Below are 66,112 nucleotides of genomic sequence, written 5' to 3'. Positions count from 1 at the left end.
AGTGCGATAGCTTTACATGAAATAAAAATGTTTAGCATTCAATTTTGATAGCATATGAGTTAGAATAAAAGACCAAATAGCTAAACAGAAAGACACAACAGTTAAATTAGACATACACATGACATTCCAAACATTTAATATCTTTGAAAAAACAGTCTGCCTAGAAAATTCAAAAATGTTTGACAAAATAAATAAAGTTATATTTAAAACAATTTCCCACCATCATTTAGTTTTATTAGTCAACTATTTAATGCCAAATTAAACATACTCTCAGGGGCAAATCAGTTGTTGCGTTTATATGCCATAGAATACCGACATGGGTAGTTTAACACCATCTATATACTTCGGGCAAACTTGTCCACAATAATAAATTTACCCCCTCGGGTATTTGTGATTATATGTATATTTTTGGCCCCGTGGGTGAATCTCGTCATACAAAGGCAAACTCATACTTATGTGAGACAATGTAATATCAAAACCTTTTAGAAACAGCACTTTTTGACCTTGATATTGTTAATGTTGTATGTAAATTTGAAGTACATAATGAAAGAAGTAATATCGACTTTGAGTATTTCATCTTTATCTAATGACAGAAAATTGCAGTATGAAACAGTTTTACTGAATTTACACTTTAAGGCGGCCATTCTGTTTTTTCGGTCCACACAACGCGTTGGAAATTAATGCCATTATCTGGCAGCTATATTTGTGCATAACATTGCTTGGCACCTACCCCTTATATAAGGCCTACAAAAAATTACATTTTGTTCGGGTAACCCGACCCTACCTACGGAATAGGCGCCGACCCTACCGTTTTAATAGTCAATTTGAAAAAAAGAAGAAAATATATGTATGTATGTATGTATCAATTTCACCAGTGATCATAAAAAAACTTTATTTTCACTCGTGGCTTTGCCACGAATGGAAATATGTTTTTCTATGACACTCGTGAAATAAAATACTATCTTACACTGAAATAAACAAATTTCCTCTCTATATATTTTTAACTGCTTTTAAATATGTTGTTTAAAACTTGAAATGCTTAAAATGTTTAAAACTTGAAATGCTTAAAATGCTTATACAGAAGATAACTTTAACACCATTCCCCAATGATGAAAATAACATTCTTATATAAACCCTTATAAAGGATAATAAAAAATAAAAATAAAAAAATAAAAATCCTACCTACCCTACCGATTTTTTAAAAGGATGTTACCCTAACCAAACAATTTATTTTTTAGGCCTAAGGAATCTCAATCTCAACCTCAAGACATTCTTCCACATTACAGCATGACATTATTCAAATTTTCTAATGCTTTACTGTTTGTAAAAGCGCTTTTTCTTGTGTATTATGTTCATAAATATCAATTTTCAATAAATTACTCAATAGTACTTTTCATTACAAATGAACTAACGTTCATTTTCGCGTGAATGCCCCCGAATAATCAAAGGCGTATTTATTTCGGCGGCCCACTTATTACCCAAATGTTAGGTACGCGTATTGGAAGAAGACGCTTCTTATCAAACAAACGCTACGACAAAATTAGTATTTTCAAGGACAAATAAAACATATGCTGCTATAAATAGAAACACATTTGTACAGGGTTTCCGCGATTATTTGCATGACTCAACGATTATTGGTTTTGCGGCCAAGGCCGAATATCGTTTTGCAGATTGTTGGGCAGTTTCCTTTTTAAACATTTTCAATAGATCAAATAAAGATAAACATACGAGACAATATAACATAACTATTTTATGCGTAACAATAAAATTGTATTGCAAGTGTGATGCGGCTCAGACGGAGCTGTCTTTTGTTGTTCCATTTATTGATATGGTGACAAGTAGCACCTATTTGTACGTAAAAAATAAGAGTTTTTAGTGATTTAGAAAAACGAAATGGATTACAATAAGTGTGCAGAAAACTTACGCGCTTTACTGGAATTGCCATTTTGTGCGGGGCATTCAAGGTCGCATTGAATGCTCCCAATCCTAAAATATTCTACACAGAGCATAACATGTACTTGAGTAATAACACAAAATCAAGAAATTTGGTTCAAGTTCAAGTTTGGCGCTGAATTCTTTTGCATTTAAAATATTGACCAAATATATGAATCATTATAATATATGAGGGAATATGCTTTAACGCATACAAATTTGGGTTATTTTATGCAGTGCTGTGGTAAAATGAGTTGATATTAATATTTTGAAACTGACAGTATATTTACGATATTGGAGCCTGGTCTCGTATTTCTGAATCTTATGTCACGACTACTAACGAGAGTATCATTAAAAGAAACACATTGGTTCATGGAATTAATGAACAAGTTATCTTAATAGTTATACAATGATTACGCATTGTTCCGTATTTGTGTGCTTTGAAACATAACAACTGGCATGCCAATACCGTGAGGAATCTAAATCCAAATACATTAAAATACAGTTTAAATTCAAATGCATTTCCGATGATATAAACTACCATTAGACTTTCAAAGGAAATCGAATGTCCACGACTGTTTCCTTTGATAATGATTATGAATTGGAAGACCAAGGAACGAGTTTCGAAACTTTCCAATCATGCAATGACATACAATTATCCACTTTAGGGCACTTTTTATATTTAATCTCAATCTCCATTTTAACTGGCAGATTTGGGTACGAGCAATCATCACTAAAATGTGACTAAGCAGACTGGTCATGTCGGATGTCACCTGGGATGTGTCGACACAAAATGTCTATATTTACCATGAAGCACCACTTTAAAGCTTATAGTTTTTACTAATATATATCAACATTTATTTCGAATAGTCTATAAGTTATAGTTTAGTTATAATATATTTATCTAGTATATCTTTGTATTCAAAAATAACGGCTGATATCTATTTATATATAAATCAGTGTTATCTTACCCAATGTCCTGACCTTACTCGCACAGCTGCTGTTTGTAAAGATAACAACGAATATGAAGTGCAATATGATCTAAGTCCATCTATTCTCTTTGTTGTCATAAACATACATGCCATGTGTGTTATGACGTTATGAATATGATATATGAATGATTACAATACAACCATTCATATTGATAACAACGGAATTTGGATAAAGATATAGAATATTTGTAATTAAATTTATTATGACTTAATATCAATTTAAACAGTACAAGTAGGATTTTAACAGCATACAACCACTAATTCAACCCTCAAAGTAATTGTTAAATACCTTTCATACAATTAGTTTCCTTACACTTGATTTTGCAAAACGCCATTGTAGTGTGTGGCCATGTGCTATCGTTTGCCGGTAATTTGATGGCTTGTCAAGCTGATGATTTCACTTTGTTAATGCCATAAATGCTGACTTGAAAGACTTAATACTAACATCAGGAGTGAATCTGAGAGTCCGTTATGTTGGCATGTGGACATGCACTCTAACGGTGGCTTTCGTAGGAAGTCGATCGAAGGCTTGCTGCGCACCATTGTCTAGTTTTCCGTGATCCTCTGGTGTTAAGTCGGATATCTGAATATTTGTTTGGACAGAGTCTTGGTAAAGACTCCATGCTACTTGAGGATAAATGTGTCCCTTGAAAACCTTTTACGTGGGAGATGCCTCTTGAAGAATTGCTTCGTGTGAAAATGCATACCTCTTGAAACCTGATGCGAGGTGATAACCGTTCCTTTTGAATACCTGCTGCGTTTGGGTAAGCGTGCCTCTTATAGATGTGCTAAGTGTGAGTGAGAGCTCTCCCTGGATATCTTGCTGCGTGAGGATAATCCTACCTCTTGAATACCTGCTGCGTGAGGACAATCCTACCTCTTGAATACCTGCTGCGTGAGGATAATCCTACCTCTTGAATACCTGCTGCGTGAGGATAATCCTACCTCTTGAATACCTGCTGCGTGAGGATAATCCTACCTCTTAAAAACCTGCTGCGTGAAATCAATCCTACCTCTTATATACCTGCTGCGTGTGGATAATCCTACCTCTTGAATACCTGCTGCGTGAGGATAATCCTACCTCTTGAATACCTGCTGCGTGAGGATAATCCTACCTCTTAAATACCTGCTGCGTGAGGATAATCCTACCTCTCGAATACCTGCTGCGAAAGGATAATCCTACCTCTTGAATACCTGCTGCGTAAGGATAATCCTACCTCTTAAAAACCTGCTGCGTGAAAGCAATCCTACCTCTTAAAAACCTGCTGCGTGAGGATAATCCTACCTCTTAAAAACCTGCTGCGTGAAATCAATCCTACCTCTTAAATACCTGCTGCGTAATGATAATCCTACCTCTTTAATACCCTGCTGCGTGAGGATAATCCTACCTCTTGAATACCTGCTGCGTGAGGATAATCCTACCTCTTGAATACCTGCTGCGTGAGGATAATCCTACCTCTCGAATACCTGCTGCATGAGGATAATCCTACCTCTTGAATACTTGCTGCGTGAGGATAATCCTACCTCTTGAATACCTGCTGCGTGAGGATAATCCTACCTCTCGAATCCCTGCTGCGTGAGGATAATCCTACCTCTTGAATACCTGCTGTGTGAGGATAATCCTGCCTCTTAAAAACCTGCTGCGTGAAATCAATCCTACCTCCAGAAAAAGATGCTGTGTGTGAATAATAGGGTTGAGCGGCCTCTTCGATAAGTGTGCCTTTTGAAAATATGTTAAGAGGGAGTGAGCGTGCCACATGAGTAACTGCAAATTGTGGATAAGCGTGCTTCATGAAAACCTGCTACGTGAGGAAAAGTAATCCTCTGGAAAACATGCAGCGTAAGAATTAATGTTCCTCATTAAGACCTGGCAAATATGAATTTACGTGCCACGTTTATAACGGGTAGTGTAAGTGAACGTGCCTCATTTAGACCTGGTAAATTACCACATTTTGCCTAAAATGTTATAATTGGCCATTGTTCAGTTTACTTTCGTCCCGTCCAGACGTCCAGTACTTGAATTAAAAAAATGGCGGCATCAGCAAATGGCGCTCGAAAAGTTCAAGAGGCCATTGATTCTCTAGTGGAGGAGACCAAGGAAATACAAGAGGAGCTTGTGAATTTAACTCCGAAGAAGGAGACCTCTTACGACTCACTGGATGCTTTACGTCGTGAACGCTCGGTCCTTCAAAAGCAGATAGAAGAGCGGCGTACCGAAGGGGAAAGGCGCCGGCTCCTCCGCGAAATTGACGAATTGAAAGGTCTGCTCAGCGCGCTAACGATCGCGGCCGACGACAGACCCGTTCAACAACAGACATCGCCAGTTGATTTGACCTCCCTCCGCGGAATGTCTGACGTCAATCTGAAAGTGGATCGGATGCTTCCTGCAGCCATCTTTGATAACAATCATGCAGAAGGTATCTTATCACACCCCTTGTCAACTAGTAAAATTATATCAGGAAAGGTTTCGAAGGCTACTGACTTGTTGATCAAATGTCCTCAATTGTGGCCACATTCATTTGTTCCCGGTCGATTATGCAACAATACAAACATTTAATACACTGACATGACAATGTCTCAGTTTGTAGCAGGTTACTGTGCGATTTTAATCCATCTTTTGTCTACCAGTTCGGTGGTCAGTGAAGTGAGATACAGACTTATTCACCTGAGATCCTTGATGTGTTTTGCAAGCATGTATAATTGGACAAGTATTTTAAACATACACGAAGAAGTTCTGTGTGAAATTGAACGTGGGAATAGGGAATGGAGCTCGAACTTTTCAGATATTGAGAGCTCCAACCTTTTGCTTGAGAAATCGGGGTCTCGACGACGCCCTGAAGAACAGAAGGTAGATAAGCGGCACTGGTTTTGGTCAAAATACCAAAAGGGTGAATGTTCAAAGAGCTCGCCCCATACAGCTAAAATCGGCAGTGAAAATAGACTTGTGGGGCATATTTGTGCCGTATGTTACATCAAAGACAAAGCTTGCATGGAGCATCCAGAAACGGACATATCGTGCCCTCACCATGAATGACTACAGTCGCCAAAGAGTTTCCATTTGACTGAATCTGCTAAAATAAAGAACTGTTTTCGGAATTTTATAGCAGATCATGACCGTATATTTCGTTCAGGGAAACCTAATTATAAACACTGTAAGAATCCTGTAACTTCCATGTGGACTATTGATTACTTACGTTCTGTTTTGACATATTATGACGACATTAACATTTGTGATTTCTTGGAATACGGTTTTTCTGTAGGTTATGATAAATCGGAGCTTTCGGTCTCTGACCTACGTAATCACAAAGGTGCTATTGACTATCCGTTTCATGTTGACGAATTTATAAGCACAGAGTTAGACTACGGTGCCTTACTTGGCCCATTCGACGACAATCCACTGTGTTGCAATATGATATAGTGTAAGTAAACGTGCTTCATTAAAACCTGGTAAGTTTGAGTTAACGTGCCACGTTAATACCGGGAAGTGTACGTGAACGTGCCTCGTTAAAACCTGGTAGTGTAATTGAGCGTGCCTCGTTAAGACCTAATAGTGTAATTGAGCGTGCCTCGTTAAGACCAGGTAGTGTACGTGAACGTGCCACGTTAAGACCTGGTAAATGTGAGTTAGTGTGCTTCGTTAAGACCTGGTGGTGGAAGTGAACGTGCCTCATTAATACCTTGTAAGTGTACGTGAACGTGCCACGTTAAGACCTGGTAAATGTGATTTAGCGGGCCTCGTTAAGACCTGGTGGTGGAAGTGAACGTGCCTCATTAATACCTTGTAAGTGTACGTGAACGTGCCTCGTTAAGACCTGGTAGTGTAATTGAACGTGCCTCATTAATATCTGGTTAGTAACATATATAGTTTATTGTAATCTAAGGCCTCCGGCCCATAATACAGTTATTCATACATATATTTTTAACAACATAGATATAATACAATAATGAACAAGACATATTTTAAAGCAATGATATATCAATAATATTCTTGAAAACTGTTTTTAAACAATGTTTCAAAATGCAAAGAATCAACATGCTTGCACATCAATATTGCATTCATAACTTTCCGGTATAAGAATAAGATGCATATTTATAATAAGGCACAGATGAATAACACTATAGCGAGTTATCATTACGTTTAAGAAATGTTTCTCTTGTTATAAAAGCGTTGTGAATATATTTTGAAATCAGTACAATACTATTTTTTGACACTTCTGACATAATGTTGTAGAAAACTGATTGTGTGGGAATAGACAAAATCCAGTTAGATTTGAAATATTCATTTCTCAAGTTTGCATACAACGGACAAATCATGAACATGTGGAATTCGTCTTCAATAACATATATATGTTCGGACAAACAATATGGGCAAAATCTAAATTTTCGCTCAATATTCAGGTGTCGACCCTTTTCAATCATCAGGGGGTGACTTGAGCACCTAAAGTTCGACATGTAAATAACCAAAATGTTTTTGATATCTTAATATGTTTGTTATGGCTTTTGTCGCCTGTTTCGCAAGTTTTGTCCTAGTCAGTGTCCAGGAGAGCTTTGGAGTGAAAAACGGTCCTAAGTATTTATACTGGGATACAACTTCCAATTGAGTACCACGATAGTACCATTTTTCATAGTGTCTTAGAATACCACCGTTTCGGAAAACCATTACTTTCGATTTCTCAGTATTAAGTTCCATACCAGTATCTGCACAGAATGATTCAATAAGGGTAATTTGTCTTTGTAAGTTTATAGCTGTGTTTGCGAAACTCGATACATCGTCGGCAAACATTAGAGCGTATAAATTACCTATTTTGTCGGTTACAAATATCCCATTCGTAGAATTAGCTGTAAGATAGTGAACTAAGTCATTCATAAACAATGAGAATATTACTGGCGATGACACACAGCCCTGCTTTGTCGCAATGGAGCACCCGAAGTAGTCCGTAAAACCGCCTGTTGCTGTGAATCGGATATCATCGGTAGGTATACGAACCTGGACGTTGGAACCTGGTATTTTCACGCATGATTTTAATTGTTCGTACATAGATTGTAATATCACTAGAAATTTACCACGGACTCCATTTCTGTACAGACATTGCCATAGTTTTTTATGTTGACAGCTATCAAACGCCTTTTTAAAGTTCACGTAACAGACGTAAAATCTCCCTCGTTGGCGTGAGATATGTTTTTGAATCAATGATTGTAACGTAAATATATTGTCTATTGTAGAGTATTTACTTCTAAACCCTGCCTGTGCCTCATCTATGATCCCATTTTCTTCCCACCATTTAGTAAGACGCTTTGTCATTATATTAACAAATATTTTGCTTATACTATTTGTAAGCGAAATTGCTCTATAATTATTGGTATCTTTTAATGGGCCCTTTAATGGTGTTTATTGTCTTTTATGCTTTTCAATGTACTCCAAAAGAGCTTTTGGTCATTTCTACAGCTAATGAGATCGTTTCGGCGCCTTTTTTGAAGTTCATATTGTTTTGATCTACATACAGCTTTAAAAGCACTTTTTGCTATTATAAATTGCTCAAAATCCGCTTGGTTATTTGTAATACGAAACTTTCGCAGCTTGCTATATTTATTTATTTCAACTGTGAACAATCAACGTCCCACCATTCAGGTTGTTCATTTACTTTTGTACGATAACTTTTGCATCGTTGCCTTTTCATAAGTGCCCCAGCTTCTTCATATACCTGTATAAAAGCAATTAGACTTTGATTTATTTTTAATAGTGGTGAAGTGCGTTCGAAAACACGAAATAAGTCACCGAAAGTATTCACAAAGTCACTTCTCATCGTCTCCTTCCATTTGTAATAGTACGCAGGATTTAATTTCTTGTCTCTATGTTTTACTTTTTGAGTGTCATTAAGGGGCCACTTTATGGTACACATTAATGGAAAATGGTCTGAGAACGATTCGCAGCCAACTGTAAAGTTAGAAACGTTAGCGAACAGTGAAGTCGATGCAAGTATATAGTCTACAACGCTTCGCCCATTGTTCGCGGTACATGTGAATTCTCCGTTATTATCTTGAAACAGACGTCCGTTCATTGCATGAATGTCATGTGTGCAGCACAAATCTATCAGCGATGTCCCAAATGTATTCACTATTGTGTCTTTATTACATTTAGGAACAGCAAAGTTATCAGACGGATACTCACTGTCTCCGAATACGAAGTCCAAGTCATCGTTTGGAATAAAATCTTGCAACAATCCGATACGCGCATTTAGATCTCCAGCGACTATAAGATCAGCCGACGGAAAGTCAGATACAATCGCAGTTATTTTTTGGTTAAGAATAGATATACCGTTCGTATTAGTTTCTTCATAAATTGTCGACCGCTCGGGTGACACATATGTGAATAACATAATAATGTAATTTTGCAGATAGTTCAGTTGTTTTGCCAATACCAAGACTATACAATCGTCTAAATCATCGTAAATTCGTTTAACATGGTCATTTAACCAACCTTTCATGAAAACAGCTACTCCACCAGAACCTCGTTTGTTTGAGCATATACGAGATTTGGAAAACAAAGTATAACCTGACAGATATAAACTAAAATCATCATTGTTAGTTTCCCATGTTTCATAGAGACTAATGATGTCATACTGAGCACAAAAGTCAGAAAATAAATAGTCACTTTCAAACTTTCTCAGTCCCTGAATATTAAGTGAACAGATTGTCAGTTCGGTAAAATTGTTATTTACAAAACTATATTCTGGACCTTGGCCGCAGCCCTATTTTTCAACTAGAACTGGCCTTTTTTCAACATCATCGTAACAGTAGGCACTTCCATTTACCATAAGTCTGTCATGTTTGAAATGAGCCCTTTTCCCCTCGTCGATACATTGTTTGAGAAATGGATATAGACCGGTGCGAGCTTTAACTACTGCTTCCGGCAAATCTTCTACAACCCTACCATCTACGTTACCGTTTTTTCGTTTCGTTCGAAATTCGCGCAGTACACGTTCCCGATCAAGATAATTAGCATCGAAAAGTAAGGAACAAGCCACTCGCTCACCGTTTGTTAAATACTAAGTCCTATATTTATCCAACAAACACTATATATCACAATTTTCAGTCCCACAAAAAATTCTAACTTTTCTTCATACCACATAGTGTGAGTAAGCGTGCCTCGTTAGGACCCGATAACTGTGAGTTAGCGTGCCTCGTTAAAACCTGGTAAGTGTGAGTTAGTGTGCCTCGTTAAGACCTGGAAAGTGTGAGTTAGCGAGCATGGTGAAGTTCTGGTAGTGTAAGTGAACGTGCTTCATTAAGACCTTATAAGTGTGAGTTATCACGCCTCGATAAGACCTGGAAAGTGTGAGTTTGCGTGCATGGTGAAGTGCTGGTAGTGTAAGTGAACATGCTTCATTAAGACCTGGTAAGTGTGAGTTAGCATGCCTCGCTAAGACCTGGTAAGTGATAGTTAGCGTGTCTGGTTAAGTTCAGGTAAGTGTGAGTGAGCGTGTGCCTTTTGAGGTCCTGCCACGTGCGGATTCGTTTTCCTGTTGAATTCCTTCTGCGTTAGGGTTAGCGTGCCTCTTGATGATCTGCTAGGTGTGAGTGAGAGAGCCCCTCTGTTAAACTTACTGCGAGAAGATAAGTGTTCCATATAAAGCCCTGCAGCGAGTGGAGAAGTGTTTCTCTCTAAGACCGAATGCAAACGGATAATTATTCCTCTTGATAACTTGCTGCATGGTTCGGGTATGAAGTAAGCCTCGTATAGGAGCTGTTACTTAACGCCCTTGAGGCCAACCTCATCAAGGAGATGCTGCGTATCGTGGCGGTTAAAGCCCGACATAGCTTTGGAAGATGTATTGTAGCGTTATGTTACATCCTATAGCGTATAGGAGTACTACGCGCAAAGTAATATGATATGCTTCGTACGGCGAGGGTTGTAGCCAACATTACTCATAAATATATTATTTTTTTATATTGGATTCAAATTAACCCAATTTTTGTGCACGGCAGATATACATAGGACAATAGTCGGCTATAATTTTTAACTAAAACTATGTATTATTGCGAAGAAATGTAAACACCATTTATATTATTACATATATGAACACACAAAATCGTCAATCTCCAAAACGCATTGATTAAAACTGTTGTACGCGTGAACTGAGCAGGTGTACGGTATGTTAAAAAAATAGGGAGAGGAAGTGAGAACACACGTGTTATTATGGTCATTAACGGCACCGTGCAAATCCGTATGTTACCGTCCAAAGTCCGTACATAATGAAAAAGTTAATATATGTTGGACGTATACGAGTTTCTGTTGATGGAATTTAAACTTAGAGGATCCGTTAGGTTTATTGACTAGTTTTTGAGTTATCAGGAGCATCGACATTTTCCCACACAACTAGACTTACACCTAATCTGCCTTGAATCAACACAGACTAGTAATATCATACTCAGTACAATCCATAACTGGTACCTTAATTAATAAACTATGCAACTACGCTGATCCAAGGTAAACCTTATGCAAATTAACAAATTTCACATGTCACAGTTTGAAATGGTGAATTGATATGCAATATCAATATATGCCCGCCATTAAGTTTGCAGGAGAGAATACTTAAAACGTTAGGCAAGGGCCTTTATTGGTTATATTAGGCAGCACTTAAACAATTGTTTACGATTGTTTCATATCATATTAAAATGTCAAAGACAGATATAAATAGCGTGTAACTGCAATAAAGTATATGCATTACCATTGTTCTATTGCAACCTGAATATAATACAATATTTTAACTAATAACTTTTACTAATAACTTCCCCGTACTAGTATTGTTTAATTTAAACAAGAAATTTGTATTTACAATATGATATTAGTGTTTGTAGTATATATCAAATGGTTTGCTTTATCTCATCGATACGAACTGCGCAATAACCAATATAATTGCTGTTGGAAGGTATATATATATAGGGCAGTAAATACAGATATAGGTCAGGTCACAATAGTTTGTTTTATTTGAGAACATTGGCTGGTAAGTTTTGCCAAATTCAATTTAGTGACAAATGAAAGATTTGTCCGAAAAAAGGCACAGTGAGTTAAATACGATTGCCTGATGTTGCGTGTGGAAGGGAGTAAAATAGCTGTGTTTAGTATAAACGTATACTTTTGCCGCAATTTTATAAAAATGGTTTAAAAATGGTGTAACAGATGTCTGTATACCATGTAATTACGAATATAATTTGAAAACATAAGTAGAGACTTCTAATTATATGTTATGTAGACACAACAGTTACTTACAATTGTGATTTATTCTATTAAATAGCATGATAAAACAATAAATAACGTAAGCACCTAAAAAAATATTGAAATTAATATAACCCATACCGATTTTTGCCTTTTCAAATGGTATTGATTTCACCGAACAGTACTTAAAGTAATCTCAGGGCTTAATTCAAATTTTGTTTAACAACTTGTTATTCCTATATCCCGCATTTTGTAAGGAAGTAAAGTGCATTTGTAACGATCGTTTAAACCATAACCTAGATTCATTCAACAGATAAAACAGCCGTTGAGAATAAGGCAGTTTAAATATAACTATTTTCAAAATTGCAGTGACCTGCTTGTTATGATCTAGGGCTGTTTTAAAACCATATTAGGTCTAAAATATCTAGTATCTAATATCTGTACGACGCAAATGAAGCCTACATAAGTGCGATGGATGTGTTAAGGCTACTAAGTGTTTTCGTTTTGATTGTAACTGTTTTACAGATTGGTAGTTTTTTATCTGTTGTAGTGGTATGGAAATATAAACGAGATGATATCTTGGTTGACTATTATTCTACAATTTGCGACCATGCAGTTGCAAATGGAGATGATGAACGGGTGCCATGTAAAGGCGTAGAAAGTTTGCTGAAAGCGGAAATAGACAAGGTATAGCTAGAAAATATGTTATCATAAAAAGATAGATTGATCATTATCTAGCAATCTCAATAACATATTTTGATATAAATATGTTAATACCAGTAATATGCATCAGACATAAAATAAATGCCATACTTATATATAATGTTGTTATTCTTGCATCAAGTGTGGTAGCTATTGTTAGAAGCATCATAACTTTAGGAACGTCTAGGACATTAGAACTGCATAAATGGCTTTCATATTTGATGCGCATCATTCCTATTTTGCAGGAAATCAAGAGAAGAGCTAGAAATGGACTGCGTACAGAATCAAGTGAGTAGGCTGAAATCTGACTCATATAGTGAACAGTCTTGTTCGACTTTGAATTTATAATGATAATATGGATTTAATTATTGAATTCAATAACTTTTGTTTTGAAGTATTCTAATCTATAATATAAAATTATGTATTTACATTCAATGATTGTTATATAGGTCTACCTGAAATTCTTGGATATGACAAATGCCTTGAAACTAGGGAAATATCGTCAATACTGCTGGATGGGATATCGACAAATACGCAAGGAAAAGGTCCATAATAGTTTCATTCTAAACCAATGAAAACCCTGTATATAGAAACCCTGTTTAGATTAGGTTTCATTGTGCTGTAGCTATTACAACATTTACAAGAATACTATTTCAACTCAATTAAGCAGACTGTATTAGTGATTAAAATTCAAACTAAAGAGGAAGTTATTTTAAATGATTTTAAAGTAGGGTATTTACCAAACTTAATTACCTATTTATTAAAAGGATAATGAATAATTGTACTTATACAATTTTTTATTTTAGGTTCCGGTATTGTTCATTGGCTTTCCGTAGTGAATTCAGACCAAAAAGGAAATTTGTCATACAATGATGGATCCTTACATATTGCCGAAACTGGTTTTTATTATCTAGCCTTTCAACTCATGGTCACAATTCCTGAAAATAAAGAAAGATCATTTGAAAGAGAATCAGAAAATACACAAATAGAGCACACACTCATGCATAGATCTGCAAATGGAGCAAAGACAACTGTTTTAAGAAATGTGAGGCATGGTGGTTGCCAAGCCAGAACAAAAACTATAAGCACAGGAAGCGTTTTTAAATTCAAGGGAGGGGAAAGCGTTCATTTACATACGTCAAGTATGCAGTCCATTGCTAGTGACACGGGACATCATAGTTTTATGATGTACAAAATTTGACTGTTGTTTTACTATATTTCCAGTTTTATCTTAAATATCTATCATATATTGATGATATAAACATTTTGTGCAAACATGCGATTTGTGAACATTGAATTGTTTTCAAAATCAATAAATATCAATGATTTCATGAGCCGCTCTAGATGTGCGATTTGTATTCGTCTTCCTAGATTATGTAAAAAGTTATGTATTTCATTTTCACAGAAAAAGAAGTTTTAACTCGTATTTGTATAAAAGTAATTGCCCTCTTCAAATCACACTTTCTGTAATCAAATGGGTTTTCTCGTAATCGTGAACGCGCGTTATCAATAGCAGTATCAAGAACACTAGATATGCTTCGGCGAAACCATGATAGAAAACAATTTGTACAAAACAAACAAGAGTGCATAAACGACAACACACGTATAAAAGATTTATAGAGTAAATAAATAGTAAGCTTTCAGAAAAGCTACAGCTGGTGACAATCGAGCAAGGAAAACATTTGATAAAAACATGTAAATCAATGAATGCTACATTCTTGATAATTTATAGAACGAGGGAGCAGCTGGATACTCTTTTTAATTCGACCTGTTTACTTGTACAGCGTTTATAGAAAATCCATCGGAAGTAAATACTCCAGGCTACGATCCGTTTCTCAGCGCAGATGAGTGCATATATGTTGTGTTTAGTGTACTTAATAACGTTTTGCTGTATATCTCATGGTGGCTTGTACCTTTTATCTTGACAAAATTAAACGAATTTATATGATAATTTGGCAATTGCTCTTTGTTATGTGCTTTTCTGGTGAATTACATCTGAAAATCATTGAAAAATGAAACTGCTAGGGTCTAATCCACTTAAAAGTACGGGGTATTTATATTGATTTATTGTAGTGATGATTGGCGCTTGTTATGAACTTAAACCCTGATAAAAATCATTTGCAAGCACGTTAAGTTTTAACTGGTATTTCATAAAGGAATACAAATTGTTTTAATGGCGGATGTATGTCCGTCTTTCTGTCGCACTTTCGTGTCAAATATATAACCCCCCTGAATAATTTTCTTCAAACTCATGTTAAATATTCACCACATCGGGACAACATGGAAAACCCGTATTTCACGCTTTCCAGCTCAATGCTCTCAGTTCAAGACATAAGTTTTAGCCTTATATTACGTGTAAGCTCTGTACTGATTTTCATCATGAAAATCAAGACGAATGTTTATTTCATTGCGATGACTTGCATAACCTACATTCAGACACGCCAGCTCAAGGACAACGTTAAGGTCACAGTTTAAGGTCAAAGGTTGGATTGTCCTTTTTTTGTTTACCTGCGTTGACAACCGATGCCCTACAGATGTGTCATCAGCACCCGATATATAAACCTATCAGTTTACTTCTAATTGATGGATTGAAAGCTATATAATATATGAACAAATTAAACGTCTTCTTAACGTGACTATAAGGTTTTATACTAAAAACAACATGGAAATTGTGGATGAGCGTGCCTCTTAAAAACCTGCTACGTGAGGATAAGTGTTCTTCTTGAAAAGCTGCACCGTAAGAATACATATTCCTCATTAAGACCTAGTAAGTGTGATGGAACATGCCTCATTAAGATGTGGTTAGTGTTTGTGATCGTGCCACGTAAATACCATGTAGTGTAAGTGAACGTGCCTCATTAAGACCGGGTCGTGTAAGTGAACGTACCTCATTAAGACATTGTAGTGTACGTGAACGTGCCTCATTTAGACCTGGTAAGTGTAAGTGAACGTGCCTTATTAAGACCTTGTAAGTGTACGTGAACGTGCCTCATTAAGACTTTGTAAGTGTACGTGAACGTGCCTCATTACGACCTTTGTAAGTGTACGTGAACGTGCTTCATTTAGACCTGGTAGTGTAAGAGAACGTACTTCATTAAGATCGGGTAGTGTAAGAGAACGTGCTTCCTTTAGACCTGGTAAGTTTGAGTAAACGTGCCTCATTAAGACCTGGTAAGTGTGCGTGAACGTACCTAATTAAGACCTTGTAAGTGTACGTGAACGTGCCTCATTAAGACCTGGTAAGTGTGAGTGAACGTGTCTTGTTTAGACCTGGTAGTGTAAGAAAACGTGCCTCGTTAAGACTTCATGATTGTGAGTTAGCGTGCCTTGTTAAGACCTGGTAAGTGTTAGTTTGCGTGCCTGGTGAAGTTCTGGCATTGTAAGCGAACGTGCCTCGTTGAGACATTGTAAGTGTGATTAAGCGTGCCTAATTAAGACCTGGTAAGTGTGTGTAAGCGGGTCTCGTTAAGACCTTGTAAGTGTACGTGAACGTTCCTCATTTAGACCTGGTAGTGTAAGAGAACGTACCTCATTAAGGCCTTGTTAGTGTACGTGAAAGTGCTTCATTTAGACATGTTAAGTGCGAGTGAGCGTACCACATTAAGATCGGGTAGTGTAAGAGAACATGTTTCATTTAGATCTGGTAAGTGTGAGTGAACGTACCTCATTAATACCTTGTAATGGAACGTGAACGTGCCTCGTTTAGACCTGGAAGTGTAAGAGAACGTACCTCATTAAGATCGAGTAGGGTACGTGAACGTGCTTCATTTAGACGTGGGGAGTGTAAGAGTACGTACCTCATTAAGACCCTGTAAGTGTACGTGAACGTGCGTCATTAAGACCTGGTAAGTGTGAGTGAACGTGCCTCGTTTAGACCTGGTAGTGTAAGTGATCGTGCCTTGTTAAGACCTAGTGATTGTGAGTTAGTGTGCCTTGTTAAGACCTGGTAAGTGTTAGTTTGCGTGCCTGGTGAAGTTCTGGCATTGTAAGCGAATGTGCCTCGTTGAGACCTTGTAAGTGTGAGTAAACGAACCTAATTAAGACCTGGTAAGTGTGAGTTAGCGTGCCTCGTTAAGACCTTGTAAGTGTACGTGAACGTGCTTCATTTAGACTTGGTAGTGTAAGAGTACGTACCTCATTAAGACCAGGTAAGTGTGAGTGAACGTGCTTCATTTACACCTGGTTAGTGTGAGTGAACGTGCCTCATTAAGACCTGGTAAGTGTGAGTCAACGTGCCTCGTTTAGACCTGGTAGTGTAAGAGAACGTACCGCATTAAGATTGGGTAGTGTTCGTGAACGTGCTTCATTTAGACCTGGTAAGTGAGAGTGAACGTACCTCATTAAGACCTTGTAAGTGTACGTGAACGTGCTTCATTTAGACCTGGTAAGTGAGAGTGAACGTCCCTCATTAAGACCTTGTTAGTGTACGTGAACGTGCCTCATTAAGACCTGGCAAGTGTGAGTGAACGTGCCTCGTTTAGACCTGGTAGTGTAAGTGATCGTGCCTCGTTAAGACCTAGTAATTGTGAGTTAGCGTGCCTTGTTAAGACCTGGTAAGTGTAGGTTAGCGTGCCTCCTTAGGACCTGGTAGTGTTGGTGAACGTGCCTCGTTAAGACCATGTAAGTGTAAGTTAGTATTCCTCGTTAAGACCTGGTAAGTGTAAGTTAGCGTGCCTCGTATAGGCATGGTAAGTGTGAAATAGCGTGCCTCGTTAATTCCTGGTAAGAATGAGTTAGCGTGCCTCGTTAAGACCTGGCAAGTGTAAGTTAGCGTGCCTCGTATAGGCCTGGTAAGTGTGAATTAGCGTGCCTCGTTAATACCTGGTAAGTATGAGTTAACGTGCCTCGTAAGAACCTGGTAAGTGTGAGTAAACATGCCTCGTAAGGACCTGGTAAGTGTGAGTGAACGTGCCGCGTTAAGTCCTGGGAAGTGTTAGTTAGCGTGTCTCGTTAAGACCTGGTAAGTGTGAGTGAAGGTGCCTCGTTATGTCATGGGAAGTGTGAGTTAGCCTGCCTCGTTAAGACGTGGTAAGTGTGAGTTAGCGTGCCTTGTTAAGACCTTGTTAGTGTGGGTGAACGTGCCTCGTTATGTCCTGGGAAGTGTGAGTTAGCGTGCCTCGTTAAGAACTGGTAAGTATGATTAAGCGTGCTTTGTTAAGACATGGTAAGTATGAGTTAGCGTGTCTCATTAAGACCTGGTGAGTGTGAGTAAGTGTTCCGCGTTAAGACCTGTAAAGTTCGTTAAGTCGCGGTTAGTGTAAGTAAGCGTGCCTCGTTAAGACGTGGTAAATGTGAGTAAGCATGCCTCGTTAAGACCTGGTAAGTGTGAGTTAGCGTGCCTCGTTAAGACCTGGTAAGTGTGAGTAAGCATGCTTCGTTACGACCTGGTAAGTGGGAGTAAGCGTACCTCGTTAAGACTTGGTAATGTGAGTTAGCGTACCCCGTTAAGACCTGGTAAGTGTGAGTAAACGTGTCTCGTTAAGACCTGGTTAGTCGGAGTAAGCGTACCTCTTTTAGACCTGGTAAGTGTGAGTTAGCGTGCCTAGTTAGGATGTGGTAAGTGTGAGTTAGCGTGCCTCGTTAAGACCTGGTAAGTGTGAATTAGCGTGCCTTGTTAATACCTGGTAAGTGTAAGTTAGCGTGCCTCGTTAAGACAAGGTAAGAGTGTGTCTCTGCCGCATGTTATTGAGCGTGGCTCTTAAAAACCTTATTTGTGTAAGTAAGTGTGCCTCATGGGATCTGCTGTGCGGGAGATATCGTGATTTTTGAAAATTTGCCTCTTAAAACCTTTCCGCGAGTGAGTGCCTCTTTGCGACCTGATGCGCATGCCTAAGCCCGCCTCTGGAAGTCTTTCTGTGTAAGAATGAGCCTGTATTTCTTTGATATGCTTCATATGAGTGATCGTTCTCTTTAAGACATGCTGGTATGGATGAGCCGACGGTGTCAAGGAGATTCTGCGTGACCCGTGGATAATATTGTCTCCGTCTTGGTATTTCAGCGTAGCTTCGGTAAAATTGAACTAGTAAATAAAATGATGCCTAGCACGGAGCTGATACCGTATCATTCAATGAGATGCTATTTTCCACGGAGATAAAGATGAACTCGTGTTCGATATGCAGCGAAGCGTTCGGTTGAAGCCATCCTCGCAAATGAGATGCTGCTCGAGGGGTAACAGCGTGTGAGTGTGCATTCGTAATAAACTACTTATTACACATTATCATGTTGCAAAGGATAAATGTTTTTACTCGCTGAATATTTATCTAAAAACTGACTAAAATGAAATTTGAAACATTTGATTCTTTGGTCATTCAAACAGTCGTGCACTGTGAAAGGCACTTATTAGACGTTATAATTTTTGCGCACCAATCTTAAAGTCAGTTTTACGTGATGTAAAAGCTCTTTACGATCTGCTATGAGTACAATGTCACCTAAATACATAAGCGGGCACTAATTATAATTATCTATCGGGGTACTAACATTTAATGACTTCAAAGTTACAGCAAGGTCACGAATGAGCTTATTCAACAAGATCGGTGACATAATACGTCCTTGTCCTAAATCCCAGTTAACATTAAACCATTCAGTTGAATATGAATAAACTGCTACAAATTAAGGTACATAGTGATACAAAGATTGAATGATACATATCATTTTGCCTGTTTTACCATTATATCGTATTTAAATCGAGGGAGAAGTCGCGTGCCTTATCAAATCAATAATTTTTATAGGCAGTATAGTTGATATTTTTAAAAAAAACTTATGAGACTCAATAATGGTATTTGACACTTGTTCAGTGGAACGTTTTTCCTGGAAGCATTTTATCAAAAGTATCAACTGCACGTATATAGTACAATACGTTTTAGGATTATTTTGTAATATGAGATAGAAAGCTTTGTTATTCAATATGAACATCTGCATAACCATTCTATTTGCAAGCTGGTACAAACATGTAGTTAATTTTGTTAAACGGAAACACTATTTACGATGAATAATTTGACTTACTTGAAAACAGATTTGCACTGAATGAAGTATTTATTAGTTGATTAAGTACCTGACAGCTGTATTGAATTGCATTTTGACATATATTTAAAGTAGTTATGATCGTATAGTGGTGCCTCTACAAATGTAACGTGATATATTCAACGAACACAATTCATGTTGCTGACACTCGTCGAAAGGTCGGTTTCAAATTTTCAAAAGTCTTTGTAACCGCAAGATGGTAATAAATGTATTTTTCTTTTTTCATTTGTAACTCAATCCTTTTAGGTCTGTAATGTTATAACGAAGCCTATTAGTGACTGCATTGCCAAATTTATTCTTCTATAATACAAAGTTTATGTTAAACGACATTTATCATACGACAGGATAATTTGGTTGACCTGGATTTCATCCAAATCGATATCTTATTACGCAGTTAAGTAGTTTCCGAAAATACGACTGCTTATGTCAGAAATGAAACTAGGTTAAACAAGTGCTTTAAACTTTATCAGATACCGAAGAAGTAAAATGTATTACAAGAGGTAATTAACAGCTTTAAACTAAAAACAAGCAATGGTGAAGCTTAAGGTTTTCAGTGTTTTAATTTTGGTTTTAACTATTTTACAGACTGCGTGTTTTTTAACTGTTGTTGTGCTTTGGAAATATAAACGCCATCCCAGATAAATATGCTTTTACAATTTGCGACCTTGCAGTTGCAAATGGAGATGATGGTGAACGGGTTTCATGTAAAGGCGTAGAAAGTGTTCTGAAAACGGAAATAGAAGAGGTATAGTTATACAATATGTCTTCATAAAAGATAGATTGATCATTATCTAGCAATCTCAATAACCTTTTTTATATAGAATAAGTTTATGCTAACATGTCATACGGATAAATGTCATACGTATATATAACAATAGTTTTTTCTTGCATCCTATGTGGTAGCTATTGATGCAGGCATGGGAACATCATACTTCAAGTTGGATGAAAGTCTAAGACATAAGAACTGTACAAATGACTTTCATATTTGCTGTGCATCATTCCTTCTTTGCAGGAAATCAAGAAAAGAGCTAGAAATGGTCTGCGTACTGAATCAAGTGAGTCGACTAAAAACTGACTCATATCGTGAAAAGTTCGACTTTGTATCTAAAAGGTTAATATGGATTTAATTGTTGGGTTCAATTACTTATTTTAAATTATAATATACAATTGATTTTACATTCAGTGATTTTTGTTGTAGGTCTTATTGAAATTCTTGGACATGACAAATGCCTTAAAACTAGGGAAATATCGTCAATTCTGCTGGATGGGATATCGACAAGTACACAAGGAAAAGTTAAATATTAGTTTCGTTTTAAACCAATGAAAACCCCGTGTATAGAAATCCTGTTTAAATAAGGTTTCATAGTTCTGTAGCTATTAAATTTACGAGGACGCTATTTCAACTCAATTAAACATACCGTATTAGTGGTTAAAATTCAAATTAAAGGGGAAGTTATTTTAAAGTAGGGCATTTACCAAATGCAATTACAAATTTTTTAATAGGATAATGAATAATTGAATTCATACATTTATTTTAGGTTCCGGAATTGTGCATTGGCTTTCTTTGGTGAATTCAGATCAGAAAGGATACTTGTCATGCAATGATGGAATCGTACATATTGCCGAAACTGGTTTATACTATCTAGCCTTTCAAATTGTGGTTACAAATCATGGAAATGTAACAAGATCATTTGAACCTGAATCAAAAAATCCAAAAATAGAGCACAAAATCGTACATAGATCTGCAAATGGAGCAAAGACAACTGTTTTGAGAAATGTGAGGCATGGCGGTTGCCAAGCCAGAACAAAAACTATAAGCACTGGGGGCGTGTTTGAATTTAAGGAAGGGGAAAGCGTTCATTTACATACGTCAAGTATGCAGTCCATTTCAAGTGACAATTCACATCACAGTTTTATGATGTACAAGATATGACTTCTGTTGATTTACTTAATTTCTAGTTGTATTACAAATACCCATATTATTCTTGTAAGTGTGAACTTCGGTTGCAGACATTTTAGCATTATGTTTAAACCCGTCTTTTGTAAATATAGCTTTTTTATATTTCAATAAATATCACTGATCAAGAAACGCTCTAGATGTGTTTGTTATACGATGCCACCATTTATATTCGTCTGCCCATTGTTCAGTGCTCAACATTCCATCAGTAAAGAAAACATAAAGTTTATTTACATGACCTTAAACCAGTGCATTTTTTTAGAGTTATTGTAATTTAATAGCAACTTATTTTGTACTAATTGTCATCACACTATCATGTACTGATATTTGAAAAATATTAGTAATTAGAAGGATCTGCCTATTAGAAGTTAAGTTATACTGAATCTTTCTTCACCATATATAAGTTTATGAGTTAAAAACCATATCTGCATCTATTTAAATAGATATGTCTTACAATGACCACACACCCAAAGAAATATCCAAAACCTAGCCTTTCTACATTGCAAGACTTAAAGACCATGGCGATACTTGAATAAATTTGGTGTATCATTTACTCGAATTTTCGGTTTTTGAAACTGAGAAAATATAGAAAAAACCGTTTCTTAAAAACTCTCGACCCTTGCGAAAACAAAACATTTCCACATAATATGTGTTTTATATAAACACACTCTTTCAAATGAAAACGGGGAACAAAGTTAACTTTGATAAGAACTGGTTTATATACAACCTATCGTGAAACATATTATTAAGAAATTATCAAATCTGAAAGGTATTTCATTTGTTTAAAATTTATGTTTTAAATCAAATGGAAAGTACTTCATGGTAGTGAATACTTATGTTCAGTGTTTATATTAATGATAAAAGGCATATATAGATAGGCAATATAGATAGTAACAGAGACCCGTATGGTGGAAAAGTTTTAAAGGGACTGTACACCAGATTGGCCCCCAAAAATCTCAGGACAATTATCTAATAGAATGTGTTACGCTTTGATATCATAATTGTAAATAAAGTGCCAAAAATGTAAAAAAAAAAATGTGTCGGAGACCGGGGTCGAACCCGATTCGCCAAAATTGAAGTCCAGCGTCTTACTCACTGAGCTACAAAGGCTTATTCTAATCGGGTGACATAATTAAGCTATACACCAACCTCGGTAATATCACGTGATATCACCGAATAGCCAATCACGCATAAGAAATGAATTCTACCTGGTAGACATACCCAGTAAACTTTTTTTAATGGAAAAATACGAAATAACTGCTAAACTTAAATAATTTGCAAACTATGTGGTACTTTAATTAGTAAGTTTCAAAGCATTGTACACATCGATGCCAAGTTTATGCCAGTTTTCGACAATTTTCTTTTTTCCCCGCTATTTTATCATACGTGAGACAGCCCCTTTAATTTTTATGGCTATACAGCTACTAGACCTATTCAAATCACAGTCAATGCTATCAAAATGATTGCATCGAAATCATAAACGCAAGTTAAACACAGCATTGATAAGGTCCCTTATAACATTTCATCAAATTTATGATGAAAAACATGTTTTATATTAAAAGGCATTATGAACGATGAATTCCAATAAAGTTGATAGAAAAATATTAAGCTATCAGAGACATTATAGGTGGTTGCAAATATGCAGATACAAATTGATAAAAACAAGTCAAGGTCAAACAACTAAATACTTCCTCCTTGATAGTATTAACACCGAACAATAAAATGAGTCGCCACTTTATAATATCATGTTAATGTTATATTACGCAACATCTTATTAATTGAAGCGATTCGCTCATAATAATACACTATTTTCCTAAGTTATGCACCTGAAAACACTAATTTTATTATTAGTTAGCTCTTTGATTCGGAAATTGCAAAAAACAAAAAAAACAAAAACACATTTAAAGTATAAACACAACAGTTGATCTGGTTGTAGTGGGTACCGAACTTGCGCCGGTACAGTCAAGAAAAACAACCGATACCGTATCCATTATGCTGCATTCTTTCAGTTAGCGTAGGGTATTTGATTATTATTGTTTTATTAAGGTGCACTGCATATATAAATTTAAACATGTGCGAAAGTATGCGATTATTTTGCGGAGCAAGTGAATACAGCGTATGCCGTTTTTGAGAAGCTCGTTTCGTTCGTGACTGAACATGCTCACACACCAACAGATGTTACTACGCAGTACAAAGTGGTGCTAAGCAGGGCATTATACAGAAAAAGGCAGAATGCTTTGTTGCAACATCTAAAGTTTCAAACATATGTATCAATACTACTGCGTTACACTTATCTTCTAGTCTGTGTATTTGAACTTGGTGGATTATAGGGAACCGTTTATATAGAAATGATTATGTGCAAGGGTGTACGGAATACTAAGTAGTTCCGATGCAAGGGCATACCTGTTACAAGGTTACACACTAGTATGTACACCGCTTCATGTAACATGCAGGAGTTCATGAAATAGAATGCACGGCAATATTTAGAGATGTAAATATATCATTTTGATTAAAATTCTCTATTAAAACAATGGAGTTCAGGTATTTAATAAGAATGAAAACGTATGAATGCTTTAATTATTATATTTTTGCATCAACCTTTATTGTGCCTCTACTAACTATACTGAAATAATTATCCACTAATAGTAAATCTGTGACGTTACAACGTAGCAGTATTAAGTGGCATTCGGCTAAAGATCTCGTGAGCAAGAGTCGTAGTGTTTCGTACTCTTTATCAAATTTATGTGAGAAATTGACATCAGCTTTATATTCTATGTCCCTCGCTTGTGTTTAACATCTGAAAGTCTTTTTCGCAGAAATCTGCTTACTACTAATCATATCTAGATCATTTAAAAGGACAGGGACATATATATTTGTTCATTGTATAGATGACTAGCTCATGCAATTAACTAATACCTTGATGATATTATATAAAACATTTACTGAAAACCATTACGCGGCGGTTATCACATTCCCTTCCCTGTCTTAATGTCACAGTTCAAGGTATAAGGTTCTAGCCATAGATTTTGTGTCCGCTTCTTATTTTCTAAAGACATTGAAAGAGTTTCATGGAACTTGGGTTAAATGTTAACTACATCGCGATTACATGCAGAATAAACATTCCATGCACAATGCCCCAAGGGTAAGGCCACAGGTGTAGGTCAAATGTTTGAGCCATGAATTTATATTAGCTTCATAACTTCTAAACCACTTGATGGATGTTCATGAAACTTTAACTGGATGTCCACCTCCTCGACACTACACCAACAATCTACTCAATATCAGGTAGCGTCCACTGTCATGGAACATATTAAAGTAATCATTAGGTAGATATCTGCTTTATTTCTACAAAAAAAACAACCTTCTACCTTGAAAACTAAAATAGACTGTATTCACAAATAAACTGCAAGAGCTTATATCTTAGATGTTTTCCATGTTATACAACGCTGTTCAATTAGTTCACCCACAATCATTAGAACAGGGATTATTGTTAAGGCGAAATCAATACCGATAGTGTTTTTTTCTTATCGTATTATAAAAACGCTGCTTGATTTGCACAGTTGCCAAACAAATAATGACTTGCGTCTTCCTTGTTTCACTTTGATTATGTCTGGTTTGGATTTAAAAAAAAGAACATATCATCTGCAAAGATGAAGACACACTTTTAAAACGTTGTTATTTTTTCGATCACAATTTAGCTCAAAAAGAATCATTAAATAAACACGACGCAAAATAAACGATTTCTCTGCAGTATGTGCATACAAAGATAAAAGCCAACTTGTTGCAAATAGTTTACATCACGAAATATTTCATTTACAGCGCTTTTGACATGCAAAAGATATAATTGATAGTAAAGCATATTTTGAAAATACAAAGAATGCAACAATGAAGGTGGTTGATGTTTGCAAGCCTTGTGTGCACTAATCAAATTCCAGTGGTAGCACAGCTGCGCCAAGCCTAACCAAATTGGATATTTGAAACACGATAGACTGGCTATGATGTATAAGGTCAAGGATTTATAATGCAACATGTTTATATAATAGGTAATACATGCATCATACTTATATTCGTACTTTTGCACCTTCATATGAATAAAAAGAAATACTCACATCGAAACATTTTATTCGATATTTTAAGTATACGGCATCGCTTCATCTTTAATATTTTCTACAAATCGAATGAGTGTCACAAAAAGTTATAGTTTTTAATTTTTTACTTAAACTTAAACATGCATTTCTATGCAAAAAGTTTAAATTTTCCTCTGATATTATACGATATGCGTAAATTGATAGATGTGAAAGTTATAAAAACATCTGTTTTTAATCTTTTTTTCTAAAATTTGCGGCTATTTTCGATCTGAATGTTTACCTCATGATTTCGTAAAACTGCATTATTTATAACACAGTTTAAACCGACAAGTACACTATTATAAAGTCCCGAAACTAGATTTTAAGATAACAAATCAAAACAGTGTAATGCAGGTCGTTTATTAATAGATCAAGGTTACAGTCGGTGATATTATTAGATTTTCAAAAATTACAGCTATTAAAAGCTGTATACGTAATGTTACTGCATTATGTAAAGTCCCGGTATTATCGATTCGCGCTCACTCTTCTGTGCATTTCGAACATGACGGACGTATTGATAAAGAGGTTGAGTATAGCCAGTCTATCGTTATTGCTTGTCGTTCTTATTGCAGTATTATGCATTGTGTGGACTATGCCGGACAGCAATCAACCTGACAGTGACTCAGAGATATGTCTGCAAAATGATAACAATAATGTGGAATGTGGGAAAACAATCGATTTGTTACATGCAATGTTTGAAAAGGTAAATAATATAATCATTTGATTTGTAAGAATGCTACTGTCTGAATGTGCTTTTAATATGGCCTCAATTATTTTTGTTTTTATAAGTCTAGTTTTATATTCACAGTGTTCGGTGATATATTGGATAACTATAGTTTGTATATATTTTGCTAGCATAAACCTTAATCATAAAATTATTCATTCATCGATCTCTAATTCACTTCCTTGTTATTTTTCACTTCCAATAATATACATTGTAAAACACTTTCAATATGCATTCTAAACCCTGACAGGAAATTGAATCTGCATACGCTGGAGCTGAGAAACAGGAGAAAATCCAAACAGAAAAATACATAAAAGGTAAAATATTGTACATATATGCATGTTTATATTTGGTAATTACACTGCTTACGCAAGTGCACATTTCGACTTATTAATATAAAAAGTTACCTCTTTAATAAATTACATGTTTTTATAAAGTTTGCATTGCACTGCATTTATTATAAATATGAATATTGACTGTTTTGCAAAGTTTGCATTGTATATAATATATCTAGGTCATAAGCGGGTCGACCGATACTTAACGCTCTGTTAAATTGACACTCTAATTCAAAATCAATGCATACACATTTATAGCAAACATAAATTTTGACTGATAAGCCTTTAGCTACTTATTAAATAATGCATTTATGGAATATATTAATTACTGATAACAAAATTGTAACCATTTATTTAATAGCAGAAAGCGCAAAAATATTAAATGATTGGTGAATGCCAAAAGATTTATTGTGTTCTACTATAGTCTCATAAGGTAAAAACATGTTTTATGCTAATTGCTTTCAAATTCAACTCGGTATCCTTAATAAGAACCATTGTTTTCGACATGTATTCATCCTTTTTGGAATTTTCAAACCATATTAGAAATTGTTGTAAATCGTACTTGGGAGTAAGAGTGCATCTTTAAGATTGTTTGTGCTATTTAAATACTCTTCACGTATTATCTGCAAATCAAGATAACACATTCATGCAATAGTGTCAATGGCCTACAAAACAAAAGTGTATACGTCTAGTAGCAAAAAATATCTTGTATTACTAAACATTTGGTCAATATTTGTAAAACGCTTTTAGTCAAAGGACAAGAAAATAGATTTAACTTATATTAACACCAATACTATGTTTAATTTATAATTCCTATACTATGGACTTTTTAAAGATATCGAATAATGAAGCACAAACAACCTTTTAAATATATCATTTACTAATATACAAAACATTTGAGTGATAATATATACAATCCAATTTCATGAATCAAATGTACTTATTTACTTTGTTGGCCATGCATGTTGTTACATTTAAGGTTTAATAAGTGTTATGCTGTATGCATTCATAATATAAAGATGAGAATGTACATAATGTCAGTGCAAATCCAATCATTTTTTCCAAAAGTTCTTAGCTCAGTTGTGACTAAAGCCGACAGCTTATTGAATCACACTCCAGTCCGTTTTTTATGTATAAACCTGTACTGGTGGGAGGTCTTGGGAGATACCCTGTTGAAGATCGAACCCATGACAAAGAAAAATAAGAGGACAACCGAAATACTTGGCATCTCCTGCAAATACCTTGTTGTTTTGAAAGAGACATACTTATGTAGTTTTTGGTCAACAATCCACTGCTTGACCATTGAAAGTTATAGTTACAATACTTATTTCAACATAAAAACACATATTGGTTTCATAAAAAAATCACAAGTAATTATCAAATTCCGATAATAATTTGCTTAACTCTCTGTCAACAAACGTTTTTTGTACTGTACCGTGATCAATTTTTGCTTCATTCTAAAACAGAATAAGAATCATGAATGTGTGTGAAGTTTATTACCTTAACGTATCAGTTGAGAAAGGAGTAGGACAATTTTTAATTAAATATATTTTGAAGGTCGGGCATTCGATGTTGATAGCGTACATATGAATCTCAAAGTAAGACCATATGGGAAAACATAAAAACAAAATAATTAAATCAGACATAAAAATGTTATTTCAAACGATGAAGATTTGAAGCGACATATATGGTCAAATTTGTTTCGAATGGTAACTTTACCCCCGTGGAAAGTTGATTTATAAGCTCTCAATTGCACAAGAGATCAATTTGTCTAACAACGTGAATTTTGTCAAATAAACGCTACATAAGTCAAGACTTTCCATTTATACATATTGATTGTAGATGCTCTACAACACGACGTCCATTTGATGTCAGACTACAAAAACACTTTGTGGAGCATGAAGCCTTCTGCAAAATTAGTTGGCGTACGTGAACAAATAAAACATGTGCAAGGTAAGTGTTTATGCTTTTTGAATGATTTTGATTATTTATATATCTCTTTTTCTAAATTCTAAATTTTCTACCTCAATGTAGTTATACGTGTTTTAATCGTTACCGATCAATGCAAGTATGTAATTGATATCAATAAAAGATATTAAAATGAAAATTGGATTGGCAGTTCGGAATATATTTAAAATCTACCTGTTAAAAGTAAAAACATGATATCGCAAAAAAGCTTGTTAACATAAAAATACGCTTAGGGGACATAGCTCAATGTCAAATTGGGAAAAATCAGTTAATTATTTCCCTTTGTGCTGTTTAAATCTGTTTATGCATATTATTTCACGTGTTTATTAACTGAGATATCATTTTCAGGTAATGATTCAATAGCAACGGTCACATGTTGGCGTCACGACAAAGACCTTTATTACACAACTGGGTTTCAGAGATACGGAATTAGGTACCAAAATGGCAGATTAATTGTCCCTGTAAGCGGTACTTACTACATATACTCGTTCCTAGGTCTTACAGAACGACGTCTCACTGACGAAGGAATTCCCGTAGAACCAAAAAATATGCGAGAAATAAAACATGCATTACATAAGTATAACGTACTTGATACCGTTGACATGGAAATCGCATCAAATTTGCAATCTCGAAAAAACGCTTCGCGGGGTTACTTTAATTATTACACGAGTCAAATAGCGACGTTGGCGAAGCTTCGAGCTGGTGATGAAATATCAGTGATGCTTAGCGACGAAACACTTTTAGAAAACACGGGCAATAACTACTTTGGTTTGCATCTGATATGACATCTCCGGCATTGGAGCAGCGTCCCCGTCGCGCCGGAGGGATAAGTGTACAGGTGGCGTCCCATAATACCGTAGACAATCACTATTCAAAACAAAAAAATAAAACCTTGATATTCAGCGCAAATTAAACTAAGTTCTGCAAATGTTTCATTACACGAAAGAAAATCACTATAGTATAAAACAAATTAGACCAATTGAATATTTATATAAAATAAGGAACTTAAGTGTTGTCTTCTTTTATAATCTAAAGATCAATCCCACTGTCGACACAAGTGCAAGTTTTTTTTTATAAATTTGAAACACTTATAAACTTTATGCGGGGTTAATGTTTAAACTTTTGGCAACTGAGCTTGTTTCTAAAGTTTTTCAAATAAATATTCTAACAGATGAGATTTACGGTATAGTAAATACGAAGTATAATATTTTTCATCAAATCAAAAAATCCATAATTGTAACTGATTTATTCAGATTGATATTATGCACCGCCGCACAATAAATACACATATAAGTGTCAACACACTCGATCTAATAGTTACTTAGATATTGCACCGGAGGTACTTAACTACTATTAATCAGAGGGAAATTCTGCTTTTACTAATCGTATCAAGTCCCATTGTTTTAAAAATCATCCCTTTTCAGATGAATCACTCAGACAATTATGCATCACTCATACAGAATGTCTCATTCATAAAGAATACATCAGTCATACAGAATACATCAGTCATACAGAATGCATCAGTCATACAGAATGCATCAGTCATACAGAATACATCAGTCATACAGAATGCATCAGTCATACAGAATGCATCAGTCTTACAGAATGCATCACTCATACAGAATGCATCAGTCATACAGAATGCATCACTCATACAGAGTGCATCAGTCATACAGAATGCATCACTCATACAGAATGCATCACTCATACAGAATGCATCACTCATACAGAATGCATCAGTCATACAAAATGCATCACTCATACAACGTGCATCACTCATACAGAATGCATCAGTCATACAGAATGCATCACTCATACAGAATGCATAACTCGTACAACGTGCATCACTCATACAGAATGCATCAATCATACAGAATGCATCACTCATACAGAATGCATCAGTCTAACAGAATGTATCAGTCATACAGAATGCATCAGTCTTACAGAATGTATCACTCATACAGAATGCATCAGTCATACAGAATGTATCAGTCATACAGAATTCATCACTCATACAAAATGCATCACTCATACAGAATGCATCACTCATACAGATTGAATCGCTCATACAGAATGCATCACTTATACAGAATGCCTCACTCATACAGATTGCATCACTCATACAGAATGTATCAGTCATACAGAATGTATCACTCATACAGAATGCATCAGTCATACAGAATGTATCAGTCATACAGAATTCATCACTCATACAGAATGCATCACTCATACAGAATGCATCACTCATACAGATTGAATCGCTCATACAGAATGCATCAGTCATACAGAATGCATCACTCATACAGAATGCATCACTCAAACATAATATATCAGTCATACAGAATTCATCACTCATACAAAATGCATCACTCATACATAATGCATCACTCATACAGAATGCATCACTCATACAGAATGCCTCACTCATACAGATTGCATCACTCATACAGAATGCATCAATAGAACAGTTTGCAGCATTCAGTCTGCACCACTCAGACAGTTTGCATAACTAATATATTTTGCATCACTCATCTTGCATCACTCATTCAGTTTTCATCTCTTTTTTGCCTCACTCTTACAATTTGCATCACCCATTTTTTATCACTCATACATTTTTCATGGCCGTTAAGGTTGTTGTTCAATGTTGTTTTATTTAGTTTGTATCACTCAAACAGTGAGCATCATTCAGACAGTTTGCCTCACTCATACTCATAAACTTTACATGTACTTACACAGTACTATAACTATACATGCAGTTGAAAACAATATACTACTTAAAAAGTTGCAAAATTGTTAACGGTATTATGGGACTTGCTTGTACCAACAGATGCTCCAATATTTCGAAAAATCGACTTCAATACATACACATGACACTATACTTATGTCAAAGATATCGACAATAACGTTCCCGTCTAAAAACTATCATTGTCTGTAAGATTGAATGATAAATAATACTCCACGACTCACACGCTAAATGTCATTATAGTTTGAGTACTACGCATTATCAATCCAGCTTTAATCGTTTGGTGTGACGGTTTTACTTTTGTTTGCTTATTGTTTTATCTCTATTAGAAAAAAAGATAATTTGATCTTATCGTGACATTTTCGGCTAAAGTGACATAGTAACACATACTTTTTACTCAATTGTTACATATTTATAATGTTTGGTCAATGTATTTTATAATCGAATGTTGTTAATATCATTTCGTATTTGTGCTATACTCTAGTGTGTAAATAAAAGAGCATTCTTATGAACTGATGTTTTTGTTTGTTTGTATAATAGTGCATTATTTAGTGTGAACAACTGATTTCATCATTGAACATCCTTGAAAATTGTTCGATTCCCGGCCTGTGCGCATGTGAGTTTAGTTTGTGGTCACCAAGCCGGAAAAGTGGGTATCTCCGGGTACACCGGTATTTCCCCGACATCACAAGACCACACTCTCTCGGAACATCGTGCCAACAAGAGTGACTTAGTATAAGCTATTATTGCTTTCTTCACAATCGTTGTAAAATATATAACGTTTTAACTAAGCCATAAATAGCCAAGTTAAATATAAAAAAGGCATCTAGCCCTGCCTATCTAAACCAAATATAAGACACGGGCATGGAGCCCAGGCTATAAAAGCCATTCATCACAAAAAGGCATGTAGACAAACCTATCAAAGCCAATTATCAAAAAAGGACAATCCCAGAGCACACTATTGACAACGGCAAATAATTTGGCCGAGTTCCGTCGTGAAAGCACTTGAAAAATCAAAACTGGGGGTAGCAATAACGATATTGTATCGGCGTCAAAGCCAATGTGCGACCGAAATAACACTTTGCTGTCACCGATGTTATACCAAGGCACCACCGATATGCCACTCTTGATCGATGCTATAACGGAGTGATACAGTTATGTATCAGTCACATTATCCAGCGATGGGGTATACGATGGGCAACCGATGCGTTTTTTGATAATAATGGCGTGGTTGCCGGCCGGACACCCATAGTAATCGGACGGTGACTGAGGCCATCAGGCGAATCGGTGGGGGCATCGGGAGAAAATAAGTTGTAGTTAAAATTCAGCGTATCGCCACCGATGCCCCACATCGCTCCTCATCGGCAAGCCATCATTAACACACCTTTCAAGGATCGGGGGATGTATGGCCGAGTGGTGGGCAACAGATATCGACCGATTACTGGTCGATGTCCGACCAAACATTGGCCCAAAGTCGACCGATGTACGAACGATGTTCACCAATGTATGATCGATGTAATATACATCGGCCGATTACCGCTCGAACATCGGTCTATGATAAGCGATGCATCGCTGGGCCTTTACATGCGGAGGAAATACTTGAAGTCTGACGAATGCTCTGCCTCAAGCTCCCTCATACGAGTTTCGTACTGCCCAAACAGGGCTCTTCTCAAGATCCAGTCTCGGACCCACCACCTTCTTCGTCTTGGGGCTCTTTGTCGCTCTCGTTCTGCTTCTTCTAACAACGCCGCCAAGATAACGCCATGTTGAAGCTGGGCTTGTGAGAGTTGTTGCTGCTGTTTTACTGCAGTACAGTGAAACTGCGTTCCCTCAAACAAGCGGTCGTTCGAGAACCGGCGTTCCCTCGAGGTCGGAGCTTGGTCCCGAACTTTTTTCCTTCTATTTTACATATAAAATATACCCTCGCTGCATCGAAACCTAATTATGTCGAGTAGTCGAGCAATATCCTCGGTCCCAAGTACACAAATCGTGCAAAAAACCTTATGGCTCCCTCGAGGACATAATTTCACACTTTTTCCCGAACGCGTGTTCCAAAATAAACAAACAATTGCTAGGTATTAAAATTTTCGCATGTTGTAAAAATTGCAATGACAGTTGAAAGGCAATTTGATAAGGTGTGAAAAACCGTTTTTCACTGTTAACGCATGACTGATATTAGTTGATATGGGCATTTGAGATGATAATTATGAGAAGTTAATGACGAGAAGTTAATTGTGATAAATTTAAATGAGTAATAAAAATATCAATAAAACACTACCATATCGATCCAACATCGGAATCTCCGAAAGGAATTCCCTCTTGTCACTTTGCGTCACCTTACGATTAAACAGTTTCGCGAAACCGACAAGATGCGCCAATTAACAATCCTTAATTTTGCGAAACTTAAATCTGACTAATACCACGATATTTACTGTCATTCAAATATTGCTTGTTACGAAAATGTGCTTCTTTGTTTAAATAAACTTTTCTATATATTCATTTTTTTTCTTTTGCGTTTTACATTTAGTTTACGACAACCTTTGAACATATTAGCACATAATCGGTGTCTTAGTAAACAGTCTGTTTGACGACTTCAAACTTTTATATTTCATATCAAACTGGAAAATTGATAATCGGGTCGTTCGAAACATCGGTTCCCTCGAGGATTTGGCTCGGCCCTGGCGACCTCGAGCGATCGCAGTTTTACTGTATAACATAGCTAAGAACGGTATAACATATTTAGTACATCGGCGCAACTACGTTATCACATATGTACCAGTACGCCACCAATCCACAACGGGGCCCTACCAGTATTTTACCGACAATTACGAAGCCATGTCACAGTGCAGCTGTTATACTGCCGTTTTCGTCCCGATTTCTCACTCCGGCAGCGCAACGGCAGGATTTTTTTAAAAATCACACCGTCGTCTGTCATTGCTAATTATTTCGCCGATGTACCCACGATGTCCTTAATACCATTCCTACCGAAGAAATAGATAATTGCACTGCCGTACAAGCACCGATCGCCGGAAATCGCCAGATTTGGTCTCCGGTATAGCTCCGGCAAGACAAATCGGCTAAATGTGATATGCCTTTTAAGCCAAGTACAACATAATATTATTAAGTCTATATACAGAAACAACAACAACAGCAATACTCCAGTCCCGGTCCGTAATAGGATGTTTTGCGTTTAATACATTTCAATTATTCTAAATGATAACAATCATAAATTTAGTCATCATTATGCTACATCATTTTCCAACTGATCAGATCAAGCATTTTAATTTAAAATCCGTAACTTCCATGTCTACATTATATTCACACGAATAGTACGTAGATATTCATAACACCCCATGTAAAAACTTTTGGTATGCTAAATCAGTGAAACATAAAATGCAATCCCAAGTCTTTGTATACCACAACATGATATTTTGCCAGTTCGATCTGGCATCTCTTTAACTTGGTCTGGACAGCTGGGACAGGCGGTTCTACCACCTAAATAGCAGACGCATTAATCGTATCATCTAACATTTGTATTACACTTTGGTGTTCATTGTCTTTACTCTGAATACGGGCTATCAAATGGATCAATTTGCCAAAATAACAGTATTAAATCCTCTTTTTGGCATTAACTTTGAGTCGAACCGACTTTCGAAAAGACCTAGTCTGAATTTTAAGAACACAAATTTAGCGTCAAACGCTGCAGATATCCTATTCAATTTCTTTTCGTGCCAGACCTGCTATATCACTTTTGTTTACATATTGTTTTTGGTCAAACGCGTCTAATTCTCATGATGATTAGATATCTGAGTGCAAACATTCGTAATGCTCGTAAATGGTTCATATATTTATACATGCATATGATGAGAGCAAAGAGAAGGATGCAGTCTGGGCATTTATAATGGAAGAAAGATTGTTAGTGGAAACCTTAGGGGAATAGCTGATTTTTTTAAACATACTTCTAAATATTTTATTCGAGAATTTGGAACCCATATAGCCTGGGTATAAATGTATCGCATAGAACTTTGGATGGCAAGCTGGATTATTTTATGCAGATATTGCAGTCATAGGATTATTACGAAAACAGCGAATAATATATCGAGTTTTTGGTGTGACTATGTTGAAAATCAGCTTTGGGTGTTTTTATGCCCAAATACGTAATTTATAGATACATTTGTTGACTGGGTTGACTTACATTTTGATATTGAATCTTAAAATGGAAAGGGAACTTTCGGAAATACAGATAAAAATCAGAATGCTTGCGTGAAATATTGGATTTTAGGGGAAATGAGCGCATTGTATAGACACTAATAGTTAGTTTAGCCTCCCTTTATTGTAAACGTGCCGGTATCGCAGAAGAAACTAGTATTGAAACGTGCAGATGTAATATCGCTGCAAATAAATTTATTTTAAAAATTAGCAGTAATATTTGCAGTATTGCTAAAAGAGGCGGTATCGCCGAATTATTGTCATTGCGGAAGAGCAAGAATGACAAAGCAGAATTGATTTCAAGTGGACATGTAATGCGCTAAATAACACGGCATGATATGATATAATTTAATAATTTTAAACAATATCACGTAATTAAAATAACTAATATTCGTCCGATGCAAACCTAGCCAACATGGAGGCATTGAATGTGTTAAATATTTTTGTTTTGATTTTAACTGTTTTACGAATTTGGATTATTTAAATGTTGGTGTTCTCTGTAAATATACAAAAAACATATACTAGTTGAATATGCAATTTTCTTTTGCTAGTGGAGATGACGAACGGGTGACATGTAGAGGCGTCGAAAATGTTCTGCAAATGAAAATAATGCCTTCATAAAAGATAGATTGTTCATTAAGCAATCTTATAAACTTTTTTTATATTATTTAAGTGTATGCATTGCACATACAATAAATGCCATGTGTATATATTAAATTGCATTATGTGTGGTACCTATTGATGCATCACTGTAGAGCATCTAAGAAATATGAAATGTAAAATTGTCTTTCTCATTTATTTTCTGCATCATTCCTTGTTTGCAGGAAGTCAAAAGAAGAGCTAGAAATGGTCTGCGCAGTAAATCAAGTGAGTTGATTGACATCTGACTTTTAAAATAAACAGTTTCGATCGAACTTTCGGCCGTAAGGATTGTATAGTATAAATTAGCTTTCATTAAGTATTGGTATTGAATTAGTCTGAACTATAATGAAGTAATAATGTTTTAACATTAATTGAATATTTCGTAGGTGTGCTTGAAAACCTTGGAGATGAAGAATGCCTCGTCACTTTGGATATATTGTCAATACTGCTAGACGAGATATCAAAAAATTAACAAGGAATAAGTATTACATATTCTAAACCAATGAAAACCCTTTGTAAAGAAAACCCTTGCACTAATTTAAAGTCATCATCAAAGTGCTGTGGTTATTATTTCAACTAATTGTGCATATGTTTAAAATCAAATAAACGCGAAAGTTATTTTAACTCATACAGGTTTATTCTTTATTTAAGGTTTCTGTATGGTGCATTGGCTTGCCATCATGGTGATTTCAGACCGCAAAGGATATTTGTCATCCAATGATTGATCCGCACTAATTGCGCGATCAGATTTATATCACCTGGCCTTTCAAATATACAAGCCAGAACAAAAACTATCAGCACAGGAGGCGTTTTTTAATTGAAGGGAAGGGGACAGCTTAAATTTACATAAGTCAATATTGCATTCAATTGCTGGTGACACGAGGCATCACATTTTTATGTTGTACAACATTTGACTGTAAAATGTGTACTTTTATTTTATTTCAAACTGCTTTCCAAATTTGTTTCTAATATTGATAAGTCAAGAATGAAATTTAGATAGTTTGTGTTAACTTGCCATTTGTGATTATTAGATTCTTTCACAATACAATAAATATCACAGTTTGTGGCAAATGAGAGTGCAAAAATGATAAATAGGTCAAGGTAGATCAACATATTATTTTCGATTGATATGTTAAACACTAAACAAAAGATACACTGCAGTATCTGCATTGATCGTTTAGTATAGTTTTTTTTGCAATCTTTATTTCACCTTTCTACTTATACTGAGTTTAAGGAATACCCGCCGGTAGCAATTCAGCCACGTTATAACCAGTTCACCGGCGCAGATGATTGCTAATATGTTTGGTTAGTAAAGCGAGTTAAAACTAAATTTCTACTTGTACAACAGTATAAATATGGAATGTCGACCAGTATTTAAATCAGGCACGTCACAATCAGCACATCAGCGTAGCTGATTGCTTATGTGGTGTGTTGAGGGTAGCAAGTTAATTTACTTTACTACTTGAACAATATTCGAAGAATTCTCGGCAGAAAATAAGTATCTCTTTAGCCCATTCCTCAGGGCAGATGACAGCTTATATGTTGTGTTCAGTGTACAATACTATGTGATATTTTGCTGCTTATCATGTTTTTATTCGTACTTTTTATCGCGGCAAATTTTTCTGATGCATTCAATCTAAAAGCCATTGCAAAGTACAACTGCCAATTACTAGTCTGATTTACTTGAACATACGGGAAATTCCACTGGTCCACTGTAGTGATGGTTGTCTTGATATAAACCAAAACGCTGATCCTATTACATACATAAATATGGAAAATTACTACCGTAGAGTTAATCATTTTTGTATTATTATTTCAGTCGCTAATAATAATTTGCTCTACAATCTATCGACTGTATAGTTTGTCAATGTGTTTGGTTTTTCGACACTGCATGGACACATGTCGCCTTTTCATAGTGGATGCTTGTCTATCTGTTGCGCATTCCTGCCCACTCCATATCTCGTAGCCCCCCTAAACATTCATTAAACTTTGGTCAATGCTAACCGCTTTGGGACGACGTGCGGAACTCACAAGTGAGATCGACTTAACGTCAAGAACACAGTTGAAGGTAAAATATTCGAGCCATATAATTATTTTGTATTCGTTTCGTATCTGATGAGTCCCCAGAACGATTTTCATTGAACTCGGGTCAATTGTTCGTTACATCAACTGCTGGTTAAATATGATTACTTAATGCGCTTTGTCATCGTCTTGTCATTGTTTTATTCTACTGCCAGAGACAGTGCCAGTAATAAGACATAATACCAAATACTTAGCTAGTTGATCAAAAAACAGATCATCCAGCTGCGCCGGACCTTAAAGGGACTAGACAGCAGATTATACAAGTGCATAAAAAATGTATTGTCAAACACTTACATAAAATCAATAGTGTCGTGTTCAACTCATTATCACATCACTTACGACACGAGTACCCGTCAGTTTTTGCGTATTTTTTCATTTTAAAATATATTGAATTTGTCTACCACGTAAATCCCAGTTAATTTAAAAAAAACGTCGGTATATGTATATGAACTAATTACGTGACTTTTACATCGTATTGTCAACATATACTCGCAGCATACATATACGTCTATTTAATTATCCTTGCATTTCAATTAAGCATAGATTGGATCTTTTCGATAAACTTATCTATCCAGTCTTGAGTTACAGATCGAAAATATGGGGTCTCAGTAACAGTTCTCAAATTGAACGAATACACTTACGTTTTTGTGAAGAATTGTTAGGAGTTCGATTACAGAACTAAAATAATTTTGTTTATGATGAACTTGCAAGAACCTTATTATTATGTAAAAGGTCGGTTAATGTCATAAGATATTGGTTAAAGATTAGATATTGGTTAAAGATTTTAACAGTGAACACTGTAAAATATGTTAAACTCATGTATGATAAACTTTGTATGCACTTAGAGGAAAATCAACATTGCAAGTCCTAGGCTTACAAAGACATTTGTTACAAGCATTAGGTTTTAATGATGTATGGCTTAGTCAAGGAGTTGATGAATTTGTTTCTAAGTATGTTTAAAAAAGAGCCACTGATAATTATATACAAATTTGGCAGTCTGGGCTCAGAGAGTATAGTAGAGCTCGAAATTACGTGCATGTGTCGTTATTTAAATTACAACCGTATTTTTGTAATGTAAATATAACAAAATACAAATATGCATTGTCTATGTTAAGAATGTCAAGTCATATGTTGAGAATCGAAACAGGTAGATGGCATAAACCAACCGCAACACCTTATAATGAAAGAACATGCCTATTTTGTAACACTATTGAATACGAATATTTTTTACTTGAATGTCAAGTGTATGCTGAATTACGAGAAATGTATATCAAACTTTTTACTTTAAAAGTCGGAATATGTTTATTGGGTTGATGACCTCTCAAAAAGCTGATGTTAATAGAAATTTGGCCATGTATGTGTATAAAGCGTTCGAATTACAAAAAACTTTTCATATGTATTATGAGTAGAAAACATATCCTCTTTTCGCCGTTAATACATCAAGTCTTACGACCTATGATTTATTTGTATAACAATGTACGTTTTATAATGTGTATACTCATGGACATATTGTCTAATTAAGGAATGAATTGAGGGATTGATGTCATTATCGGGGTATGAACGCATTTGGGCTGGTCAAAGTGTGTGGAGTCCTACAATAAATGAATATGTCTTCGACATTTCCGGAGTAATGAAAATGTAATTTAAATTTGAAGTACTTTTTCTCCCACCTCAAATAAGTAGATCCAATAATTTAGCTATGCTAGAAATTCTTATCTTGCACACGGGCGAAGATAAAATGCCCGTATGGAACTTCTTTTTAATGGTCTCCACATTGTAATTACCTCCCTTGTTAAAGATTGTCGTCTGTAGCATTATGAAAACATTTTCTTGTGGTAATATTTAGAACGCTAATTAATTATTTCTCGCTTCAAATGTCACCATAAAACTGTTATCACGCGCCTTTCAAGAAATAATGCTTCACTCTCCCTAGAACTATTTAAAGACCGATTTGACTAATAACATCATCTGAATCGCTGCGCGCATATCTATGACAACCACGAATTATTGCATATCCATGCGCAATTATTTTTACTAAGCACAAAAGAGTTCCAGCAAAAAATACAATTTTACTTAATTTTGTTTAACCGAGGTGGGAGAAAAAGCGTCTACCATAGCCGCTCGTGTAAGATAGGTTCATCCCGACCCTCGCGCAGGGTGTTTTGCGGAAACTCGGTAAACCTCGTTTCCGCAAACACCCTACGCTCAGGCCGGGATGAACCTATCTTACACGAGCGGCCATGGAAGATACTTATAATCTCATATATATTTTCCAATATTTGCCCTCTTTGGTGAAGAAAGAACTTCAGTCATTTAATAAGAAATACATTGCTGCATTGTCAAATCACACAAAATACGTTTATGAAGCGTGAAGTTTTTTACAATGACGAAACGGTAAACTAACGATAAAAACTTTTTAAGCTCATCAATGAAGTAAAATTGAAAATCACACTCTAAGATCACCTTGATTATCAACGCAGTTTAAATATTTGTCCTGTTTGAAGGTCACGATATTTTGGCTATAGGTGGGTATGCATCACTGTAACATAGTTAAACTATATCCAAGTGCGTTAAGGTTTTTTTGGTGACTTATTTTTTGTATGCACTTCCTTTCTTTATGTATTGTATGGCTGGTATATACGATTTAACATATCTAATTTATTTAATAAGATACGTGACAACATAGCGAAGGGGTGCTTTGAACTATTAACCATTGTATAATTGTCATAGGGAAATCGACACATGTGTATGTTCTTTAAATTCAGAACCTTATTGTTTGATAATCTAGTTTCATCTGCATGGTCACAATTTCCACTCTGATGTATTTGTTAAGGTTTGTTAAAAATGACCTAGACGTTTCTATTCTCATGGAAGCTTAAAAAAATAACAATATAATTATAATTTTTTTGAAAGCATTTGATTATTTGAAGATTTGCGCTTTGCAATAAAAATGATTCGAACAAGGGCGTTTAGTTGATATTCGATATTTTCTTTGCAAAGTATATCATCTTCTCTGAAATGGGAAGCCTATGTTTATCGTGCTACATATCCGCGAATAGTGACACTCAATATCATTTCATATTAAACGGGTCAGTCTCATATAGAAAATCGAAACAATTTTTTTTTCGCTATTTCGCACATTTCATATTTTTTCTCCATAAATCCGTATACTGTAACACATAATTTATTGGGGCGGACTTGTCATGATATAAAACATACTTCGAACCCGCCGTGTAAACATGTCTGACAAACTTCTTACAAGGTTGGCTGGAGTCAGTTTATTGTTATTGCATGTCGTCTTGATTAAGGTGCTGTTATTGTCTGGAATATGCCACAAACAAAAAAATACAAAATTATGGCAAAAATCTAGAGTGTGGCAAAACAACAAATTGCACAGTAACATAGTGAACTGGCATCTTTTACACCATTTTAAAAATAAATGGATGACATTGCGTCGAAAGTAAACGTTAAAACTTAGCAGAGTTTTCTTAATCTCCCTTCCACACTACATTTTCTATAATTTATGAATACTTATCCGTAATTAACTCAATATGCTTTAATGGCAAAACATATGTTTGTCTCTTAATTGAACTCGTCAAAAATACAAGACAATGTTCTAAAAAGATGTAAAAGATTAAAGTATATTATTGTGCATATAATAACAAACATGATATAAAAAAAACAAACGTTAGAAATGCCTGAAATTGAAAGCATTGTAGGGAATCCTTTTGTTATGTTATGTTGACATAACAGTTATTTATGATGTTGATTTATTCTACTATCAAAATAGCTCAATGCATAACGTAAGCACCTGAAACATTATTGATATAAATATAACACACACTGATTTTATGCCTTTTCAAATCGCATTGTTTTCACTGAACAGTGCTCACAATAATCGGAAAAGTTAATCAAAACTTAAAATCTACTTTAATGACTTGTTTGTCAATACCCCGCATTTTAAAAAGGAAGTGCAATGCACTGATACCCGCTTAATCCTTTACCTTTAACACAAATCATTTATTCAACGGATACAACTGCACTTTGGAATTCGGCAGTTGATAATATTTTTCATATATTGCAGTAACCTGCTCCAAGTTAACTAGGGCGGTACCTGAACTACCTTATATATGTAGGGTGCAAATATGGCGTACATGAGCGCAATGGATGTGTTCAAGTTACTAAGTGTTTTCGTTTTAATTCTAATTATTTTACAGATTGCAAGTTTTTTTATCTTTTGTAGTGTTATGGAATTTCAAACAAGATTTTATCCAAGATGACATGTATTCTGCAATTTGCGACCCTGCAGTTGACAATGGAGATAGTAAAGATGTAGAGGCGTAGAAAGTGTGCTGAAAATAGAGATAGAAGAAGTATAAATAGAAATCACAGTAACCATTTTTATAAATAAAAAGTTTATGCTTATATGCATTATACAAATAATAAATGTCTTACATATATATAATAGTTTGGTGATTGCATCGAGTGGTAGCTTTTTATACAGACATGGGGAACTCATAATTAGATGAAAGTCCTATACATTTTAACTATACAAATGGGTTAAATATATGTTGAACATCATTCCTACTTTGCAGGAAATCAAGAGAAGACATAGATATGGACTGCCGACTGAATTAAGGGAGTAGGTTAACAGCTAACTCATAATATAGTGAACTTTCTTGTTCAACGTTGTGAATTTAAGGATAATACGTATTCAGTCTTTGAATTCATTTACTTAATTTCTAAAGAGTAATTATAAACTATAATATTATAATTATGAATTTACATTCAGTGACTTGTGTTGTAGTTCTATTTGAAATTCTTGAAATTGACAAATGCCTAAACATCTTGAGAAATATCGTCAATATTGCTGAATGGGTTATCAACAAGTAAATGGAGAAGGGAATGGTGAATAATGAAAATATGTGTATAACTATTTCGATTAGTTTCAATTCGTCATCATTGTGTTGCTGCTATGACATTTACGAGGACGTTAGTTCAACTGATTTAAACATACTGTATCAGTGTGTAAAATTCAAATTAAAGGGGAAGTTACTTAAAGTTATTTAAGTTATTATAAGTAAGGTATTTACCAAACGCAATATCTTTTTAATAAAAGACTACTAAATAATTGTTTTCATACATTCTTTTCATATTTTAGGTTCTGGTGTGGTGCATTGGCTTTCCTTGGGGAATTCAGACCAAAAAGGATATTGGTCATGATGGATCCGTACATATTGACGAAACTGGTTTATATTATCTATTTTTTCATATGGTGGTCACAAATCCTGGAAATGAAACAAGATTATCGGAATCCGAAAATACACAAATAGAGGATAGAATCTTACATAGATCTACAAATAGAACAAATACAGTTTTAAGAAATACGAAGCATAACGGTTGCCAAGCCAGAACAAAAACTATTAGCCAAGAGGGTATGCATAAATTAAAAATTGTGCGGTTAGCGCAGTGGTTAGCGCACTCGCTTCTTACCAAGGCGACCCGGGTTCGATTTTAAGCTATCTTAGCTTTCTTGACAATCGTTGTAATACATAACGTTTAAACTAAATCCTGGAAATGAAACAAGATCATCGGACTCAGAAAATACACAAAAAGACAGTTTTGAGAATTGTGAAGCATTGCGGTTGCAAAGTCAGAAAAAAACAATTTATAAACCAAGAGGGTATGTTTAAATTTCAGGAAAGGGAAAGCGTTCATTTACATACGTCAAGTATGCAGTCCATTGCAAGCGACACTGGACATCACAGATTTATGGCTTTGATTGGGCTTTTTGTTGTTTTACTTTATTTTTCCAGTTCAATTCCAAATGCTTATCTTAAAATAATATGAGTGAAATTTATGTGCAGATATTAAATTGTTCTGTGCAAACATGTACGTTATGTATTATAAGATGTTGCTCTTAGGCAATCTTTTCATTTCATTGATTTCATATTTCATTATATATCATTGATTTAAGAGTCATTCTAGATGTGTTTGTTTTACGATTTCGTAAATACCATTGATCACTTTCTATATGGATCTGCCTATTGTTCAGTGCATATTTGTCCAAAAGTCTAGCTAAAACATGTTATTTTTGATAACATTACCTTTTACTATGTTCCGGCTCTACATAAGTGCATTGTTGAGTTCTTGTCAGAGCATTCTTATTCTAAATTGAAAATTGTTACACTGGTGCATATTGTATGTATATGAAAATGGCCGGTTTTAAATGAAGCAGCATTATGATACGATTAAGCTTTCCTATCCATGCTTAATTTTGAGGAAGAGAATTAAAATGGCTATGCCTTTCAATGGCCCGAATTTAAAAGAGATCTTACAATAACCTTTCAACATGTCTAACAGTGGTCATTAATGTATTGATAAGGCTTGATATGACATCCAAATAATCTATTATGGACTTTAAAAAGCAACTTTTGTGTCAGCTATGTAGACTACCTTGTCAATATTTAAAAAACACAAACATGTTCAATAACAGGCTAATCTTTCGATTGATAAAGAAATATTGCCTAGTTGAATATTTAACGAAGTATATAGATACTGGAAAATTTACATCAAAATACGCATGGAAAAGATTATTGATTCGCAATGTAAACGCATGAGCTACGATGAAAAAAATATCGAAAATAATCCGTTATAAATCTTATATGTTATAATAGCTATTCGCCACTATGGGGCATTGCAAAAACAAGACCAAGGCTTCTTTCTGTTTGTAAATTAATATTGAATGAACTAGGAGTGTTTATCTTACGCCAATATGATCAGATATGTAAATCCTGTCAATTGTTAATTGATAAAATGTGTGTTCATCTTCTTCTGTTTTGTCACAAGAGAGAAAAATGTCGTAAATTTATTCGGGATACGGTATGCGAACATTGTCGTCTCGAGACATTTCAGGCGAGATTATGACAATGATTTGTTCTGACCAATGTGCTCACTTGTTTGCTATCAGTACAGAAAGTGATAACGGCTGCTTAGTTAATTATCCAATTACGATCGATGTTCTTAAAATGATGCGGATAATTTAAATGCACTTGTTTTTGTTGTTGATTCTTTTAAATTATGTAAAGCTGTTTGCTTTAATCTGGCCTAACAGGGTAGGTTACAGTCTGGGTAGGGTAGACAGTCTGGGTATGGTAGAAAGTCTGGGTAGGGTAGACAGTCAGGGTATGGTAGAAAGTCTGGGTAGGGTAGACAGTCAGGGTAGGGTAGACAGTCTGGGTATGGTAGACAGTCAGGGTATGGTAGACAGTCAGGGTATGGTAGACAGTCTGGGTATGGTAGAAAGTCTGGGTAGGGTAGACAGTCAGGGTATGGTAGACAGTCAGGGTATGGTAGGCAGTCTGGGTATGGTAGACAGTCTGGGTATGGTAGAAAGTCAGGGTATGGTAGACAGTCAGGGTAGGGTAGACAGTCTGGGTAGGGTAGACAGTCTGGGTATGGTAGAAAGTCTGGGTAGGGTAGACAGTCAGGGTAGGGTAGACAGTCTGGGTAGGGTAGACAGTCTGGGTATGGTAGAAAGTCTGGGTATGGTAGACAGTCAGGGTAGGGTAGACAGTCAGGGTAGGGTAGACAGTCTGGGTATGGTAGACAGTCAGGGTATGGTAGACAGTCAGGGTATGGTAGGCAGTCTGGGTATGGTAGACAGTCTGGGTATGGTAGAAAGTCTGGGTAGGGTAGACAGTCAGGGTATGGTAGACAGTCAGGGTATGGTAGGCAGTCTGGGTATGGTAGACAGTCTGGGTATGGTAGACAGTCAGGGTAGGGTAGACAGTCTGGGTAGGGTAGACAGTCTGGGTATGGTAGAAAGTCTGGGTAGGGTAGACAGTCAGGGTATGGTAGAAAGTCCGGGTAGGGTAGACAGTCAGGGTAGGGTAGACAGTCTGGGTATGGTAGACAGTCAGGGTATGGTAGACAGTCAGGGTATGGTAGACAGTCAGGGTATGGTAGACAGTCTGGGTATGGTAGACAGTCTGGGTATGGTAGAAAGTCTGGGTAGGGTAGACAGTCAGGGTATGGTAGACAGTCAGGTAATGGTAGGCAGTCTGGGTATGGTAGACAGTCTGGGTATGGAAGAAAGTCAGGGTATGGTAGACAGTCTGGGTAGGGTAGACAGTCAGGGTATGGTAGACAGTCAGGGTATGGTAGGCAGTCAGGGTATGGTAGACAGTCTGGGTATGGTAGAAAGTCTGGGAAGGGTAGACAGTCAGGGTAGGGTAGACAGTCTGGGTATGGTAGACAGTCAGGGTATGGTAGACAGTCAGGGTATGGTAAACAGTCAGGGTATTGTAGACAGTCAGGGTATGGTAGGCAGTCTGGGTAGGGTAGACAGTCAGGGTATGGTAGACAGTCGGGGTATGGTAGACGGTCGGGGTATGGTAGACAGTCAGGGTATGGTAGGCTATGAGCCTTCAATTTTTTCTTTTTAACGTTAATAGTAAGACGTCCTTCAAAAAGAATCACTTTCTATGAGAAACCGTTATGGTAGAAGATTAAGTCAGTTTTGATTTAACGACCGTAAACGTTTATTAGCCAAACGGTCTTTACGAAAACAACATAAATATACAATGTGTGTTAGTGGGTTCTTACCTAACGCTGATTTCAACCGTGGAAACTGCAAGATTAATCAATCGTCGAGGTTCGCTTTAAAAATGGACTATTTTTCTCTTTTAAGAAACTCCTTCGAAAAAGAATTTCACTTCATTTTAAGAACACTGTTCAAGATGTCTTAAACTCGATTATGGAAAGTAACGTTCCTGACTTCTTGTTAGCGAGACATCGATAACGCGTAACCCTATCCCCTTTAAAAAAACAAAGTTGAACGCAATATTAAGTTTAAGTTAACTTTTATTTTACAACGATTATGAAACAAGTTACAACATCACTAAACGTATCACTCTCGTTGGCACTATGTTACGCGAGAGTGTGGTCTTGTGTCGTGGGGGAAACCGCAGTACCCGGAGGAAACCCACATATCCGGCTTGATGACCACAAACCAAACTCACATACGCCCAGGCCGGGAATCAAACCCGGCTCGCCTTGGTGGGAAGCGAGCGCTAACCGGGCCTGATATTTGTTACACCATGATTTTATTACTAAGTAAACACACTATATCAGAAACATCTGTTTAACAGTCCCTTATGTCTTCATTTCAGCTACAGCTCTAGTCGCAGTTTTTATGATAATCTTATAATGAATGTGGCTTTGAAAAAGAAAAAAAGCTTTTCGAAAGATGAATATCACACTATTCAAGTCACCAATAAGACAGTTTTCTTCACTGATCTTTTATTTTCCGCATAAGCATTTCGCAACGATGAAAGCAATATTTTTCAAATATTTCAATTTACATATCGTTTTACCTTTGATTCGATTTTGTTTCCGTTATGATGTACTTAAAACAAATCGAAATCAAAGGGAAACATCGGTTTGACGAGACTCTCTTATAAAAACTCATTCAAAAACGAGATAATACTACAGTAATTATAAAATATAATTGAGTAAGAAACTAAAATTAATGGATACAAGAAGGCATCGTATGTGTGTCGCGAGCGCGTAGTTCTTTATCTGCAACGTCCAACAAACCGACTTTCCCCTGCCCGTCCACCAACCCATCCTGTTTGGCGTTCGTGTGTTCTATACGTTCGAAGTTCGCTCGCCATCCAACACCATCGTATCCGCCTCTCATTTGCATTTTTTACATAGACCACATTTAAGGGGCTCAAATTCCACGCATGCGCAGTTCGTCGGCGTTGGGCAACGAGATAGAGCGTGGTCAAAACCCCTAAAATGTTGTCCATGTAACACTTCCAGTGAGAGTGAAGTGAGCCTGGCCTGTTGTTCTCTGGTCAATACACTACATATTTTTCGAATGCATACGCTGTGATGTGATCGGGCAACCGACCTTTAAACGAAATGAACGCGGAACTCAACTTCTGTCTCCAAAGAGGAATACCTTAGCTTCAATACCGCTATTCTAACTCTCTCTCGAGGACCTCTACGCGCCGCTACATGTGCTTATGGCGGTCAAGCCAACACACAAAACTGGCAATCATGTAGACGAAACAAGTGACCTACTGCATACCTTGCAATGACAACTCCATTACGCGCTTTAATATGCTGCTGGCATTATTTAGCCTGATTGTCAAACGGGTCATTTCATTATGGCTGAATTTGCAGACTAAATTCACTAGACTTAATTGAAAATAACCTCTTGTCAAGTCAAGGCTGGTGAACAATGTTTATCTTTAAACGGCGTCGTGGCACGAGATGGAAAACGTCGGACTTAACCAACTTGTTAACCTTTCTGTACTCAACGCATTGGCAGAAGACCCATACTTCTTACGAATTTCCTGTACTTATTGGATGTTCCGCTCGGTATGTCAATCCAATGTTCCACTAACCTTTTGAATACGCCCTCTCATATTTCACTAGTAGGCTTACAATTATTCCTTTTCTCCTAGACGTTCTTACAGCAACCAAAGACTCGTCGTACAATGCCTATACATAATGGGGAGACTCCTTTGCTCAAATTGAGGGCTTTGTCTGTTTTCACATTTTATTGCATACCTGCATCCTTCTTATGAAGCTTTCTTTATTTCAACGCCAATGCTATCAGTTCTTGCTATGACACTACCCACTTTTTCAATCCGTTCTGAAACTGCAACCTCTGCACTTCATGTTAGCATCGTGTCGTTTTGAAAAAGGAAGGATTGGTATGACAGTGTCTTATGCTACAACCATCTTTCTGACTTACGGGACATTACTGCTCCGCAGGCAATGGATCTCTACACCGTCTAACACTATTACGGCTTTACTCTGCAACATGTCGACATGATTGCTTTTCCCATCTATTTTAATTCCGATCCCGTGGAACGAGTCGTTTCCCTATGTCAGCAACCACAAACCCTTCTTCTATCTCGAGTTGACCAATCGTAAACTTGAATCTCCACTTGCCCGACTCTTTGATCAGTGTTCAATCAGCTCCACGAATACTGTCGACGCAATCAGACCTGAGCGCTCAAACATACTTACCTTCTCGTAAACAATTCTCGAAATTATGGGTCTAGTAGCCCCCGTATCTGTTGTAAACATTACATGTACAGTGTCGACATTACACACTGTGTACAACTGTCGATGTCCATTCGAAACTTACAAACCCCTTACATATACTGTACATATCCCTTTCTGTCATTATATTTACAGTATTCTTATTCATGATAGCCCTCTTGTTGAACCCCTCTGTCCTCGAGAGAAAGTTCCCGTCTGTTTAAAGGAATTTTCTGTCTCTGCTGCTTATTGTTCTTACGTGTCGTTTTACCTCTCACTTGTAAGTAACCATCCCCTTTCTTCTTAGGCCACTTTCGAGCATGATGCCCCTGTCCATGACAAAAGTAGCTTAACCTGTTCTATCTTTGTTCTGTGTAAGTTGGTATTTCTGTTTTGCAGCTGCTTCTTGTTTCTGTAATCTCTACTTTATATTGTTAACCATCGCAACGAGAAGAAGTGTAAAACGTTGCTAGATTGATCAAAGCTTTAACGGGATTAAGAAATTTTACCCCGGAGCTTTAACGGTGTCTCTTTTATGATATGACAATGTATTGTTCTTGTGTGTATTATTTAATGTTCTTGCTAGGTACAGTAAGACGTTCATATACATCATTTCTTAAACCATGCTTTTTTCAACAGTTCTAATTGTAACTTGTTGCCCGGTAAGCGCAGCGGTTAGTGCACTCGCTTCTCACCAAGGTGACCCGGGTTCGATTCCCAGCCTGGGCGCATGTGAGTTGGTTTGTGGTCACCAAGCAGGACAAGTGGGTTTTCACCGGGTACTCCGGTTCCCCCAATAACACCAGACCACACTCTCGCGAAAAATCATGCAAACAAGAATGATTAATATAATGTTGTTATAACTTGTTTCACAGTCGTTGAAAAATAAATAAGTTTAAACTAACAGTTTTAATTACTTAAATATTAAAATCCAGTCCACCACAGAGTGCATTTATCGAGTCTTCATCTTTAAGTAAATAATGCAATTCACATTAAAATATCAAACCGTAATCTATAATTATTAAAGCCATATAAAACATTTGAGTTGTCAGTGTTAGCAAATATTCAAAGTGACAATTTTACCATGACACGAATACTATTCAGATTACGACGCTCTAAATGAAGTATTTCGCGATGCGGACAGCGATTTTGTTTTGTAAATTATTAATTCAGATATGTTAATGAATATTTAACTGCGATATACATAAAAAATTTGGACACGATTTATACTACAGAAACTTCATTTAATTTACTATATTATATTTCATGATCGATTTTGTCTATGATTTGGCGAATACAAATTTACTCAATTGATTGTGCTGTTAAATTACCCCTGTTTTTTCCCAAAAAATCTAAACATAATAATTTAGGTAACTTTCACGTTCGTCTAACTAAAATGTCGGCAAACAAGGTGTACAGGTATGATCATTTAAACTTAAGGAAGGAAGCAATTACGTACTGTGCAAATTTCCCATGCATGTCACACATTGAGAAACCCACTTGGCAATATTGCTTAACCTGATCTTATTTCTTTTATACATAGTTTGCTCTACATGTTTTTAGGTGTGTTTCATGTCAGCTTATATTAAAAATACTATATAATATAACTTCTCACCCCAAAAGCCTTTTACTTTAATTCCATTATGTTAAAATGAGTCATACAATAATATGTCATGTCCACCCCTATTAACATGTTTATATGATGAGAGTTGAAAAGGAATGCTCAACCCTTGTTCCAAATATGCTGAAAGAACATCAAATATTTTAACACGCGCCATTGACTTCCAGTTTATTTCACTATCATAAGAAGGATATCAGAAACGCTTTTTTATTTTATCTTAATATGTCATATCGATAATAGTATACAACTATCTTACTTATAGCCTAATATTCATTATACACAATGATATTACTGGAATACGTAATCGAAAAACAGTCCGGTGCAAAAATATCAGTTTAAATATTGCTGACGACTTTATTGCTCACTGTATCTAAACAACTTGTAAGTTTCAACAAACACACCAACAAATGTTTCGGGTTTCAAAAGTTTCAAATGATCCAAACAAAAATTACTGATGAAACATGATGACTATCGCTCAAATGCAAGAATTGTAAAAACACTTTACAAATTTTATCACCTGCGTTTCGCGAAGCTGCACAGTATTTTCGCTTAACAAAAATAAGATTGATTGGTCAGATATCTGATTTTGGTTTAAAATGTTACATAAGTTTTGTTAAAAAACTGATATGGCGGGTACTATAAATAGCTCCTTCTCATTTTAAACGGTATAAAAACAGTTGCAAGGTCATTACTGTCGATATAAATAGAGGTAATGAAATTTGATTCGACTTTTTGATTTATAACAAAGGACAAAGAGTAGAATATGAGGATAAATAGTTGTCAACCCGAAAAGTGCAACTGCTGGGCGAAACCACCGTACCCAAAATAGGTCATATCGGCTTACAGCATCAATTAAAGGTCGAGAGGCCTGTCTTCAAAAAAAAGAGATATTTTTGTTCGAACAGACTCCGCATAACAGAACTGCTGAACATGTGTTACGCTTGGTACGGCAGTCCAGAAATGGGTGTGCATTTAATTACACGAGTGTTTTTCAATCAGTTGAAACTAAATCAAATAAACCCTTTATTTTAAATTTAAGACTTGTGTAACGTTATTAGCTTTTTTCAACATGTGGAATTGGTTAGATTCATAAGATCTCAAATGTAATAACATGTGTATGCATTCCTTCTCAAATAGCAATTGAAATACAATACCACAGGGATACCTTTACATGAAACATAGTATTCAGATTCAGAATATATAACTTCAATACGAAATCATACAGTAGTATATCAAGAATTGTGTCCCTTACTTACATTTTGATTTAGTATGCAACAGCTCGGACTTTTCGAGAGTCCTTAACTCTTATTTAAAATTGTAAACACATGTGTGTTTGTCATCGGGATGACTGCATGATTTTCAATCTAGTTGAGCTAATTTCTATGTCTTTTTCTTTGTATAGGTTCCAATGTTATTGTTTCTTATGGTATTAATGGTTCACTTATACTTGTATCGACCACAAGATACTAACTTTGTATTATGTTTGATGAACTTACTCATTGTATCATATAATTCAGGGCTCGCTGTTTATAAGGCGTGATCTAAATGGCTCAGGGTTAAAGTAACGAAAATGAACACCAACGCGTATTACAGCGGCTAATCCGTCTTCGGTTTAGTTTGACCATTGAGCCTGTTTCTGTGATATCTAGAACCGTTGTTGTAGTACCACCAGCTGCCTTGGATCAAAGTGAACGACTGCCAAACCCTAACTTGCAAGCGCCTCCATATCTTTAAACTTTTGTTACATACAAATACTTTGTTTTCTAATTAATGTCTTACTGATAAAGCATGTACACAACGATTTACACATGGGACGATGTGCAGTTAGTGTTGATAGGGGTCAATCGAATCCTTTGTCAAATATATAATGAATTATAAATCACTTTTTATGACAAAACGCACGGTGCTCAACGCTATATGAACCGAAACGAATCCCTCAGTTCAAATGCCTTGTCATAACACTGCAACGGTCATCACACAATTGGGCACAGCTATGAAGATGTTCGCTGTATAGAAATATCCAGCCAACAACAGTGTCATACCGTGTTTGTTTTCAGAGGGAATTACTTTTTTCCATCTAAAGAGCACACAAAAAGCATCATCGGGATTGCATACATTTGTAAATTTGTACAAAAATGGCCTCTACCATTCCATGATCGGACCTATACATTTAAGCAAATCAATCAATGTTATTATTTCAATAAATGATAATAATAATATTTCATTCCTTCCTTGAGTCTGTATTTAAACATCGTACAACAATTCATCTGACAAAACTTTAACAATTTTCGTACGTGGTAAGATTTCATTTAATCTTAATTACGGAATACAAATCACAAAAAAATGACCTTCTTACTTTCGGGATTTTCTAGAGAAGAGAAACATAATATAGTTATGTAATGTTTGGAGCACTTGCGATGTAAACCTGATATTGCCGACTAGTTTAAATACAGTGTTCACTCCTCACTTCTTCACTTACATATTTCAACTATGGGCGAACCCTGACCTATTGTGTCTAAGGATATGACGAACCATAACCAAAACGGACCAGATTTTGATATGAATAAAAATGTTTAAGACATAGGGTGTAAAATCTACTGAAAACCAAAATGAAAACCAAAATGAAAAAGTAGAACCGGGACCTGTTACACAAATAATGGCCCTATTCAATAACACTTGTACAAAGGCAGACCTATATAACCTCTTACACCTCTCACGTCTGGACCAGCCAGTTGGACTTATAAGTAATTTGGTTAACGAATATCTCACACCCGATTCTTTTGCAAAGTGCCGGGCAGCTGGCAGAAAAACAAGTGTACATCTTCATCAAGACAACAACCGACCATATCAAAAAGCCCTGTAGATACACGCTATAAACACTAGATCACAGATGCGATACTGATCAAAAACATACTGTATCAGGAAAAGAAATGGAAAGGAAATAAAAAAATCCAATAGTTTATATCATGAAACTGTTGTAACAAGCAATACACTTTATAATACAAGATATTCGTAATGGAACGTTTTCCCCTCGCTTCAATTACAACTCACCACATGGGTAGTACGTCATTGTACTATCTTGCATTCCGCCATAACATCAGAATAAAATGTTATTGTAACCGTTTTGTTTTCCGTATGTGTAATAGTAGTTCGTCTTTCAGCATATATATACCTCGGTTAAGAATAAGGCATTTCTATTAACACCCTGCATTAGGCGGGGAAGTTAAACGAACACCGAACTGATTTCAATGTTTGCCAACATCTTTGGACATATTTACATCTCTACCAAGCTCTAACCTTCATGCATTAGTATTCCATAAGTATTGGTTCTTTGTGACCCGAGACCATCCAGGAATAAAGTCAATCCCGATCTTGTCTGTAAAGGCTGAGAGTGATGATTATTCAGACGAGGTATTTCGATACTAAGATCAATACTCAACGTGAACAACTTTGGTTTTACTTTGTCTCTTAGACTTAATAACACACGCACTATTAAAAAAAATCATAAAATCGCAAGATTGACTATCAGTTTTCCTTTACGATGGTTAACGTTCGTAAATATTTAATATAAAGCATAATAACTTATACACATATGGGTATAATGTATACAAATCGAAACATATAAATGAGAGAGCATACGTCAAAACTTTAGTGCAATATTAAAATACTATTGCCTCCCTTGTACCTAAAAGGCACGATGCAAACTTTACAAGTTTTAAATATACCTCCACAATTCAAAGTTAATAATAATAATAGATAAAGTTAGACAAATACTTCAGTCAACATCATGTTAAAAACACTTTATAGTGGTAATCTATTCGTGTATACATCAACTTTGACGAGAGGTTCTATGAGGACCTTGTAAGATATATTATATATGCTCTAGATTAAAATTATGTGTCTTTTGATTATTGTTGTTGTGCTGACAGTCATGCGGTCCGGTGTCATCCGCGTCGGCGGCATCACACTTTCATTTATTCTCTCACCTACATATCTACTCCAATCTTAAGTAAGCAGCAAAGTTTATTGACATACTATCTCGACTGAGATTAGTTGGCATTAAGATTGCCATCTTCACTCTTTGGGGTTACGGGCCTTGAATTGTCAAACATGATGAGCATTTTCGAGAGGATACAGGCGATTCGCAGAAGTCGGGCAATTAATAATACTTAATTGTCCCCTGCCCATATACGTTTTGAATGAATACCATTACTTAATATTCATAAGAACAAGCGATAGCGCCTGGTGCATGTGACATAAAAGGTAAGCATACGGGGCATCACTAAAAAATTCTTAACGTCAGTTAGGTATTCCTTTGTGTTGTTTTATCCCTGATATGAACATCTTATTTTCGGATAATACTTCAATGAAAACGGTCACATGTTGGCGTCAAAACAAAGACCTATATGAAACAACGTTGTTTCAAATTAGGTTCCAAAATGGCCGATTAATTGACATATACCGACATATACTCGTTCCTAGGACTAACTGAACGACGTCTAACAGAATATAGTTCCGGTAGAATCAGACTATACGAAAGATATAAAATATTCAATGCATAAATATAGCGCAATTGATACCGTTCAATTGGAAATCGCATCAAATTTGCAGCCTCGTAAAAAAGCTTCGCTAGGTAAGTAAAATTATTACGCGAGTCAAATATCTACAATGTCGAGGCTTCTCGCCGGTGGTAAATATCAATGAAGCAAAGCAATGTAATACTTTTAAAATACACGGGCAATAACTTCTTCGGCTTGCACCTGGTATGATATATCCGGCAGTCGAGGGGCGTCCCTGCCGCGCCGGAGGGCTGAATGTAAAAGAGGCATTCCATTATACCGTATTTAAAACAAGAATAATAAAACCATGATATCCCGCGCAAAAGCTTTCAGTTAAAGGGTCTTATTATCCAAGACCCCAGTGTAACAAAATTCTGCATTCATTCGCAAAAAATGATTGCTATTAAGATAAAGTAATTCACTATTTGACTATGAAAACGCTCAATTAAGTAACAGTATTTCAATACAAAAGGAAACGTAAGAAATGTCTACGCCAAACCGTAATGAGAAATATATATTTTGCTGATCTCTGTAGAAGCAACTTTAAGTTCCTTGAAATCTGAAAATAGAAAATATTATAATTTTCAAATAGATTAGATTTAGGGTATATATTAAACAAAGTATACCAGTTTCAGCTAAGAGTAATAACCCTTTATTACTGACTCAACTTAGATGGGTAATATGCACCACTGCACATTGCTACACATAGTTGAAATCAGTATTATACCTGTTCAGCCAATAGTTCCAAAGACATGTCTCCAGATGGACTTTTAAGCTTTTATTATTCACAGTGCGATTATTCTGGTTTAAATGATCGTATCAAGACAAAAAACAACAACAAACAATCACAGTCCAGGTATGTACACTTAGTTGCATTTTGATATCCATAATTTGCTTACATGCAAAGGCTCCTGACCGCCAAGTCTGTTTTCTTTATTACTGAAAGGGCAATAACTCACTGCATAGACCGTACTATAAATATACACGTTGTTTGTAGTTATACAGTACTACAAGAAGTTGCGGTAGTTATCTGCGGTATTTTGGGACCGCCATATAATTAACAAATGCTCAGTTACTTGAAAAAGCGATAACAATACAAAAATCGGCTCTGTAGTTCAAACAAAGACTTTCGACTATAAGGTCTATTTCCTACAACACACTCTTCTTTTTACTGGCTATACTTCCATCAAATAATGGTAGTGCTCCACGACTCACCAGCCTGACTGTTAATCTGACAAGTATGTTATTATTATGGTTTAATACCATGATATGACTTCACTTTCTGAAGATAAGTACAAAACAATAGAACCTTCTCAGTCGGAAAAAAATCTAATATTTCACTTCTGAGAACGGCTTCATGGAAACGATCCGACATGTTTGCAGGTTCAGATGAACTTGGTCGCAAAACAAATACAAATATAACGCACGGGAACCTACTACATGCAATACTGCAATATAGATAACAATAGCCTCAGTTGCTTAACATACCACAAACACACATTACTACAAAAATTTGGTCTTTTAAGTCTATTATTACCAGATGGTGAATATTTTGATCTGCCTTGCATACCAATAATAGCACAACTCACAAATTATATCGGCAAAACAATGAGGAATATCAGGTAAAAATAAAATTTTGCAGCATCCGACATAATGCCAAATTCTTTAACCACACGATACGATACCTCGAGTGTCCATTTAGAAACTGTGTAAAGTATTAATTAAGAAACACACGGGAAACCTATCGACAAAACCATAATTATTGTGAACTTAAATCGCACCTGAATAGTGATTACAACATACCAGAAAGAACCTGTATGTTTGAAACTTGAATTTTTGTATTTACAAACTTAATTCGTGAGTTAACCATTTTTGTTACATAATTAAAGATGAAAACAATTTTCGATATGGCTTGGTATGTTGTGTCCCATTTTGAAACAAACACAGCTGGTACCTTTTCAGATTTCTGAAAAATATATAATGATAATTCATACCAAGTTATGTAAAGAAACACAAACATCAACACTGAAAGTTGAATATACAAATATTTAAAATAATAACCCTAATACATACCAGAGATGAATCGGCTTCGCAATGTAAACAATTAAACGTCGTTCAACTGATTTATTTTGATCAAAAACCAGAAACAATTTAAACACTTGAAAGGTCCCCTTACCCTATCTATCAGATCTGAATATCACAAAATGACATCAAGCCATGGATAGCAAAGTCAAATATAGAATGGGCATTTAGCCCTGGCTATCTTAAACAAATACAAGAAATGGGCGTGTAGCCCTGGCTATCGAAGCCAATTATCACAAAAGGACAACAGTCACAGAGCACTCACTTAACAAGGCGAGAAAATCGGTCGAGCTCCGTCGAGAAAGCATTTGAAAAATCACAATTGGGGTGCAGTACAGATGTAGTACCGGCGTCAATGCCGATGTTCTACCGATATACCTCTTTTCTGTCATACCGAGGCACCGCCATTGTTATACCGATGTGTCACTTCTGACCGAAGCTATAGCGGAGAGATACCGATGCAACAGAAGTTTAAATGGTACGAAGATAACCAAGTCATGAAATCCATTGTAGTTCGCTGTTGAATGAAAAGAGAAGTAAAACATGGTGCGTTTAGTATTTTTGACTTTTAAAAAAACGAATTATTTTTCACTTGCAATGGAATGGATATTTAGGTCGGGAAATGAGTAAACGGATTATTTGTCTAGGTTACTGGACTTTCATTATAGGGGAATAGCTGATGTTTTTTTTTTTACAGATTTTCTTCAAAAGTTTTATTCGAGAATTTTGAACCCATATCGTTCGGGTATAGATCTATTCGCAGAGAACTTGGGATGGCAAGTTGCATTATAAATGCCAGATATTGCAGTTACTCATAGGAATATTACGAAAATGACGAATGATGTATCAAGAGGTTTTGGAAGTCCATATTGTAAATCAGCTTTGGACGTATTTGTCCCTAAATACAATATTTTTAGATACATTTGTTGACTGATTTGACTAACATTTTTATATTAAATCTTAAAATGGAAAGGGAACTTTCGGACAAACAGATCTACAAATCAGAATGCTGGCGTTAAATATTGATTTGAGGGGAAATGAACGTATTGTATAAACACTAATATAGAGTTAGTTTAGTCTCCCTTGATTTGTAAAAGCGGCGGTATCGCCGAAGAATCAAGTATTTAAATGAGCAGTTGTGATATCGCTGCAAATATTTTTTTTAAATGAGTAGTAATATTTGCAGAATTGCTAAAAGAGGATGTATCGCCGAAATATTGTCATTGCGTTAGAGCAAGAATGACAAACAGAATTGCTTTCAAATGTTTCATTATTGAATAGCGTTTTAAATATTTTTTTTAAATATTATTCTGTAAATATGCATTGTCAAGTTAATTAAATAATTTCGAAATAACTTATGTAATTTTGAAATTCTGTAATTGTCATTTGTTTTATACATTGTCTTTTTTTAGATTCATGAGAAAGCAGCTGTCGAACTGCAGGAAGTCCTTATGGAGAAAGTGCACGTGCTCCAGGAACTGCTTCGAACAGGGCGTGTATCCAGTACGAAAACAAACTACCATATTGCATTCCTGCGTTTCCAGAAATGGGCGTTGTGTAACGGAAAAGAGGCTAGGGACAACTCACCCGCTTATGCTCTGAGAGCTCTATTTAGCTTCTTTGATTTAAACAGTAAACGCTCTTAGTAACTGAGCTAAATAACGCAGCATGGTAGTCTTATTCCATGCCCGCTGGTTTATGGATGAAGGTAGAATGCTGGAGTATTAGATTTCATGTCGGCTCCTTATCTCCAAAAAACACTTGATATATGTTCATGAATCTTGAGTAAAATGTTCATTTATATTACAGCATATTTGTAAATAATACGAATGTTACAATGAAGATTTAACTGAAAGTAGATTGAAAGAATTTCTATAAAAAACAGCTGTTCTTAAATATGATAACTTAATGTGCGTTGTCATCGTCTAGTCATAAGTGACCTTCACAGTTTTTGCGTATGTTTCCATTTGGAAATGTACTGAATTTGACTACCACCTAAATCCCAGCTAATTTTAAAATAGCGTCGGTATATATATCTGTACTAATAACGTGACATTTACATGCTAAATATACTCACTATAAACTGGGAAACCAGTATGCGCTGTTTTTTAAACGGGTAGACACGGCAGAGACAGCCCAAAATATTCTTTTCATCATGTAAAATGGTGTTCTGTCAGCCGCATACTAGCTCGTATTGAAAACATATTTAAGCAGCATACCTATACGTTTCAACTTGTTAAGAAACCTTCCCCTGTGGTTAATACTAGAAAGTATGCAAACTATTGTTACAAAAGATATCACAATGAAAATAGTACGAGCCTTATAAATAACCCAATGATGTCATATTATAAGGACATTCAGCACAGTTGTATTCTTTCTGCTCAAAGGCTTATATATAACCTTTAAGGGTATTTTACAGTGCAAAAAGCGTTTGAAGGACAAATCGTTCTAATGTTTAAATACGTATCTTTTATATAGTTTTGAGGTTTAATATTTAGCAAACATAATACAAACATCCGTTGCAATATGTGTAGGAGTAATTAGGAGTTGAGAAAATTGTACGAACGAAGATTTGATATTCATTTTCAATCAAACAGTATTTGCATTTTATCGCAAATGTCTTGATACAAAACGAATATTTTTGTGTCAAAATAGACCACCAACACAACCCATTCAAAAAGTGTTTGGCTCTGTGGTGATTTTAGCTATTTGAAGAAAGATATTTGCATTTTTATGACCAGGAATTAAATTCAATCCACATCTCCCCTAGAAATCTAAACCTTCGAAAGTTTATGTTACAAATGGTTTAACATGTACACAAACCTTCTATTGGAACATGTTGGTGAAGCCAGTATCTACAACGAATAAAAATGTCTTAGAAACTACGGAGTAATGGAACTGAATTGAATTTTTAAGTACTAAATCTCGTATTCATTGGCCAATATTTGACTTGTTTAAATAATTTCAGTCATTTAATTAAGAAATACATTGTAGCATTGTCAATTTACACATACTACAATTATGAAGCGTGTTTTTTTTACAATGACGATACAGGTAAAATAACGCTGAAAAGCTTAAGATATTTAAAGCACGTCAATAAATAGATAGCCACACCGCTAACATGTAACATTAAACTTTAAATATTTGGTCAAGGACACTTATTTGTTGAATGCACTTCCTTGTCCTATATGTCAGGCAAGTACAATTCATCCTAGGCTAAGGCAATATAAAAGAAATAACAAAATTGTTACATGTTTATGTTTAAGTTTATTTCAAATTTAGATGTTGATTGTTTGATGATCTAGTGTCATCAGCATGGTCATGTTTTCCCTTTGTAGTATTTTTGAATGTGCTAGACTTTTCTATTTATTTCATTTATGGAAAACACATATAAATTGAAAATCTTGAGTGAGTGATATGCATATTTGAAAATGTTTCATTAACAATGATTTTATTCAAAGGTCGTTTATTTGATACGTGTATTTTCTTTGCAAATTATATAATCTTCTCTGAAATTAGAAGCTTATGTTATAGTGCCAGTCATCCTTGAATAGTGACTTAATATCATTATAATACTTAACGGGCCTGTCTTATATTGAACATGGAAATACAAATAGTATTCTTTTTTCGCACGCTCTATTTTTTTCTCTCCAAAAATCCGTTGAACCAATAAATTATTAGCACGGCCTTATCATGCTATATAAACATTCGCCACTCACTACTACTCATCATAAGTACTTTAAACCCACCGTGTGAACATGTCTGACAATTTTTTTAAAAGATTGGCTGGAGTCAGTTTATCTTTATTGATTATAGTCTTGATTGCAGTGCTCTGCATTGTCTTTAATATGCCACATATAAAACAAATAGACGCGGATACGGAGATTTGTCTTCATAGTAATGACAAAAAATTAGAATGTGGCAAAACAACAAGATTACTACAAGAACTCTTTGAAAAGGTAATATATATATATATATATATATATATATATATATATATATATATATATATATATTATTATTTTATTTTTTTTTCAAGCATACCAATTGACACAATGTAAGCTTCATGTACATAACAATAATGGTTTTAATTAGACAACTATTTTTGTTTTCCAAACACGTTCTTAGATTTGTTTTTATAAATCTCATATACTTATGTTCATTTTATAATAGCGCTGTTACCTATGCCAATAAGGCAATTCTCACAAATTTCTGTGGCATCTAATACACTTCCAGTGTGAAACAAGATTCATTTGTTGAACTTTAATTCCTTTTAAACATCATAAACTTAAGCTTGTTAATATCTTTAGGAAATTGCATCTGCATATGCTGCAGCTGAGAAACAGGACAATATTCAAGCTCAAAAATACGTACAAGGTAAAATAATGCACATTGCAGTTATTTACATGATGTGAATATTGTTTAATAATATCGCCCAAGCGAGCATTTAAACTTTGAAAGACTAATTATTATCTACTGCTATCTTTGATCCGTGAAGAACAGGCACACGTGCCAGGTATTTGACCTTACAAGTTTAAAGATACCGATTGTTTACATCTTTTGTTCTCGGTTTCTTTGTAATAATCCACGAATTTGTTATCGTTTCCGATCAATATCAGTCTTGAATGGATATTAACTCTTGATAATTATTTCAATAAACATGTAAATCGAAAGCGTGATAAACATGCCTTTGTATACGTATTGTAGATGCCTCAAAACACGACGTAGAGCTATTGACAAACTACAAAAACACACTGTGGTACAAAAAGCCATATGCAAAAGTTCTAGGCAATAGCGAGGAACAAGAGCATGTGAACGGTACTTGGTTTTTGCAAGTTTAAAGATATTGACTGCTTACAATTCTCTTTTTCCAAATCCTTGTAGTAGCCCGTAGGTTGTTTATCGTTAGCGATCAATATAAGTTAAGGAATAGATAGCTACTCTAAATAGTCAATGGCACATGTTTTCCTTAGCGTAATGGATTTGTAAAAAACACAACGAATATAGCTTCGGGGACGCAGCTCAAATTTCAAAATTACTTAAGGTCAATTAATGCATTCCCTTTGCGGTGTATAACTTTGATGAATAAATTTTACTTAACGTGTTTATATGCGGGTATATTATTTTCAGGTAATAATGCAATGGTAACGATCACATGTTGGCGTCACGACACAGACATATATCAAACAACAGGTCTTCAGAGATACGGAATAAGGTTCCAAAATGGCCGATTAATTGTCCCTGTAAGCGGTACTTACTACATATACTCGTTCCTAGGTCTTACAGAACAACGTCTAACGGACGAAGGAATTACCATAGATTCAACCAAAACCCAAGAAATAAAACATGCAATGCATAAATATAGCGTTATTGATGACGATGACATGGAAATCGCATCAAATGTGCAGTCTCGTAAAAACACTTCACGAGGTAACGTTATTTACTACGTGAGTCATATAGCAACATCGGCCTACCTTCACGCTGGTGATGAAATATCAGTTAAAATAAGCGATGTTACACTTTTGAAACAAACTGGGAGTAACTACTTTGGCCTGCATCTAGTATGATGCATCCGGCATTGGGGAATTGTCGACGTCGCGTTCGTGTAATGGCAATTTTCTGATCGACGGTCCATGTGTAAAACGCGAACGCATTGAACTAATTGTACGGACAAGTGTATTTTGAAACATGCATCTCTTTTAACTTTTTATGTAACATTATACTTAAATGGACTAGACACCAGATGGTCCCAAAATCTGAAAATACATTTTTGCCTAGGAAGTCAGACTAAAGAGGTCAAAACGAGCTATTATAATACTAATATTTTACACCATTTAAAGAAACAACGCAACAAATATGTGATCCAACGAGCCATCTCCGATGAGTTCCCCGTTTAGAGATGGAGCGGAATGGTTACCTCGTGTAAGAATAGCGCGGACTATATATTTTCCAAACACCTTGAAAGTCACGTGATCATATCACACACATAGCTTTCAAAAAGCGTTTTAGCCAATTCGCTGTCAATTTAAGCACTTCAAACGATTCCATCGATCAATTTCATCACCGATGTTGATCAGTCAGGCTAGGTGTCTTCATTGTTTGGCAGCTGTTTTCCGTTCATTGTACTTTCCGTAGTTTTGGTAAGACATGAAGTGTGTATATTTGGTATGTGAAATGAGGTGATGAGTGGCGATAAATATACCAACGCTTTTTCTAAAACTTACCGTGTAGACAATCGGGATTATTTTTGAAAACAAAAATCTGCGAAAAATGCGTCGTAAGCGATGTGATTTGCCAGTAAATAAGATTAAATTCGATTAACATAATGATATAAATTTTATGTACGTTTTCTACAATTGTTTTTCTTGCAATTGTATCATCTGGTGTCTAGTTAAACTACATTGCTTACATTTTTGCTATAGTTGTCTTGTGTTTTTCTAGAGTTAAAATTGTTGTGCTGATTTTAAAATGTATTTTCAGGACATGAAATGGCACTTTTTTTATTTATTTCAAGTTTTCCAGTCGTTTACATCGTCAACAAGTACATTGCTAGTTGATTTAATAAGACGAAAGTCGTTATTATGCAACAGCTGATTAAAAAATATATCTATCTTTATATAATGAACTATAAAATCGAACGTTCTAAATCATCGCACATATTTTATCTATAATTATAATAAGATTAGTCCAGGTTTTACCTATACAACATATCTCTCGTAATGTAAATAAGTTACAAAAGTTATTTTATATTGATTGTTGAGATTTGTGCTGTTGTTCCATGTTTCTTGTCTTGTTTTTTGTATAAGTGGTTTATGTCGTTTGTGTTTACCCTGTGCCATTAAACGGGGTTATGTTTAAACTTTTAGCTACTAAGCTTGTTTCTGTAGTTTTCACATACATATTGATTACATTGGTGTAATTAATTCTCGAGTGTTTCATTAATATAACATTTGTATTGTATTATTAAATGCTTCCTGTAACATAATTTGACGCTGACCAACAATTCGTTTAATTTGAACAATATGAACACTATCTGAACTATGTATAAACAGAACGGCACACTAAAAACGTGCAATTTGATAACAACAGTTAAACACGAACACATGAGCAAGTTAACGGTACTGTTATTAACCTATTGGGTGAGAAAGGTAGCACATACGTTGCAATAAGGTCAATAACGGCACCGACTAAACCTGTACCCATCCGTCCAAATTCCGGACATTATGAAATATCCCATTTATCGTGGATTTATTACGATTCTCGGTGGAAGTCATTTAAATAAAGACAATCCGTTAGTCAAACTTATATTTCTTACAAACAAAGTAATGTACAACACAGTTGCGATTTGCGGGTGACGCGTATATTGTGTCGACACGAAACAGAGTACAACAGAGTTGCGATTTGCGGGTGACGCGAATATTGTGACGACACGAAACAGAGTACAAGAAAGCTTGGAATTGATAACGTATACAGTGTCGATTCTCGAAAAACAAAACAAGACAAAACGTTCAGCATCAAAAATGAGATTATGAACGTGGTCGACTTGCCGAGGCAAAACTTAAGATAAAAACCAATCTCTGGCCATCCCTGCGGGGGGGGGGGGGCATCTGCCCGTTCGTCACCAGACATACAGGATTGTCAATTACGATTTGATGTCGGGCCTCTTCTCCCGTAACCCCCCTTAAAACAATGTATTGAACATTTATCATATAATGAATACATTTTTGATATTAAACAATATTTGATTTGTATTATAGGAATACATATGTAATCAGTAATACGTGAACTTAAACAATCATTTCAATACATTAAATTTGAATTGTTAATTCGATGTCACCACGAAGAGAGACTCGCTAGAACTGATTTTAAACTGGTCCCTGTTCCAATTTTATCCCAATTCACTCAACCGTACGAACTGGTTTGTTATACAATGTCCGTTAGGACAAAAGTACACAGCTATACGTTGTAACGCGGAGTACTATAATTATTGTTGACACGGTTTTAAACTATCATCATTTTATTTCACAAGTACGCTACGACCTTTTTACCTTGCATCAATACAGACTGGTATTATTACACAGAGTAAAATGAATCAAATTAAATTCAGCATGCAAAAGTGAGATGTCATTCATATCT

At 35.6% G+C, this 66,112-nt stretch overlaps 3 protein-coding genes across 3 annotated transcripts; all 3 read left to right on the top strand.

Moving 5' to 3' along the window:
• The first annotated feature begins 12,450 nt into the window (after window positions 1-12,450).
• Window positions 12,451-14,794, top strand: LOC128220265 (uncharacterized). Its single transcript, XM_052928596.1, has 4 exons — window positions 12,451-12,828; window positions 13,089-13,131; window positions 13,293-13,388; window positions 13,650-14,794. Exons 1-4 carry the CDS (start codon window positions 12,613-12,615, stop codon window positions 14,042-14,044), a joined length of 750 nt encoding a protein of 249 aa, XP_052784556.1. The 5' UTR covers window positions 12,451-12,612; the 3' UTR covers window positions 14,045-14,794.
• An 11,641-nt stretch (window positions 14,795-26,435) lies between these two features.
• Window positions 26,436-32,230, top strand: LOC128219963 (uncharacterized). The gene is made up of 4 exons (XM_052928176.1): window positions 26,436-26,650; window positions 26,922-26,988; window positions 28,849-28,959; window positions 29,323-32,230. Exons 1-4 carry the CDS (start codon window positions 26,450-26,452, stop codon window positions 29,757-29,759), a joined length of 816 nt encoding a protein of 271 aa, XP_052784136.1. The 5' UTR covers window positions 26,436-26,449; the 3' UTR covers window positions 29,760-32,230.
• A 29,518-nt stretch (window positions 32,231-61,748) lies between these two features.
• On the top strand, window positions 61,749-64,687 carry LOC128220707 (tumor necrosis factor ligand superfamily member 11-like). Its single transcript, XM_052929204.1, has 4 exons — window positions 61,749-61,935; window positions 62,287-62,353; window positions 62,684-62,794; window positions 63,107-64,687. Exons 1-4 carry the CDS (start codon window positions 61,825-61,827, stop codon window positions 63,541-63,543), a joined length of 726 nt encoding a protein of 241 aa, XP_052785164.1. The 5' UTR covers window positions 61,749-61,824; the 3' UTR covers window positions 63,544-64,687.
• The last annotated feature ends 1,425 nt before the right edge of the window (window positions 64,688-66,112 follow it).

The sequence above is a fragment of the Mya arenaria genome, chromosome 15 (genome assembly GCF_026914265.1).
Source record: "Mya arenaria isolate MELC-2E11 chromosome 15, ASM2691426v1".
Classification (NCBI taxonomy): domain Eukaryota; kingdom Metazoa; phylum Mollusca; class Bivalvia; order Myida; family Myidae; genus Mya; species Mya arenaria.
The sequence above is the reverse complement of the archived record's forward strand: the minus strand, read 5'-3'. Positions and strand labels throughout refer to the sequence as shown.

Bases quoted from the DNA above. Each gene is read 5' to 3' on its own strand.
- LOC128219963 (XM_052928176.1), top strand. From the start codon at position 26,450: ATGACGGACGTATTGATAAAGAGGTTGAGTATAGCCAGTCTATCGTTA. The intron at 26,651-26,921 runs GTAAATAATATA...AAACCCTGACAG, and splicing joins TACATGCAATGTTTGAAAAG to GAAATTGAATCTGCATACGC. The intron at 26,989-28,848 runs GTAAAATATTGT...TATTGATTGTAG, and splicing joins AACAGAAAAATACATAAAAG to ATGCTCTACAACACGACGTC.
- LOC128220707 (XM_052929204.1), top strand. From the start codon at position 61,825: ATGCCACATATAAAACAAATAGACGCGGATACGGAGATTTGTCTTCAT. The intron at 61,936-62,286 runs GTAATATATATA...TAATATCTTTAG, and splicing joins TACAAGAACTCTTTGAAAAG to GAAATTGCATCTGCATATGC. The intron at 62,354-62,683 runs GTAAAATAATGC...TACGTATTGTAG, and splicing joins AGCTCAAAAATACGTACAAG to ATGCCTCAAAACACGACGTA.
- LOC128220265 (XM_052928596.1), top strand. From the start codon at position 12,613: ATGGATGTGTTAAGGCTACTAAGTGTTTTCGTTTTGATTGTAACTGTT. The intron at 12,829-13,088 runs GTATAGCTAGAA...CCTATTTTGCAG, and splicing joins TGAAAGCGGAAATAGACAAG to GAAATCAAGAGAAGAGCTAG. The intron at 13,389-13,649 runs GTCCATAATAGT...TTTTTATTTTAG, and splicing joins GACAAATACGCAAGGAAAAG to GTTCCGGTATTGTTCATTGG.